The sequence below is a fragment of the Typha latifolia genome, chromosome 11, assembly GCF_019914945.1.
Source record: "Typha latifolia isolate L0001 chromosome 11, TyphaL0001v2, whole genome shotgun sequence".
NCBI classification, from domain to species: domain Eukaryota; kingdom Viridiplantae; phylum Streptophyta; class Magnoliopsida; order Poales; family Typhaceae; genus Typha; species Typha latifolia.
In genome coordinates, this window is record NC_133096.1 from 4,140,430 (window position 1) to 4,212,518 (window position 72,089).

The window sequence follows — 72,089 nt, forward strand, 5'->3', positions numbered from 1 at the left end:
CATCCTGAATTTTGGATATGTTGACACTCTTAGAAAGAACTTTCCAACTAATCCAAGATCATAGGATTTGAACGGTTAAATCTTGAGATATCGACCGAAGAGTGGTCAAATTAAACTCTAGCTTGATAGTCTTTCAATGGTTAGATAGATGCTAGGTTAAATCCCTAGTGTGAAGGGGAAAAAGTTATTGTAGAAGAGGGGATTAGGAGTTAGAGAAGGCCGACCAAAGATTTGGGCGGTGGAAGAAATGAGATAGGAGAGGGTCCCAATGGCTAGAAATAGTTGAGAAATAGATAAAGGCCAAAGCCAATTTCAATTATCCAAGATAAACTTCAATTAGGATTTCTCCTACATATTTATAGAGGCTTACCCTAGGGACCCATCAACTAACTTAAAAAACTCTGATAAACCAACAACTTTCGCTGTGGTGCGTTCGAACGCGCCCGATCGCGCCTGATTGCATTCGAATGCTGAATTTTCATTCTTTATCGATGCGAGCGTATGCATCCGTTTGAATGACCTGATTCCATTTGAATGCACAATTTGCGTTCTCTATTTTTGCGCGTGTGCAGGCATTCGCATACCCGTTCGAACGCGGTCCCTATGTTTGAACGCGCTCCGGCCAAAAATCTTTGTATTGCTTCTAACAAAACTCAAATAGATAAATAGGCTCATCCCAATAAACCCAATGTCGCGAGTGGAGCCAATGTGGATTGAGTCGTATTAGAAAATAGCTCGACGAACCCCTGATCTTACTCGTCTCTTATTTGCAGACCACTCATTTTTGACAGAGCTTCTAATAAAAATGTCTCCAACCTAGCATCGTTACTTCATTGTTATTGCTCTATCTCTAGTCAAGAGATTAATGCCGACAAATCTTCCGTTCTCTTAAGCAAAATAATATAAATAGAGTTAAGAGAGTCAAAGTGCAACAAAAAAGTAAATAAGAGGATGCATATAAGAACATCAATACTTTAGAGGATCTAGGTGTAATTAAAGCTTAATTTAAAATTATAAATGTAAAAAATATTTAAATAGTTCGATGGAATAGAGAATTTGAAATGGATTTCATAAATAATACTCAATTTTTCTTTCCACCTTCCAATCCTGTCCAGGCCCATTTCAAATTGTAAGCCCAACCGTCACATCCATAGCCACAGAAGTAAAGACCAAATCACTACTAGCCCTCAATGATTGCAAAATCAAACCACTCTGTGGCACAGACAAGGGGCCCATCAGACCTGAAGCCGCATGTCCCTCCCTCAGCCCAAGCCAAGTGCACAGCACTGATTCGCAATCGGACGGCTGTCGGCAGGGGATCCGTTCGTTCCCTGTAAAGAAATCCGTATAGTCCCATTTTCCCATATGGTACTTACTCTTTCAGCTAAATCGGAGAGAGCCCAACACGAGATCTTTTAGCGAAATCTTTGAAAGAAGGAATTAAGAAACATTACATTGCCAATGACCCCCCCTCTTTCCTCTCACCTTCTCATTTCCAACTCATCATCTCTCTCCATCAAACACACGCTTGCTTGTCATTAAATTATTCTGGGAGTGGGTTGTGTCCCCTGCGTTAAGGGTCAGAGAACCCATGTGCCTCCTTTAATTAACTTTTCTTTGCCAAGGTAATACACAAATTGTCTTCCACTGGACACTACCTGTTCATACTATTTTATTCTTCTTAAACAAATCATAAGATACTTAAATATACTTACTATATCTACAGATCCCATTCTTCTCCCCACCGTAGGGCCCATCCCTAAAACATCGGCCCAAAACCCAAGTAAATACACTAAAATCCCTTTAGTTATTTTGCCCGAAAAGAGAGAGAGAGAGAGAGAGAGAGAGAGAGAGAGAGAGAGAGGCTTTGAGAATTTTTCCTTTTTCTATTGGATATTCCTACTAAAGTTCATTTCTGAATGGAAAAAGTTTGCTTTGACAAAATTTCCTAATTACTGAAAGTAGTGAAGCAACAAGATTGAAATCTACCATGATAAGATCGAAGATATGATCCTGCGTGCTGAATTAGGTTTTCTTTCTCGGAAAACTGAACTTTGAATTTAAATCTTTGATTGGTGTGACGCAAGCGAATAATTATACGCTGGTGGAAGACTGGGGATATAAAACGAAATAAAAGGAGACCACAAAGTAATAAAAAGGAAAAAAAGATTATTAAAATAGTAAGACAATCAGATCAGTGATATTAATAATGATGGGATGATAGAGGTTGAGGTGGGTTTTCATCTCAGCTGCTGCAAACAGGCTAACCAGCAGAGCTCCTCCCATTGCCAAAAGGAAGTCAAATCTTCTAGTTCCCTTTTGGGCCTTTTGCCCCTCTTCCCAAAGCCTAATCACTACTCTCTCTCTCTCTCTCTCTCTCTCTCTCTCTCTCTCTCTCTCTCTCTCTCTCTCTCCTAGTACAGGTAGGGAGGGAAGAGAGGATTGCTGGCTGTTGGAAGTGGCACTTGGTTTTGTCACAGCTTATGGGGACATGATGGTAGGGGGAGTTCCACTGTTCCTGTGTGAGAAATTAGTGGTGGAGTTCATCTGATCTGTTGGTGGGTCTCTTGGGGAAGTAGAGCAGGCTATGTCCTTCGCTTCAGCATTGTCATTCCCAAAAGGCCAGAATTAGAAGCAAGAATAAGTAGGAAACTTCCCCTTTTCTACTACTTCTCTTCCAATCCATGCTCTCTTCCGTTGGTCCTTGTGGTGGGGGGGAGGGGGGCGGGGGGGGGCGGGTGGCTTTCCTTCCTGTAGAGATAGATAGATAGGTACATAGATGTTAGATCATCCCCAGTGCTCTAGAGATGGAATCTGGAGATGGGTTCGTCGCCGGCGAAGTTCCCCGCATAGATCCCAAGTGGCTCATCGATCCGAAGCAGCTCTTTGTTGGTCCGAGGATTGGAGAAGGTGCCCATGCGAAGGTCTATGAGGGCAAGTAAGTTTTCTTTTTTTTTTTCCTTGCACTGGTCTCCACTCTTTGGCCGAATTCGTTGTGTTTATCTAGTTTATTTTCTTCTCTTTTGGTTTCCTGTGCATTATTTGTTCGTTGGCATGCTGAATAGGTATAAGAATCAGAATGTTGCTATCAAGATTGTGCACAGGGGAGACACCCCTGAAGAAGTGGCAAAGAGAGAATCCAGATTTGTGAGAGAGGTGGCCATGCTCTCTAGGGTCCAGCACAAGAACCTTGTCAAGGTCAGTTTGCCACAATTTTTTTTTCTATTTGTTTCTGAATTATGGATCTTTGTCCTCCTAGTTTAATTTGGTATTCTATTCTTGTGCAGTTTATTGGAGCATGTAAGGAGCCTGTAATGGTTGTTGTCACTGAGCTTCTGTTGGGGGGATCGCTGCGCAAGTACATGGTGAACATGAGGCCACGCAGTTTAGAACCTCGTGCAGCGGTTGTTTTTGCTCTGGACATAGCTCGGGCCATGGAATGCTTACACTCTCATGGCATCATTCATCGTGACTTGAAGCCAGGTAATTCTCTCCGATGCTGGCACTTTGCTGATTGAGACTTAAGTTAGGAATCATACGCTGCTTCTTTTTCACTTGTGATTTCAGTAGATGTTAAGTGTTTATAATTATTATGTATTTCATTTCTTTTGAACATTTTCGCCTACAGTTTGTAAGAGTACATATCCTACAAAGTACTGTGTTCCTATAAGAAATTAAATGAATAGAAATGAAACTTCTTTAAATGGCTATGCAATATCAATTGATTTCCCAGCTATACTAATAAAATGATTAGATGAACAGATGGCTTGGATGGTGATTAGTGCTTTATAATCAAATATATGTAGTAAATTTTTCAGGGTAACGACAAACAAATTTACCAAGAGAAAGATATATTTACCAAACTTCTTGGTTGTGTGTGGACTATGAAGATAGTCGAATAACTTTTCAGACAGTCAGAAGCTCTAGTGATTGTAAGACTCAGAATTTGAAATTTTATACCTGTTATATACTTTCTTTGAAATAAAGAGTTAGCTTGAGTAGTTTTAGAGTTTTCTCTATTTCATGAAGACTTTATACAACTTTTTTATAGACCGTTCTCGAAAACCGGCTAGCGAACGGGTGCGGTGCGGTTCGGGTTGGTAGACCGATTGGAGGATTAAGTTGGGCCCAAGAGCTTGGATGTGGTTAATGGAGTTATGGCAGATATGGGGCATGGGAAGGAGGACTAGGAAGGTGGACATGGCAGGGTTTGGGGGATGTAAGGTCACGGATAGGGTTAGACTCCGATGATACCATTAATAATGGTAGCTAGGCAGATTTCTGGATCAGTGGTTGTTGCAAGTCTTTGATAGAATTCAGGATGTGGTGGAGGTGTGGTTACTCCAGCATGCTCAATCTAGGTTGCATTCCACAATTTATGTTGGAGGCTAACCGGTTAATCCAAACCACAATAATTAATCAAAATTGTATCAAGTCCATTAATAAACCAATCAACTAAACCAAGCTGAAATTAACTTAAACCAAGTGCTGAAATAAACATCTAACTAGATAAGTGATTAAAGCCATGAGCCTAAAGTCCACGAGATAGTCCATTCTGATTTGAATCATGACTTTGTCGTGCTTCCGCTCACTTTGTCCTCAAAGTGAAAAGTTAGGGAAACAGTCAATCATCGTCGTCTCGAGCTCCCATGTCGCTTGATCCGAACTCTAACCCAACCAGCTCACTAGCACCTCTATGACTAATTTTCCATCCCGTTTGACCCTTCTTCGTGCTAAGACATGCTCTAGTATGGGATCGATCTCCTCGGACTCTGGCTCAGGCAAATCCACCGCTACTGGCTCCACTGGTCCAACTTGGGCTCTCAAGCTAGACACATCGAAGATTGGGTTGACTCGTGAGGTCTTGGCCAAGTCCAGCCTATAAGCTATTGGTCCCACATTCTCTTGGACCTGAAATGGACCAAACAATCGATGGCCTAACTATTGGTTTGGAATAGGCTGCATTGAAACTTGCCAATACAATTGAAGCTAGACGTAGACCTAATCTCCCACTTTAAAACTTCGATCTTGATGCTTGCTTCATCTGGTTCTAAGCCGCTGCTAGGTGAAGCTTGAGCTTCTTGATAATCTTATCACATTCCGAAAGCACCAAGTTGATATTGGTGCGATCTGGCTGGCTTGGTTGGTCATAGGACGGCATTGGTGCGATCTTGGATGGTGTCATCCCAATAGCTGTAATGATAAGCTATGTTATAAGACCACTCAGCACATAGAAGATAAGCTAGCCACCTCTTGGGTTGTTCTCGGACACCTCAAGTATTGCTCAAGACAGTGATTCAATACTTCAGATTGTCTGTCAGTTTGAGGATGATACGTCAAGCTCATCTTAGATTTAGTTCCTTGCTGCTTGAAGAATTGTTGCCAAAAGTGACTCATAAAGACTGAGTCATGATCTAAAACAGTAGATCTAGGCATTCCATACAATTGAGGCACATCCTCTGTAAAAATTTCAGCAACTTTTTTGCGATATACAGTTGTGATAGAGCTGAAAAGTGTGTCAACTTCATCAATTGGTCGACCACAACTATGATAATGAAGTGTTCTTTGACCTGAGGTAGCCCTTCAATGAAATTTATTGCCATATCCTCCCAAATATGATCTAGAAAGGGTAGTGGTTGCAACAACCTCGCCAGTTTAGTTGAATCCACTTTGGCGCGTTGTCACACTTCACAAAGCTGGACGTATGCTTGCACCTCCTTTTTCACCCCAACCCAAATGCAATTTTGGGTTAGCTTCTTGTGGGTCCTGTATGTCCCTTCATGGCCCACCATAGGTGTGTCGTGGAAGTGGTGGATTATGGCGATTCGCAATTCGGATTTGGTCCGTAACCCAGATTTAGGACTAGCCCGTTCTTCACCTCTAGTCCAGGGAAGCTTGCTGGTTCTTTCTGTATCTTGCTTATGAGTTGCACCATCTCTGGGTCCTTCAAAGAAGCTACTCTCACGTCTGAAAGAAAGAAAAGATCGAGACCAAAATCGAAGATAATTTAGCCAAATTAAGTCGCCGCGATAAGACATCAGCAAGTTGATTTTTGGTTCCCTTCTTATATATCAACTCATAGTCATATTCTAACAACTTTGTCACTCATCTTTGTTGTGATGGCGTGTGTATCCGCTGACTAAAGAAGGAAGGCTCCTTTGGTTTGTACGCACAACAACTCGCTGCCAGATCAAATATGACATTCATTTTGTGACAGCATGGATGATAGCGAGCATCCCTTGCTCATAGGTCGACATTAGCTGGTTCTTCTCCGATAGCGAGCATCCCCTAATGCATCGCACTCCACCATGAAAAGTTTGGTGAAGTCAGATAGTGCTAAAACTAGCATCGTCGTCATTGCTGCTTTGAGTACTTCAAAATGCTCTTAGTGCTAGTTCAGATTATTTAAATTCTCCCTTCTTCGATAGTGAGGTTAGAGGTGTTGCAATCTTACCATAATTTGCCACAAGGCAATGGTGGTAGCCCGTCAAACTAAGAAATCCTCGCAACTCCCTCGGTGTCTTCAGTGCCCGCCATTACACCATACTTCTTATCTTTGATGGGTCAACCTCCATTCTAGCAGCTGAAATTATATGGCCAAGGTATTGTACTCTTGGCTAACCCTATAAGCATTTAGATTTCTTGACTTTCAGTTTGTTCTCTTTCAAAATTTGCAGCCTTTCACGAAGGTGTACGAGATGCTCTGATCATGACCTACTGTACACAAGAATATTGTCAATGAAAACCAGCATGTACCACCTCAATGACATCCTAAAGACGTCATTCATCAAGCTTTGGAAGGTGGTTGAGGCATTAGTGAGTCCAAATAGTATTAGTTTGAACTCATAATGCTCGTCATTTATGCGAAAAACGGTCTTGTGTATATTTTCGGATCTAATTTACCGGCTCGCAAGTCTAATTTGCTAATGTATGAGGCCCCCGTAAGTTCATCCAAAAGCTCCTCAATGATTGGAATATAGTACCTATCCTTCATGGTTATGACATTGACAACATGATAGTTCACGCAAAACCATCACATTCCATTCTTTTTCCTTACAAGCAATACTGATGACGAGTAAGAACTCTGGTTTGGTTGGATTATCCTGCCATCCAATATCACTTTCATCAATCCCATAATTTTTGTTTTTATATGTAGGGTATCTATAAGGTTGTACATTTGCCGGTTCAGCCCCTGGGGTGATTACAATTCGGTGGTCTTGTGGCCAAGCTAGCAGCATGTCGCTTGGCTCTGTAAAAGCCTCGCTGAACTCCTTCAATAGATGGGCTAGGCCTGCGGGCATTTCCTCTTCCTTTTTGTGGTCCTCTAGGCTCTAAACCATCCGCATAAAGAACTCATGGCACCTAGCTTTTGGCACCCCTATCATAGGTTGCAATTGTGCCCTAATCTGCGGTTGGATCCCGTCAAGCCACACTCGTTTGCCATTTCGTTTGAAGTCCATCCACATCTTTAAAAAATCAAAAGTAATTGGACTCAAGCTCTTTGCAACCATTGTGTTTCCAACACAATATGTGCTCCTCTAAGGGCCAAGGAATGAAGATATAAAGTGAAAGAATTGCCTTGAATCTTCATGATGACCCCTCGGCATACATCGTTGGCCTGGAACGTCATACCATCTCCAAGTGCCACATAAAAGCTCGAAGTAGGCTTTGATGCAATCCTTATTCTTTTGACCACCCTCTAATTCGTGAAGTTGTTGGTACTTTTAGTATTAATAAGCATTTGCGCCTGTGTAGGCATGCTAATACACCTTGTTAGAGTCTTTTCTTATTGTATTAGTTGTTTATTTTTATTAAAATAAAATTTCTGTCGGTCGTATTCGAACGCGGAAGGGGTCGCGTTCGAACACCCTTGCGAACGCCTGCATCAGGTTCGCAAAAACAGAGAACGCGAAATGTGCGTTCGAACGCCTACATCGCGTTCGCATCGACAGAGAACGCTTTTTGTGCGTTCGAACGTGATCGGGCACGTTCGAACGCGATCAGTAGGATTCCACTAGGATTATGGTTAATTATTGTTATTAGGGCTTGTTGGCTAGCCTCTATAAAGGTGTGGATGGCAGCCAAAATTATTATGCTATTGGATTATTGGTTTCTTGCTTCCTATCTTCTCTCTATTTTCTCTACCCTAATCTCCCTCCCTCTTCACCAACCTACCACCTCTACCGTTGGCAAGGTCTCTCCTAACTTCTAATCTCCCTCGTCTATCGAGTCCTCCCTCTTCTTTGGGATCTCGACCACTTCTTCCCTTTCGTCTTTATCCCTTAAACAACATCACCCATCCACCCTCATCTCCATCCATAACCCTAACTTCCACTCCATGCGTCACCACCACCTTCATCCGCAATATATCGTATTTTCGTCCCAGTTGCAGTTCGAATATGTGAAGGGCATAAATACGAAAAACGTAGATCATGGAGTTACGGATCGATTCCACTTGGTTTCGTAATTTTTTGACTGTAGGAGAATATTTGGCGAATATTTTCCTTCGGTTGCGCGAACTACTTCCTGCAATAAATTCAGATCTTGAAGGAATTGTTCCGTGACCTATCACATGCATGGAGATTTCAACATGGATCTCTTCATTAATTTCCAAAAGTTCTTAATCCTCATGAAGGTCCTTTTGGCTTGCCCCTCTATTGGTTCATCTTCTACAACTCCATCAGCGTCATCTAGCACCATCATTGTTGCCATCGGTTGAGCACAAATGTGCTCGGTGTGTACCTATTGTCACAATAGAAACAAAGCCCCTTTGCTCTTCTATCTTTCACCTAGGCTTATGTGAGTCATTGAATAGGGGCTCTAGGAAGTCCTCTTACCTCTGGAATCAATTGTGGAAGGGGGTGAACTCCTGCTGCCCTCGGCAGACTAGTCAGCACCATTTGTGCGGTTGCGGTTTGCTGAGTGGTAGCTCTGGCCTCCAACGTGTTCCAGCTTCTCCTCACTGTATTCCGAAGCTTTCTTACCTTCTCGTCCATGACCTCGGCAGTAGAGAAAGCTTCTAGGAGGGTAGCTGGTTTGGCCGCCTTCACCTCGGCTTGGATGTCCCGCCGAAGGACGCTTATAGTAGTGCTATTCAATCACAAGTCTGTCCAGCCCCAGACTCAGTTACTTATGCGCTTGAACTCCTCTTGATACGCCTCACTGTGGTGTTTTGAGTGAGTTTGGTGCGGGCGGCTTAGAAGTTTTTGTAATTGGAGGGTCTAAACCAAATGCATATTGCCTCTAAGAACTCGTTCTAAGACTAAAACGGTTGACCTTGATTGGAGGCTTGGTACCATCTAATGGTCGTCTCCTCAAGATAAAATTACGCCAATAAGACCTTCTGGGCCTTTGGTGTTTACTGGTACTTGAATAATTATTCCGCTCGATAGATCCAATTGAGCAGATTGCGCTAGTTAAATTGAGAAGTTGAGATGAATGGTTCTACCTAAATGGCCACTTATTCTTCGTCCTTTGGTTGGAACGTCTTTTGTCCTCTATGGTTCACACTAGTAGCTCTTGGATGAAGTCTTTGAGGCACTGGTTCATCGAGTTCAGCCCACATATCATCCTCTTCAAAGTGAGGAATCATCACGCTCAGTTGCGGTGGAACGCCAGTGTCGATTCAGCCCTTGTAGGCATGGGCAACAATAGACTTCTAGGTTGAGCACCCACATAGCCACCATATTATCTTTATGCTCAATATGGTGGTGGTAAATAACTCGCTGAATGGATAGCAGCTCCTTAACAGTAGACCCAATTGGGCCCGTTATGGGCCCTCAGTTCGAATCCCCGATTTGACGACGATTTCCCCTTGTATTTTCTAATTGCCTTTTGATGCAGGACAAACTCTTTGATTGCAAATTTGAGAAGAACAAACAGTAAAAGTAATCAAACTCGGGGAATCCACTAACTGGGGTGTAGGAATCTACCGACGTTAGAATCCACCAACAAACACTCAATATATGAAAACGCTCAAAATATTCATTAACCTAAAAAGAGAGGACTACAAGCTTTTATATAAGCAAAGCAAAACAAAGCAAAATACAAAAATAGCATAATAAATAAAATGACAAAAATAGCCCTACAAGGCTAGTCAAAACTCTCGTTAAGCAAAAGAGCCACGGGTGCAGCTCTCTTGTGCCTACGAGAGTAAACGTGATAAATAATGGTGTTTATACCAACTCTCCCGAGGTGGAAGAAACTCTAGTCGAGTGAGGGTGTGGATGGTTTTGGTAGTACGCCAAGATGTTAGGATCAGGCTATAATTCCTCGCGAGTGATCCATGTACAATTGGACTTTGTCACCCTTGCCAGTAAACTAGAAAACGGTGAGTTCCTCCTTCTACATTAGATATTATTTGATCTAAAATAGCTTATATATTTTCTTGTAGTGTGGATGAAAAATGAGAAGTGGTGAGTGGCATATCAAGTATGTCTAGAAGTAGAATAGTAGTAGGTGTAGCATATGGTTTAGTGAGGATATTTATACGTGGTTTGTAAGCCTCTAAATCTTTAATATTAAAAGAAAAAGAAAAATTAATGTTGTAATTAGAGAAAATGTCAACGACATAAGCATTAGTCTCTATACGTTTTAGAATTTGGAAAGGTCTTACACTACAAGCATGCAACTTCTAAACAACCCTTGAAAGGAACCGTTCGGGTCTAATACGAATTATGACATGATCTCCGACATCAAACTCCTTGACACGCTTGTGCAAGTCGGCATGTATTTTATACTAAAGATTACTTACTTCAATTCGCTTAGTGATCTCCTGATGTAATAAATGAACATGATGTGCAAAAGCTTCGACAAACATAGAAACTCTAGCATGAGATGACATAAGTAAAAGATCTAAAGGTTTGCATGCTTTAAAACTATGAACAACTTCAAAAGGACTCATGCCTATAGACCTATTGATGAAGTTATTATATGCAAATTGAGCTATAAAAAAAATGACATCCTAGTTTTCGTTATAATCACTCACGCAACATTGTAGAAGATTTTTAAAACTACTATTGACGATCTTAGTTTGACCATCGGTTTGGGGATGATAGGCTGTGGAGAACTTTAATTTTGTGCTAATCTTGTGCTATAATGTTTTTCAAAAATAGCTCATAAAGTGAACAATGTGGTCAAATACAATAGTTTTTGGAAGACCATGTAACTTATCCATATTCAAAAAGTATAACACATGAGAAGTATCAGAGGCCTTAGCACAAGGAATGAAATGAGCTATCTTAGAGAAGCGATCCATGACCATAAATATCGAATCATGTTTTCTGAAGATATGTGGTAAACCAAGGGCAAAATCCATACTCACGTCCTACCACAGGTGATCAGGTACAGATAACGGGGTATAAAGTCCAGTGTTTTGCTTTTAGTGTTTTGCCAGTTGACATATCCTACATTGGCCAACTAATTTTGCTACGTCACGCTTGAGACTTGGCAAGTAAAATTGACGCTCAACTTCTTCAATGATCTTATCACGTCCAAAATGAGCCAATAGGCTACTGACGTGGATCTCGCAAACTAAAAAGTCGCTTACAGATGTACGCGGAACACATAACTTATTAGCCTTAAACAAGTAACCGTTTTGGAGGGAGTAACTATCTGAAGCCATGTTCGGGTCACTCTGCAAAGTGAGAACAATCTCCCCAGAGTCAGGACAAAATGTCTAGTCTTCCTTCATTTTGTCAAATCTAGTGCCTTTGATACTAATGGCAGATAAAAAGGCTAACCCGTCGGCTAAGCACATCAGTTGCCTTATTTTCAACCCTAGCTCTATTTTGGAGTACAAAAGTGTACTCCTGTAAGAATTTGATCAACGAGCATGTCTTGTATTGAGTTTCTTTTGAGAATTCAACAATCAAAGAGCTTCGTGGTCTGAATAAAGGACAAATACATGCTAGAGTAAGTAATAGCGCCAACGCAAAGCTTGAATAACCGTATATAATTATTTATCGTATGTGGAGTATTTTTGTTTGGCCTCATTTACTTTCTTGCTGAAATAATCAATAGGATGACATTCCTAGCTAAGAACCGCTAATCCTAATTCTTGAGGCATTACATTCCATCTCAAAGACTTCGAAAAAATCAAGAAGACTCATTACAGGTGTTGCAATCATCATTCTCTTAATTTCTTCAAAAGCCTTACTTGCGGACTTAGTTCAATCAAATCCCCTTTATTCAGGCAAGTAGTGATGGGGGATATGATAGTGCTAAACCCTCAAATAAAGCGTCGATAAAAAGTAGCAAGGCCATGAAAAGTGCGCACATCATGGATGTTTCATGGATCCGGCCAATCAATGATTGCTTTAATCTTTTCAGGGTTGGCAAAAGGTCTCTTAGGCGCAGTGGCAACCAAGGTGCTCTATCCTATTTTTGGCTGGTTCCAAAGGTAGTTTGCCCCTAGGTGATCAATTGGGTGCCTAGATAGTCAATTGAGTACTAGGTACAACTTAATTGGTCAGTAACATTAATCCTTTTCCTCAATTTTCTAAAAAGTGTCTGGAGTATATGAGCAGTCAACTCACCCCAGGTCCCCATAGCACATATATGGTATGTGGGCGCATTGGTGGGCATCTATACGGTCTTCATGTCATGAGCAAGGATCCTGTGTAAAATCCTTATTTCTTCATTTGTTTTATTCCCTTCTCTTATCCTTTGATTTCTTTATCTCTCTTTTATTTCCTTTCTTGTTTTCTTCTGTTTACTGCAGAAAATTAAAGAAGAAACCTGCTTGAACCAAAGTCAGATTTACTCATCCTTTTATAATGATTTGAGCATATTATCATATTCTAGTAGTGGATATCTGTTCTACTGCAGGTCATCATATGCAGTAAATCAATCCATAGTTTACCCTGTATCGGTGATTTCTTGTTTTCAGAAATCGAGCTTTAAGTTCTTAAGATCAAAACAATCACCTGTATTCTCTTCATGTAAATCAGTGTTTGTCTGAACCTAAAATCTTATTTGACTGATATTATTGGCCTCTATTTGTGGTCCTACATATGTCTTTCCAGCTCCAGTACTTTTCCTAAACCTGTCCTACCAGGGTAGAGCATCAAATTGATATGAGAACAATATTGTTATACATGACATGATTCGCCACATTGTGTACATCTCTTTCTGGTACCAGGCTACTCTAGCTTTTTCATGGAACATTTGCATCAAAGTGAATACTTCGCTTAATTAGCAAGCACTTCTGTATAACTGGCTAGTGAAAGAAAACATCTGAACAACAAGAAGTCTCTTATTGTTGAGATAAATTTCAGCAAGAATGAAGTTATTCTTATACCCAATATGATTGGAGTATCTTTACATTATTGCCCTTTCTCCTTGTTCTTCCTCCTGCCCACAGAGATGTTTGTCTAGCTGTATAATTAAATAAGTTGGTACAGGATATATTTCATTAGTTCTGGAGTCTTCTCTTACTCCATTTCACATTCTGTGACTAGTTGGTAGGAAATCTCCTTTCTGGAAGTTCTAGAAGTTGCTACGGACTTTGGGCTGCTATACAGTTATGGCTAGTAAATTATAAAATGAACATTTGATAAAGGAATAACAATACTTTGAAATTAATCTTCTTTTGGCTCTTCCACTTTATTTTTCCTTGGAGATGAAGACAAGTTCCTAAATCAAAGTAGTCAACTTTCTTCCTCGTCTAAGCAATTGTCTAGAAAACTTTTAAGTGGTATCATACCTTGATCTAGTGAGCCTCAATTGCAAGAGAAGAAGTAAATCACTTTTCCACCAACTAGATCTATTTGTTTTTATGTCAAAATTTGTATGAGTTTGCTTCATTGGAATCTAACACCGACTTTCAGATAGTTGGTTTCAGGTTTATAGCTTATCATAGAAACTACCAATTCTTTTGAGTATCTTATCTTTGAGTTGTTCTCCAGTTGACAGTGTGTTGGGAAATGGGGCTTGGGTTAGGTGTTGGTTGTTTTTAATGAGGGGTGGATTCATACTTGACCAATGCAGACACGTACATGACAAAATAATAGATTAGATATGTGATCTAAGTGTCAAGCCAACTTCTAGTTGTTGATATTTATTTAAGTTATAGATACATCTTTCAATGATATATGAATGCTTAAACTATTGGTTGAAGTCTAAATCAAATAAAATGGATCCTCTCTATTGCATTAGAAATTCTTTGGGCATCTTAGAATTGGTAGTTTTGTTTGTCATTTGAGCCCTATGTGAAATACATAGGATTCTTAGATAGTCGTGTCCTAGAGGTATTGGACTCATACATTTGAGAGTGTGGTGATATTAATGTTGGAGATCACGGATCTAGTAGGACTCCTAGGTATTTCCATTGTCATGTTCTTAAGGAGTTTGAACTAGTTTAATCACAAATTGGAGTTTTGGTTGAACATCTTATAGATGAGTTTGATGCATCCAAATAATGAATGTCACGACTCGAAATAGGAATCATAATTGGCCATGTATCTCAATAGGTTTGAAAAACACTATAACTAATTATCTATAATATAACGAAATTCAAAATTTATTTAATAACTCTAATTCAAAAATCATCTAAGACATAAAATACCTAAATTATACAATCAATGTCTTCTAAATATCACCAATGCAGCATTTAGCTTTTCAATTTGAAACTAAAAATCAGTATTATATTTGAAAGTGTGAAGTCCAAAATTCTAAGTAGAGGTAGAGTTCAGGTGCCCTTGTTCATTTGCCACGCTCACCAGCATCTTAAATAGAAAAAATAGTTTAATGGGCTAACAACTTAGCTCAGTGAGCGAATCGACCCAAAAGCTAAAAATCATTCTTTATCTAATATGAGATATTAACCAAAGCTCAATATTTAATAACAATAGCTAGCAAGCTTATAAGATGAATAGAAGGTATAAACCACGAAGATGCAATTTATAAGCTAATATCATGCTCTGCTTTATTATGTAAACATTCTCAATCTCAATAGTGTCAATTGTCTCAGCTTGGAATTGTGTCCGTGGATTCACATCAACTAGAAGTCACTTCGAGATACACTCGAGTCTTTTCTTTATAGTTGATCTGCCTTAGGTGAACAAGAGGTGTCACTATGTGATAAACTCAACTTGCTTTTTTCACTAATAATAGAGAGGGATTAAAGTCACCTTAGGGAGATTTCTGGTTTAGCTTAGAACTGTTTTCTAACCGTGCTAGAGTTACCTAAATGGATCATGTGGTGATTAGGCATAATCTATTCCCTGGACTTCAAAGTAGACTTGAGTCACCATAGAGAAATGGACGAAGAATATCTAGCCTGAGCTTGTTCTCAATGTCCTATCTTTATATAATTTATGTCATTCTAGCTGGTTATGGTCAACAATTTTGCTACTTTGCACAAAGCTAATATGATAATATCATGTTATTGGAATACGAGAAGATAAATATGAGAGTATATTCAGTCACCAAAGGTCTACTTGGTATGGCTTGAATCAAGAATATAAGTGAAATTCTTGACCTTTACTCTAATAAATACATACTTAAACTCATCAATAAACTAAAGTTCTAGATTTAAATAAAAAAGTTTGGGCCAAAAACTAAAGCCCAAGGACTTAGTTGTGAGCTATAGGCCTATAGCCCACCTAAATCTAAAATCAAGTTAGGCCAAGGCCCAAACCTAACAATAATAACACTTCGACAAAGGAAGAGGTTGTCGGCGTGCTCCGTCGCTGACGGTCCACTAAGTTCACACTAGAGGAACTCGTAGCCTCCACGCGTCCCACACAAAGTGAAGGTTGGTCATTGGGATGATCGACAATAAGAGCCCCTCCTCGACAAGTCATTGGCCGTAGTGGAGCTTACTCCACCCAGCAAGGCTACTAAAGTAGCAATCATAGGCAACTACACGAAGAGGGTAACCTGATTAGAAGGTGGTAGACGATCGACATTGACGACGACGATGGCCGAAATGACGGCGAAGCTAGGTACACCACTAATTACTCATTAAATTGAAATTAATCATACGGAGTGGAAAAAGACTCACTTGCAATTCTTTTGGTATTACTCGCTCACTCCAGGTATGCATCAATGATCGACTCTGTCGATGGTAACACTCGGCAAGGAAGAAAAAAAAAAGAAAGGGGAAGGATCCTCCTCGAAGAGAAAATTTGCAAGGTTTAAATAGGGGAAGCACCCGAATTTTACAATGAATTCTCCCAACGAAATTGTTAGGGGAAATCACTCCCTTTGCATTTTCGAAAGAGAGAAGAAAGTGAACAGTGCCATATAGGGGCACATCCAAATTATACCCAACGATGGTCGTGCCATTGGCATGTGCCGGTCGGCACAAGGTGTGCCACTGGCATATATGGGTGTACCAGTGGCACACCTTTATATGCCATTAACACGTATTTATAATATTTTTAATAAACCTTTTAAGATAATTAGAGATGTTTTTCAATCTTCAGTATGTCAATCTTTGATTTTTGGTTTAAATATATATATTAAAACCTAAAACCTACATTAGTGCTTTATCTTTAGATTATTTTTGTAATAACCTATTTTATTAAAGATAAAGCAATAGTAAAGTATAAATATTATTCAACACATAATATTATTGAATACATCCATTAAAACTAATATTAATGATTGAACACTCCATAATATAATTGAATACCCCATGATAAAATTGGATACATAATATTAAATGATAATAGTTTAATAATTAAAACTAATATCTAGTTAAATGTAGAATAACGAAGAGGATCAAACACTTTATTTGCCGACACAAAAATAATGCGAGAATATTACATTAAATATTGTTGCTATTTTTCAAAACTCATCCACTGATAATATTGCTCGTAACGTCTCACATAGTCTTCATACAAATATGAATTTTATTATTCTCTTATGATATGATATAAATATTGAACATGCACGGAAACGACCAGTATTGGTATAGGTATAGGCACACCATAAGCATATGCAGATTGTGAATATAGAGTATAATAAGGGTGTTGTAGCTCTGGTGGGTGTGATTGATATGCTGCTAATGATGATAAACTCATCATCTTGTGGGTGCCCCTCTCCTAATATTCTGCCGCCTAAAAATTCAAGCCCTTTATAAAAACAATCTCTTTGAGAAAGTGTAATAAAGATATATGTCTTATCTCCATCATCACCACTACCAGACTGAATCTCGTCATTATCACCATCACCATCACCATCATCTTTAGTCTCATCATCATTAATTTTATCTAAGCTTTCTAAATAATCAATTAATCAATTGATTTGATAATGATTGATGAAAATATTAAAAAAATAATAAAAAGTTCCATGTGGCACAATGACCGGCATGCGGTCGTATCGAACTGACATGGCTCAGCACGGAGGTGTGCCACTAGCACACCCCGTGCCAATTGCCGTGCCATTACTAGCACGGAGTGTGCCGACCGGCACGGCCATTCATGATTATCCCTAGGTTATTTTTAGTAGATGATATGGTTATATGGTTCTATGGAGTGGGTTTTCTGCATTTATGCTTATATCTTTGCAAATACACGAGAATAAACGTTTGGTTAGTGTTTAAATTTGCACAAGAAAATTTTATTCCTTAGAATTTTGCTATTCTTATTTTGTAACATTCTTACTCTTAGCACTTAAGGAATGGGCATGTCAGCCATCACATAGATCCATGATTGATACAAGAGCATCAAAGTTAAGGAAGATCTTAGATTAGACTAATTATATCTAATGATTAATAAAATAATTACCTATTTTCTTAAAATATTATTAAAAGTTATAGTTTTTTAACATAAGACATGCTAATCCTTGGTCCATAATCATAAATTAAGTTTTAATATCACCAATTTATATGCGCACCATTCAATAATTAAAACAAGAACTTTGACAATAATGAAAAAGAGATCAAAACTAATTTTTATATATCTATCTCTAACTCAAGTATATGAACACACATAGATTATGAAATAGCACTGCCCCCTTAGGTTATCTAAAGTACATAATGTCTTCCATGTATCTATGTTGAGGAAGTATGTGCCTAGTGCAGATCATGTGATCGACTTCGAGCCTTTGGAGATCTAAGAAAATCTATCTTATGAGGAGCAACCTGTAGAAATTCTAGAGACTCAGCAAAAAACTCTTCGTAATAGGGTAATCTCCTTCGTGAAGGTTTTATGGCAAAACCACAAGCCGGAAGAAGCAACTTGGGAGCGTGAAGATAAAATGAGGGAAAAGCATCCAGAGCTATTTCCTCAATCTTCATAGCGTCTATTGCAGTATTATTTTTTTTATCCTTTCCTTACGCTAATTTTAATTTCGAGGACGAAATTTCTTTTTGTTGGGAATAGTTGTCGAATAAAAATAAAAAAAAAAATTTGGGGTTGAGAGAGGAGGGTGCAAGTGTAGCCCCTCCCCTCTCCCTCTCCGACACGCGACGAAGCGCAGATAAGGGTAGATTTCATCTAATCCGAATCAGATTAGATTTGATCCTCTTCTAATCTATAAATTAAAACCCTAATCTCTTCTCTCTCTCTGCTTAACCATCTCAGTCCTCTTCTCTCTCTTCTTCTTGGGCCAAGGCCCGATTAACCTCATTTTGGAATGGGCCGGGCCAGCAGTAGCCCAGCCCAATCCAATGGGTAAATTTAAACTCATTTTTTAGTTCTTTTGGTTTTTAAATTTTATAAATACTATTATTATTCAAATTACAATTTTGATTATTATTTATTATTTAAGATGGTGATTTTTAGTACATGAGCTAGAGATTTGAGATTTCGGTTGTCTTGCCTAGACTCAGGTGACTGAATTCACTCACATATTTATTTATTATATTTCGTATCTTTGTCAGACCATGTAAATTCTCTGTGTGCAAATTATTTATTTCACCCTTCCGTGTAAAAATTTAATTGTTGAAATTTTTGTGTGCAAATTATTTATTTCACCCTTCCATGTAAAAATTTAATTGTTGAAATTTCTGTGTGTAAATTTATTTATTTTATCCGTACTTGCAAAATTTTTAATTGTTATATTTTCTGTATGCATTTAATTATTATATTCAGTGCATCACCATACTTCGTGCAAATATTGAAATTTGTGAAAATAAAAATGAGACTAGTATTGATACGACTTAGAGAACAGTCTCGGTATAAATCGTTTGTGATTTTCCGTGGTAACTCAAGTCTATCTGGAAGTCAAGGAGAAAATCCTAAATTAGATCACTGCGGTGACTTTCTTAGGTAACTCTGGCGGGATTAGGGAACAGTCCTAGGATGAATAATAAAATTTCCTAGGTGACTCTAACTTTTCTCAACGGTTAGAGGAAAAGACAGAGTGTGTTAATCACAGGGTGATACCTTCTAATGACCCGAACCGGATCAGCTATGAAGAAAAGTTCCAAACGTCATCTCGAGGTGACTTCTAATTGATGTGGATCCATAGAGTTTAGATCTTGAGACACATGGCAGTATAAATATCAAAAGATGTTAATATGTTGAAAACGTGCAAGGTTACAAGTTGTGACATCTCTCTATTGTTATCATTGTTATTATTTAGAAAGCATGCCTATTGCATATTGTTATGGATATTGTTGCTTTTAGTTTAATTTATTCAGCATTAATATGAATTAAAATTTATTTGGTTTTCGAGTGGATTCGACTCACTGAGCTATAGTTGTTGGCTCATGGGTTTTATTATTTTTATATTTGTTTATTTATTTCAGGTAATAGTCAGCGGGGCGACTAAGCGAGATGTACCCGGACTCCACCTCCACTTAGGATTCACTATTTACCTTTCCACTCTTTTTGATTTTATGCTTTAGATTAGAAGTTTTCTTCATTTAGTTTAGAGACTCAAAAATATTAACATTGTTTTATCTTTATTGCAATTATTTATAAAATTTAATAAAGCACATTCTCATTTTATTTATTTATTTTGCCATCGTACACGTAGAGAGTATTAATAAGGCTTCGTGCATCTCAAGCATATTGAGATGCATGGCCGGTCATGATTCCTATTTTGAGTCGTGATAGATTAGTAATCAACTAATCACAAGATTCAAACAATAGGATAAAACATTTTAACTCACCATAATAATTAAATAATAACATTAAAGTAGATAGAGGGGCAGTTGCCCCCTTTGCCCCCTTGGCTCTGCCAGTGAAATCATCTATTTCATTTTTCCTTTCTTCATTATTTTGTTGCACTCTATTTTATGTAATTTTTCACATTTTTGGATTTGGGCCTTATTTAGGTTCTATTTAAGGTGTTTTGGATCATTAAGTTAATAATTAATTAAGTTTAATGGTATCTATAATGGCAAGATACTCTTCTAACGATGGTTATGTTCTTTGAGCAAGAATTTCTGTCAAGAAGGCTTCTTCCTCTTTTTACTTCATGTAAAGTATCACAGATTGTAAGGCCTTACTAAGGATTTTCCATGATATTTTGTCTCTTCTAATGTCTTTCCTATCTCCCTTCTTTCATGTTTCCTTTTTCACAATGCTACCCTCTTCTCTGGCTTCCAGACTCTAAGGATTCCTTCCATGGCTGACAATGAGAACAATAACCAATGCCATTACATTCCCTTCAGTGCTAGTTTTGTGCTAGAGCTTCTCGGTAGCCATCATGTTCCATAATACTAGTGTGGAACCCTATGTGAATCACTCCTCTTAAAATTCAACATTTTGATGTAGATTTTAGCAAGATCATTGTTATAATCTGATTACATGGGTTAAGTCAGTCGAGTCGGTTGAGTTAAGTCAAGTCAAATTGAGTTAGTTAGTTAGTTTTATTTTATTGTCTTTTAGACCTAAGCATAGTAATAGTCAAATAGAAAGATTCAATACATACTATCAAATAATTTTCCTTTCTCTTTGATTTCTATGTTTTGAAGAGTATTTCCCAAAGGTCTAGCACAAAATGCTAGATCTATATAGAATGATTCTGACAAATGATAGATCTAGACATCTAGCTTCAATTTACTATATCTAAGATGATTAATTTCGGATTTGGTTTCTGAACAATAGAAAATAGAAGAGAAAATAAGAAAATTATATCTTTTGATGAGATTTGAAGCTCTTCCCATCATTGGATTGACCTTCTTTCCTAGGTCTTTCTTTCTCCTCATTTTCTTCTTTTTGGTTTGGGAAATAAACCTACAGGAAAAGGGATCTCAAAAAGGGGATTCTTTGAGTAAGCAAAATAGGTAGAGATGGCACTCAGGACATGCCAGTCAATGTCCTGCATGTATTAGACGATACGAGCAATACAAGTAATGGCACACGCCAACACGCGACAGCACATATCGATATGGAGCGGGAGTACCATTGGCGTGCCTCGGCCACGTACCAGCATACTGACAGCCATGGCAATCCTTGAAAGATATCAGTGTCATCTTCAGCCTTTCAAAGAGTGGTTACATAACAAGTTGTTCCAGACAAGAAGAAAAAAAATTTATGACAACAGTTACGACCCGAAATATGAATCATGATCGGCCATGCATCTCAATATGCTTGAGATACACGAAGCCTTATTAATACTTTCTGTCACGACCCAAAATAGGAATCATGACCGGCCATGCATCTCAATATGCTTGAGATGCACGAAACCTTATTAATACTCTCTACGTGTACGATGGCAAAATAAATAAACAAAATGAGAATGTGCTTTATTAAATTGTATAACTAATTGCAATAAAGATAAAACAATGTTGAAGTTTTTGAGTCTCTAAACTAAATAAATAAAACTTCTAATCTAAAGCATAAAATCTAAAAGAGCGGAAAGGTAAATAGGTGAATCCTAAGTGGAGGTGGAGTCCTGGTACATCTCGCTCAGTCACCCCGCTGACTATTACCTGAAATAGATAAACAAATACAAAAACAATAGAACCCATGAGCCAACAACTATAGCTCAGTGAGTGGAATCCACTCACTAACCAAATAATTTTAAATCATATTAATGCTGAATAAATTAAATTAAAAGCAACAATATCCATGACGATATGCAATAGGCATACTCTCTAAATAATAACAATAAAGAGATGTCACAACTTGTAATCTTGCACGGTTTCAACATATTAATATCTTTTCAATATTTATGCTGTTATATGTCTCAATGGGTCTAAACCCTGTGGATCCACATCAATTAGAAGTCATCTCGAGATGACGCTCAGGACTTTTCTTCATAGCTGATCCGGTTAGGGTCATCAGAGGGTATCACCCTGTGATCAACACACTCTGTCTTTTCCTCTAACCGTTGAGAAAAGTTAAGAGTCACCTAGGAAATTTTCTCATTCGTCCTAGGACTGTTCCCTAACCCCGCCAGAGTCACCTAAAAAAGTCACCGCAGTGATCTAATTTAGAACTTTCTCCTGGACTTCCAGATAGACTTGAGTTACCACGGAAAATCGCAAGCGATTTATACCGGGACTGTTCTCTAAGTCGTACCAATACTAGTCTCATTTTTCTTTTCACAAATTTTAATATTTGCACGAAATATGATGATGCACTGAATATAATAATTAAATGCACACAGAAAATATAACAATTAAATTTTCGCATGTACGGATGAAATAAATAACTTTGCACACAGAAATTGCAACAATTTAATTTTTTTTACACGTAAGGATGAAATAAATAAATTGCACACAGAAAATTTACATGGTCTGACTAAGATACAAAATACAATAAAATAAATATGTGAGTGAACTCACTCACCTGAGTCTAGGTAAGACAACCGAAATCTCAAATCTCTAGCTCACGTACTAAAAATCACCACCTTAAATAATAAATAATAATCAAATTTTTAATTTGAATAATAACAATATTTCTAAGATTTAAAAAAAAACTAAAAGAAAAACTAAAATGGGTTTAACCCACCTATTGGATTGGGCTGGCCTGCTATTGGCCCGGCCCAATCCAAAAAGAAACCAATTAAATCGGGTTGGGTCGAGGCCCAGCCAAATTAATTGAATTGGGCTCGGGCTAACCCGCAGCCCACCAAATAAGTGGTTCGGTTCGGGTCGGGTTTGTGGATCCGAAATCCAAACCCGAACCGAACCCGACTTAAAAGGAAAAGGGGTTGGCTTGGGTTTAACCCGAGCCCAGCCAACCCTTTTCTTCCCTCTCACGACTGACGCGAGAAGAGGACTGAGGGAGAGGGTGACCGCCGGCGACCCATTCTCGACCACTTTCAATCTCTCCTCTCCCTCTCTCTCTCTCTCTCTCTCTTCATCGTCCTCACGAGGTGGAGGAAAACTCACCACCGACAGCCGACGCCGAGGTTGGCGTTGATTGGAGCCACGAGGGCTCCCTAGAAAACATCACCGACACTGGCTTGGAGCACAAAGCCTCCGGTGACGATGCGATTGCGACCCGAAGTCGCCGGCCGGCCTGATTTGTCGAAAAGGCCGAAATCCTCGAATTAGGTATTTCTAATATATCTCTTTAAATTTAAATTAAACTAGAGGGATGAGAGAGGGCTCACAGGGGAGGAGTGTGGTGGTCCTAATTTCCTCCGGCGATGCTTCGGCGATCCCATTCCACAGCAACAACTCCGACGGTGAGAGCAAATAAGAAAACGAAGGAGGGGAAGGAGGCTGAGGGGGTTGTAAGGAGAGAGAGAGAGGATTAGGGTTTAATTTATAGATTAGAAGGGAAATCCAGACCTAATCCAATCTGGATTAGGCGCGATTTCTCTCTGCGCCTAGTCGTGTGCCGGAGAGGGGAGGGACTGCACGTGCAGAGCACGTGCACCCTCCTCTCTCAACCCTAAATTTTTTTTTTTCTAGTTCTGACACTTTCTACGTGTACGATGCCAAAATAAATAAATCTTCTAATCTAAAGCATAAAATCCAAAAAAGCGGAAAAGTAAATAGGTGAATCCTAAGTAGAGGTGGAGTCCGGGTACATCTCGCTTAGTCACCTCGCTAACTATTACCTAAGATAGATTATAAATACAAAAAAAAAGAATCCATGAGCTAACAACTATAGCTCAGTGAGTAGAATCCACTTGAAAACCAAATAAATTCTAAATTATATTAATGTTGAATAAAATTAAATTAAAAACAACAATATCCATAACAATTTGTAATAAGCATGCTCTTTAAATAATGACAATGATAACAATAGAGTCACAACTTGTAATCTTGCACAGTTTCAACGTATTAACATCTTTTCAATATTTATACTGTCATATGTCTCAATAGGTCTAAACCCTGTGGATCCACATCAACTAGAAATCACCTCGAGATAATGCTCAGGATTTTTCTTCATAGCTGATCCGGTTAGGGTCATCAGATGGTATCATCATGTGATCAACACATTCTGTTCTTTTCACTAACCGCTGAGAGAAGTTAGAGTCACCTACGAATTTCTCATTCATCCTAGGACTGTTCCCTAACCCCGCCAGAGTCACTTAAGAAAGTCACCGCAATGATCTGATTTAGGACTTTCTCCTGAAATTCCAGATAGACTTGAGTCACGGAAAAATCGTAAACGATTTATACCGGACTGTTTCACTGAGTCGTACCAATACTAGTCTCGTTTTTCTTTTCACTAATTTCAATATTTGCATAAAGTATGGTAATGCACTGAGTATAATGATTAAATAAACACAGAAAATATAACAATTAAATTTTGCACGTACGGATGAAATAAATAAATTTACACACAGAAAATTTACATGGTCCGACAAAGGTACGAAATATAATAAAATAAATATGTGAGTGAACCCACTCACCTGAGTCTAAGCAAGACAACTGAATCTCAAATCTCTAGCTTACGTGCTAAAAATCACCACCTTTAATAATAAATAACAATAACATTTTTAATTAAAAAAATATTAAAAAAATTTCTACAATTTAACTCAAAAATTAATAATTTGGGCCAAAATAAGCCCAAATCAGTTGAGCTGGGCTGTAGTTGGCCCACAGCCCACCCAACCAACACTTAAATGGATTAGACCCAAGGCCTAATCCAATTAACTAATGGAACCGGGTCAGGTTCCTTGGATTCGGATCCAACCCGACCTGAATCCAACGACTTAATAGGAGAAAGCCAAACTCGGGTTGCCCGAGTCTGTCTTCTCCAAGCCGGAGAGAGAGAGAGAAGAGGAAAAGAGAGAAAGGAAGATGCCGGCGGTTCGCCGGCCGCGCCCTTAGCTCCCCAACACCCACACGGTGCCGCCGTCCTCGCGAGGTGGAGGAGAACCCGCGAACGGTGATTGATCCCATGGCTAACAGCGACCGGAGCCACGAGGGCTCCAACGGTGAATGCCCCGGCACGAGGCCAACGGCAAGATGCTTCTAGATGGAGCGGCAGCGACCCGAAGCCGCCGGCCGGCCTGATTTGCCGGTGAAGCCGAAGAACCCAAATTACGTATTTTCATTTTACCCTATTAATCTTTAATTAAATTTGAGGGGTGGGAGAAGGCTTACCAAGGAGTCACGTGGTGGTCTCCGATGGTTCCGGCGGCGCTCCGGCAGGCCGATTCCATGGCATGACTCCGACGGTGAGGAAGAAGAAAGCGAAAGAGGGGAGGAAGAAGAGAGAGAAGGGGGCTGAGGTGGTTAAGCAGAGAGATAGAAGGGATTAGGGTCTTAATTTATAGATTAAAAGAAAATCCATATCTAATTTGATCTGGATTAGGCGTGATTTCTCCCTGCGCCTCGTCGCATGCCGGAGAGGGAGAGGGGAGGGAGTTGCACGTGCAGAGCACATGCACCCTCCACTCTCAACCCCCTTTTATTTTTTTTTGGTTCTTACAACAACATTAATTCATCAATTATGAATTAAGAAAGTGCAAAAGAGCCTTAAGACAGAATCTTATTCGATGCTTGCTGATTAAGGATCTCACTTAGTTTAGTCTCTTATCAATCAGATGACTCAGATGATCAGAAAGATAAGTTCCTAAACCAGAGAAAATAATCAACTCCTGTTAACATTTCTAAACCTGAATTAACATGTTTGAGACAAGGATTAATTGAGATTAGAAAATTTGGTAGTTTGAAGGAAGGGTCATTTCAACCAAAATAAAGAGGAATTGGGGATATCAGTAGACTGGTTGTTGAATTGGGCAACTGAATAAAATCATGCACTTGTTCAATTTCAATTGAACCAGAGGTTGACAATGTGCCTGAGAGTCATATCCCCAACACTATTGTTACTGGGTTTTTGATGTAAATTGCTGGAGTTAAGGTTTTGATATTTAGAAACTGGAAATTCCAGAAGAAGAATCACATTTGTTAAAGTTCAAGTTCCATACCATGATATGATGTGATTTTGACATAGACTAGGTATTTAATGCAGAGCATATAGATCTATGCACAATTTAGATTATAGAGGAGCCATCAATTTGTCTATTATGACATATTTAAGTCAAGTACTCAATTTAGTTAATGTTGAGTGGTTCGAGTATCTTTTTGTTTTTATCATTTATTTGGACCATCTTTATCTATTTTCCCACGAAAGGATGTTCCCTCTTCCTTCATTCGAAGCATGGTGCATTCTGCAACCCTATCAGTGTGATTCCTAGATGTAGAGATTCCTCTGGCCAACCATTAAATATAGCTTCTTTACTATTTTTTGCTACACAGTTGATCAAGATGAGGATAAGGACCAAGGCTATGATTGCATTGACCTCAATGGAAACCCAAGTGCCAAGGTTGGCTAATTGTCACACCATTTGTACTAGAGCTATACTTTCTTAAATAAGTGATATTAAGTTATAAACTATGAAGGGACTAATTGAACTATGATCTCCCATTACTGGATAACTGAATAATTCAGTTACTTACTTGAGATTCATAACTTAACTTTTCTCCTTGAGAATACAAAGCTGCAGGTTTATCTACTATTGATGCATAGGAAAAAGAAATAAAATATTAGGAGCACATCTACAATTAAGCAAAATTATTGATACTGAGTGAGAGTTGGAACTTCACTTACATGGCTTCACACGATCTGAGATAGTATTGGACACAAGAAAGTACAGAATAATTGTTCTCATGAAGTGTAAAGTGTTTTATGAGGCTCAAAGTAGTCAAATTTTCTTTGTAAGCCAGTTGGCACAATATTCCGTAGCTTTCTTTTGGATCTTCCATTTTCTTGCTTATTACTTATCAATAGATAAATCTCAATCTCCGATTATATTTGTTTTGATTTCATTAATACGTATTTGTAAATAAATTAGCAAACAGATTTTCTGTCGAAAACAATATGATGGGTTTCTACTTTAGAAACAGTTTGTTCTATAACTTTATATAATTATATATATATACGTCAAATTTATAAATAGCTGCAGAACTCAAAAAGGTGCCAAGTCTTTCACTTGGGAAAACATATGATTATATTTATACAACAACATAAGCTTTGAGAAAAAACTTGCCATTATATGTCCTTTTCCATTGTGGTCTAGGTATCTGCTGTTGAATAAGTTCAGTACTTCCAATATGATGTTGTTAAGCATAAAGATTAGTCAAAATGGCTTAGTAATAGAAGAGATACAATTATACTACTTTTATAGATAATGTTTTTCATTTATAGAATTATTTAGATTTTAGAACTGTTTATATATTATTTAAATTTCTTAAAATATTTACTAAAATACCAGTGGCCCGATCGGGTGAAATACTGATTGAATCAATTACTCAGTAACCCAACCTCTAACTAGATCAATATCCGATCCTATTCTGATAACTATCTAGAAAAGAGTTGCACTTTGATTGACGACTTTCATCTAATGCATTTAGAATCAAATATTGTCCATTGTGGGCCAAGCATTATGGCTTGCAAACTTGCAAGGTGTAGGATGCATGAAACAACATGTGAGACTCTAGTTACTTCCACCTAATTTTTATCATGTCACATGCTCTTATGGAGCGTGGAACAACCCATTGCATGCTACGAATTCATACCACAGTATCAAAGATGCATTACTTTCTGAGGTAAATGTGATTATTTACCTCCAGAGTACAGATTCATTGGTAAATGAAAATTTCTGCAGTCCTTTCGTCATGATGACCTGTCAAATTTGTTTAAAGATGCTTGGAATCTGAATTCTATCATGGTTAATGTAATAATTTCTAGTAGGTCTGCTTCAATTTCCTTTATTCCTTGTACTCATCAAATTTGTTCGTCTTCATAATTAATTACAGGCATGCTTTTCACAGCATTAAGTAATTTGTGATTAAATTGTTTTATTGTTTCCCAGAGAACTTGCTATTGACTGCAGACCTCAGAACAGTCAAACTGGTAGACCTTGGTTTGGCAAGAGAGGAGACATTAACTGAAATGATGACCGCTGAAACAGGAACATATCGTTGGATGGCCCCAGAGGTCTCTCTTAGTGCATTTTGTAACTAGGATTATTTTCATAATTTCTTATTTGGTTGTTTAACGTAATCTTGAATATTTATAAAGTTATACAGCACTGTCACCCTAAGGCATGGAGAAAAGAAGCATTACAATCACAAAGTTGATGTATACAGCTTTGCAATAGTACTATGGGAGCTGCTGCACAATCGACTCCCATTCGAAGGCATGTCAAATCTGCAAGCCGCCTATGCTGCTGCTTTCAAAGTAAACTGTCGCTTACAACAGTGAAGTTCTGTAAAATTTAACCTTTTACTCTGTTATCTGACAAAAGCTCAACCCCTGTTTACTTCAGAACATTAGGCCAAGCGCAGATGACCTCCCCGAGGAATTGGCGATGATCTTAACATCTTGCTGGAAAGAGGACCCAAATGCCAGACCAAACTTTAGCCAAATAGTGCAGATGCTTCTGCATTACCTCTCCACTCTCCAGCCACCTGAACCCATGATCCCTCCTCGTGTATTTAGTTCAGAGAATGCAATCTTGCCACCTGAATCTCCTGGTACAAGTTCACTGATGGCTATTCGAGATGACATTGGTGACACTCCAAAGGCCAACTTGGAGGATAGGTCAAGGGGGATCTTTTTCTGCTTCAGCCAATGCTACTAGTGTTCTAAATTCTTGAAGGGAATGCCATCCAAATGGCATTGTACTCCTGCTGTTGGCAATTCCTTCTCTAGTCAGGGTTGTAATTCTGATAAGTGCTGATACCTTTGACCAGTGTTCGATAATACACTTGATATAGTTGCTTAAAGAATGTAAAATACTGGAAAACACTTGTTTCTGAGGGGTATGACCACTGAACTTATCTGGATGGCAGTGATCAAATTAGAACATTGATCTTATATTGTGTTCAAATCCTTGTTCCAGCTGCAATTAGCTGCTTGTTACAAGTCCTGGCTCATTTAATTTCAGTTAATCAATTTAGAAGGAGGATGTTGTTAATTTCAGCTGCAATCACATTGTAAAATAAGTTAAGGGGTTTTGCTGTTGCCATTTCTTGTCTCAAGCAGTTACACCTGAAAATCCACAGCACTCTTTATTAAGGTAACAGACAACAACTATACAAGAAAATTCTCTGCAATTGGCGTTGTTTTATTGAGAAGGTTTATTAGGATTATAGCTGTACGGTGTTCACATTTAAGCTCACTTAGTTAAATTGTGACTGCTACGGAGATGGATGTTCGATTTCTCAAGGAACAGAAAGGTTTGATGATTTCTCAACGTCCTGGTAGCCGTTGATGGTGAAGTCCACGCCAGAATGCCCAACACCACCCCGTGATGCTACTATCCCAAAACTTGTTCGTCTGTACAAGAAGACAAAGAAGGTTAGAAAATATAACTATAAATTTCATAAATTAATTGTGAAGTTCTTAAATTAACTATGTATCTAATATGAAATCACATTGTAAAATAAAATATTATCCCTTTTTTCTTTACCTACTCATAACACCAATGTTCTCACGTTTTTCAAAAAGTTGATTATAGCATTTGATCATTTTAACTCTTTCAATTGGAAAAAAACATCTCATGCATACTTAACAAATTTTGTTCAATAAATGAAAGTTCTCTATCTTATTAGAAAGGTATTAGTTATTAAGTAGTCTCAAAATATTTGAATAGGATGGTAGCTCTCTTACTTCTCCTCATCCCCTTTCTTTTAATGGTTGTAATTCATAGTTAATTTATAAAAGAATTTACTCTACTCTTATTTTACTCTTTTTTTTTTATATCTTAGTCATCCACCACCTTATTTTCTATTAAATTGTTTCCAATTGAAAAAGAAGAAAAGATAAAGAAGATTAGCAAATATAACTACGAAATTCATAAATTAACTACAAAATTCTAAAATTAACTACAAAATTCTAAAATTAACTATATACCTAGTATGGAACCACACAGTAAAATAAATGTTTGTCCCTTTTATTTAGATACTCATTGCCCCAATATTCTCTCGAAGGGTTGATTGTAGCTTTTGATTTATTTTCTTAAGCTCTCTCAATCTCATGTACACTTTAAAAATTATGTTTAATAAATAAAAATGCTCATATATATTCAAAAGATTAGTGATTATGAAATATCTCTAAAACTTTAAATATGGTAATATATCACTTATTTCTCTTCATTCTCTTTTTTATGACTATAATTCGTAGTTCATTTATAAAATTTACAGCTCATTCACAAAATTCGCAATTAGTATATAAATTTTTTACTGGCATTTATTATTCACAACTGATATAAGTAAATTTATAATTACTGACATTTAATAAATGTTGGAAAAGCACAAATAATTAGCTGCAGTTGTTAAATGCTAGTAAATACTTAAAATAATTCACCTATGCACTTCTTACAGTCTATTCCTCTAAAATCCCTGAACGTCTTCCTCTCTTCATTACTGCAACCGTCGTCCCCCTCATCATTCCTCTCCTCCTCCTCTCTATCAACACTAGTCAAGTGCCTCATTGTCTTCCTCCTCCTCTATGACTCGAGCCGCTGTCCCCCTTGTCAGTCAGCTCTCCATCCTTCCAATCCAATCCGGTTCTCCGAAGGTAAATTGTTACTATCTTTCTCATTTTTCAAGTTTCTTTGTATCCCCTTTTCCACTAACTTCCTTTGTTACTTTTTAGATTCCAATTCTAGATTTTGAGTGCTAGAACTCCGCTAATCTTTGGCCTATTTCTATCACTTGAGACGGGCTTGGGTGAGATCGAGATGGGCGTTCGCAATTAGGGTTGACTCTGGTAAGAATGTTAATGCCGAAGGTAGAATTCACGTGGAGGTGGAGAAAAATGGATCTGGATTTTTAGTAATTCCTCCTGCTGTTCTTGTGGTCAGCTCGATTTTCCTTTACTTACATATTTTTTACTTTTTTATCATGAAAAAAAATTGTGGTCAACTCGGTTATCAGGATTTCAATTGCTTGATTAATTTGTACAAGATTGCTAAATTCATGTGAACTAAACACATACTATCTATACTCACAAAGAAAATTGTGGTCAGCTTGGTTATCATATTTTTACTTCCATAATTTAGATTTACTTATTCAAACATTTTGTTGTGACCCTTCTATTCACTTTTTGCTGATAATTATACATCTAGATAGGTAAATGTTTCAGATCAAGATTTAGTGCAGCTTTTGGATGTTGTTAGAAACCTAGGATTGTGTACTGCATATTCTCCTAATCATAGGCAATTTCTCACAGCTATGCTTGGTACACTTTCTATGATCAAATTATTTACTCACAGATTTGGATGGACCATGGCCTGAGCTTATTCAAACTGAGCTTATCCTTGGTTAATTAATTGTGTCTCTTGGTTTTTTCCCCTTTTTGTATGTAATTAATCGTGGAACTTAAATCTAATTAAACTTATTAGATTTTGAAATGAAGTACACTACTTATTTGAATTATAGTTATAGCTTGGAGAATTTAAGATTTGATCTTATGGATAAGAGGTGGATAAATCAACCATGGTATTAAATCTAATAACTCATTTTTTAATTTTATATTTATTAATTTCTATATATAAAAACTTTTCTAATATTATTAATTATTTTCTTGAGAAATAGGAATAGTGATGAATATGAGAAAGGTGTACAACAGTTTTTGGAATTCGCATTTAGACATCTATCTCAAGGGGGAAAGATATTATGACCTTAAATTGTTGCAATAGTTTTTGAAAAGACTCAAATACTATTTATGATAATCTATTATGTGAAGAAAGTTTTAAACGCATATACCAACCGGTTGTTACATGGTGAGAATGAATTGTGTTTTGCCTCTGCTTCAACCTCTCATTTGAATGAAGAAGAAAATGAATATGATGAGATGCATATAATGTTGCAAGACAGGATTTAATTTTCCAAGCTTAGATGATGGAGGTGTAAACCATATAGATAAGCATATTAGCAAAGGGCCAACCCTTGAGGTTAAAAATTCTATCAATGGGTTAAAGATGCAGATCAAGAATTGTATTCAAGATGTGAGAAACTCTCTAAGCTTTCTTTTGTTGTTCAATTACACTATATTAAATATCTTTATGGATGGAGCAACAAATCATTTGATATGCTTTTAGAATTGCTTACAGAAGCTTTTCCCAATGGTGTTAGTTTGCCTAATTAGAATTTATATAAAGGGAAAAAATAAAAAAAATGTTAGTAAATATAACTGTAAAATTTGTAATAAAATTGCAAAATTTATAAAATAACTATTTACCTAATATGAAATCATACAGTAAAATAAATATTTGTCCATTTATTTTAGCTACTCATAGCACTAATGTTCTATCTTTTTGAAAGTTTGATTATTATAATATTGATTCGTTTAGTGACGCGATTCGGGTCTGATCGGATCAATTCACGGGGACATTGGGTTCGATTGATCGAATCTATTTATCTTTTAATTATTTCATGATGTAAGCCTTTTAGGCAAGCCTAGTTTAATCACGTGAGTCATTAAGGCAAGTCAAAATAAGTCATGACAGCCCTTAAGGTAAATCTAGTTAAGTCAAATAGGCCTTCAAAGCAAGCCCAATTAAGTTATGTAAGCTTTTAAGTCAAATCCTAATTCGAGTAGTGTCAGCCTTTAGGGCTAGTCCTAGTGGGACTCGTTGTAACCTATCTCTATATATAAAGGGGTTGGGCTCCTTGTTAAGCATCCAAGCATTGAGAATTAATTGAATTTAATTTTTTTTATTACCGTATTTATCGTTTTATCGTAGTCATTAGATCGTCTTTACCTTTCTAGGAGTAGATCATAGCCGTAGAACCTTCAAAGCTTCCAAACCCTAGCCACCACCTTCCTCCAGCAGCCACCCTACCTTACAGCCGTCCACCACCACCCTTGGCCGTCCGCCACCCTCTAACGACCGCTGCAACATCAGATATTTACCATTCTGCCCTATTCTGACCTATCTCCACTGTTTTATTTTTAACTTTTCATCTTGACTTTTGATTAAGGTGAAAATAGAGCTATTAGAACCCTAACTCACGAGGCTACCACTACCTAAATTTTTATAATTTTCTTACGTCTCGATCAGTCCAGATCTGGTTCATAATATTTAGCTCTTTCAATTAGGAAAAAAATCTAATTTACACTTAATAACAAATGTTAGATAAATTAAAGTGCTCATATATATTAGAAAGGTATTAATGATTATGAAATATCTCCAAAATTTTGAATTGGGTAGTATTTCTCACACTTCTCTTTCAGCCTCTTTATTTTTCTAACTATAATTCATAGTTTATTTACAAACTTTGTACTTAATTTACAAAAAAAATTACTCTACTATTCTTTTACTTATTCTTTTACATTGCACTCCTCTACTACCTTATTTTCCTTGCATGAGAGGCTTGTAGAAAATTATTTCCAGTGTAAAAGAAATAAGAAGACAAAAAAGTTAGTAAATATAACTACGAAATTCATAAATTAACTGTAAAATTCATAATTTAACTATGTGCCTAGTATTAAATCATACAGTAATATAAATATTTTTCTCTTTCTTTTAACCCTCGTTTATTTCAGGAATAATTTTTTTTTTATTCCAGAATATAACTCCTTATTCTAAAATAACAGCTAAACACCATAATCTCTTCCTTCTAAAATACAAATATTATTTATCAAAATTACATCTTATACTACAGACTAACTCAATTACTAATTTATCGTTGACATATATTCCATCAACCTACTTTACATTAAATCAAAGGGTATTTTTGGTAATTTTATAAATAACAAAACACTTTTTTCCATCTCTTCCTTTACTTTATATCATATCAAAGGTAATTATTACACCCTTATTCTAGAATATAAGTGAACACAAGAATAATTATTCCTAAAATGAAGACCTCATTTTGGTAATAACAAAGAGGAATACATATTTTAGAATTAATATTATTTCTAAAGTAAATGAGGCATTAGCTATTAATAGCACTAACGTTCTCACTGTTTGAATAGTTGATTATAATATTTGATTCTTTTAGCTCACTCATCCCACCTTTCTCCGACGGTGTGTCCCTCTCATCGCTACTCCGCCTTTCTTGTGCCACGACAGCACCGGCGACATTCTTGATGCTACAAAGCCAGCTCCCTCTCTTCTTTGACCTCATCCCATTGGTAGTCCCTGAACCGGTTCTCGGCCCACTACCGCCACCGGAGTTGTCGCCATTTCCGGAATCTTCTACATTCTGCCGCCCCATGAGCTCCTGGACGATTGGGGACCGGCTGATGCACATCTCAAACTCCTCCATCGTGAGTTGCCGCCCTATCCCAACCTCCCGCAGCTTCTTCCATATCCCGTCTTCCCTAAACTCCTTCACCATGAACTCACTAACGTTATCGAGGTTCTTGATCAAACACCTAGGGTCTTCGTCGCCGCCCTCTCCATCGGAGACCTTCTCGACCTCGAGATTGCCGGTTGAGAGCGGCCGTGACCCCCCGACGAGGGGGGGGGGCTTGGCGGAGATCAGAAAATACACTTAAGAAATTGTGTTAGATAAAGAAAAGTGCTCATGTACATTAGAAATGTATTAATGATTATAAAATATCTCTAAAAGTTTGAAAAAGATTAAATCTCTCTTACTTCTTTTTATCCTCTTTATTTGCATGACTATAATTTGTGGTCTATTTACAAAATTTGTTGTTAATTTACAAATATTTTATTCTACTCTTATTCTACTTATTTTTCTATATCTCACTCCTCCACTACCTTATTTCTCCATATAATAGGCTTGTATAGAATTAATTTCAGTGGAAAAAAAAGAAGACAAAGAAGGTTGGTACATATAACTGCATATTCGTAAACTAACTATGAAATTCATAAAGTTTAGAAATTAATTAAGTACCTAATAAGAAAATCATATAGTAAAATAAATATTTGTCCTTTTCTTTTAGGTACTTATAGCTCCAATGTTCTTTTTTGAAAGATTGATTATAACATTTGAAATTTTTATCTCTCAATCTCATGTACAATTAGAAAATTATGTTTAATAAATGAATATGCTCATATACATTAGAAAGATATTAGTGATTGTGAAATAGTTTGTTTACATTAGAAAGACATTAGAAAGTTTGAATAGGGTAGTAGATCACTTACTTCTCCTCATCCTCCTTTTTGCGACCGTAATTGATGTTTGTTTACAAAATTTGCAGTTAATTTATACAATTTGAACTCTACTCTTCTTTTACTTATTCTTTTATATCAATCCTCCCCTATCTTAATTTTCTTGTACGAGAGGATTGTATAGCACTATTTCTAGTGGATAAAGAAAAATAAGATAAAAAAGTTAGTAAATGTAATTGCGAAATTCATAAATTAACAATAAAATTTATAAAGTAACTATATACTTAATATGAAATCATATAGTAAAATAAATGTTTGTTCATTTTTTTAGATACTTATATCACTAAACGTTATCTCTTTTCAAAAGTTTGATTATAACATTTGATTCTTTTAGCTCTTTTAATTAGAAAAAAAATGTAATGTACACTTATAATATTGTGTTAGATAAATAAAAGTGCTCATTTACTAACCAACTCTAGTACAGTTGGTAGATACTCTTCCTATAACCAAGGAGGTCATGGGATCTACTTCAACCCCAAATAATTATTGTGAAGAAAATTATTTGGTGGCTTGTCTCAACTGCTCGACTCGCTTGGTAGCTCGGCGGTGAAATTGGTTGTTGCAGTCCTTAATTACGATACGAATTGGATATAACCAAGCTGCCTCAAACTAGATCAATTATTATTATTATTGTTTTGGATAAAAACAAGAAGACTTTTAGCTAATGTGTTCAAACGCGATCGAAGGGCTTTCAAACGCCTACACAGCGTTCGCACATATAGAGCAGTATTTTTGGGAACTCTACACCTCCACTCGCGTGCATGAATGTCTCCCCTTCTTCTTCACTCCTTCGTGCCGCCATGGGCAATATTTTTGGGAACTCTACACATATAGAGCAGTATTTTATTATATTAAACATTTTTAATATTTTTAATATTATGTTATAAACTAGATTTGGATCAATCCGGATTTAAGAAAGTTATAAAAAATTTCTTGAGTTAGGACTCTAATGGCTCTAGATTTACCTAAATCGAAGATTGGGATGAAAATATATAAGTAAAATAGTAGATCAAGGTTAGAACGGTAAATATCCGACGTCATAATAGTCGTCAGAGGGTGGCGGATGGCCAAGGGTGATGGTGGACGACCGTAAGATAGAGTGACTCATGGAGATGACGGTGGCTATGGGTTGGAGGTAGAATTAGGATTTTTAACTTAGATCTACTCTTATGAAAATAAATGATTATGATTAATTTACTTCTACTTCTAGATTATCTTACTATTACTCCTAAGATAATCTAAGCCTAAAATATAATTCTTAATTCTTCATTAGATGCATAAATGAATAAACAAAGAAGCATAGGCCATTTATATATAAAGGTCGGGTATAATGAGTCCTACTCGAACTTAGTCCTAAAAGCTTATACGATTCAGACTAGGACTTGCTTTAGTGGCTTATATGATTTAATTAGGCTTAGCATTAAGTGTTTACATAAGAGATAAATATGAATAAATTAAAAAATAAATAGACTCGATTCATCAAGCCCAATGTCCTCATGATGTGATCCGATCTAACTCGGTTCACATCATATTATTATATTTTATAGTAAATTTTTTTATTTTACATGGAACGTATAATTTTTAATATATCTTTACAAAATGATATTATTAATAATATTAAAATATTTACACTATCATATGTTTTATTTTAGCTTAAAACATGAGATTAATAATATTATATTGATTCCCCCCCCCCATTCTTATTTTATTATTTAAAGAAAGAAATATTTAATTAGGTTAATACATAGTTTAAATAGTAAACATATTATTTTTAATACATAATTATCTATTATGAAGAATTTATAATATTTATATTTATAAAAGTAACATTTAATAATAATAATAATACTTTTTAAATGTGTTTATTTTTATGAATTATTAAATTATTGATATTTATGTTGTTTAAATTGAATTTTATTTATTTAGTAAAAATAAAAAATATGAAAAGAGAGGAGAGAGAAGAGAGAGGAGTGATAAGTTACGATAAGATGTTTGAGAGAGTAGAGAGTTGAGTAATAAATTATAAGGAGAAGTTTGAAAGAGGTAAAAGATGAGTGATAAATTATAATAAGATATTTAAAAATAGTTGTAGTTAAATTAAGGGTAAATTAGTAATTAGGTTAGTGTGTAGTATAAGATGTATTTTTGATAAATTTATATTCTGGAATATGATTATTTTAATGTTTAGCTGTTATTCTAAAATTGTACTGCAATAAGGACTTTTATAATTCCTTAAATGAATAGGGGTTTAAGAAATTTTATTTATCTGCTCATGTACATCAGAAGTATTAATGATCATGAAATATTTTCAAAAGTTTGAATATGATAGTATTTCTCTTATTTCTCCTCATCCTCTTTTTATTAAACTGTAATTCGTAGTTAATTTATAAAAATATTTTACTCTATTTTTCTTCCATTTTTTCCTCTATTTCTCACTCATTCACTACCTTAATTTTGTTATATGAGAGGCCTGGATAAAATTGTTTCCATCGGAAAAAGAAGAAAATAAAAAAGGCTAGTAAATATAACTACGAAAGTTATAAATTAACTATAAAATTTATAAATTAATTATATACCTAATACGAAATCATATAGTAAAATAAATATTTTGTCTCTTTCTTTTAGCTACTAATAGCACCACCGTTCTCTTTTTTTAAAAGAGTAGGATTTGATCTTTTAGCCTTTCCAATTAGGTAAAAAAATGTTATGTACACTTACGAAATTGTGTTTAATAAATGAAAATGTTCATAGCTAGATACTGCAACATATTTGCAACACAGATTAAATTCTTTTATGGGGAAATCAACCAATTCGAATTAACTATACCAACTACAATATAGATGTGCGAATGTCTATAAATGAATGGAAGCTTCCCTAGCAATGCTTCAATTCCTATTTCATCCATTATTAGAATAACTAAGATAAAAGAAGAAGAAGAAGAAGAAGAACGAGAACAAGTATGAATTATTTTTCTCTTACAATGTCCCATCAGTATTTAATGAGACTAATAATAAAATGACAAATTTGAAAGGAAAAAAAAAGAGAGTCTGACTTGCAAAGAAAAATAAAAAAGGGTTTAATTGATAAAAAAGATAACTATGTTTTTTATGCAAATTTCTCTATCAAAAATGCATATATAAGTTTAATATTCTAAAGACTGCTTATTGGGAAGAAAAAGTTAGATAAGATTTCGATAGTAGTAAAATCATATCCCTTTTATTATGGAAAAAAATCATAGAAAATTTGAACCACTTTAGTTTTTTCGCATACTTATAGTAGTACTGATAGTACATAGATTGGAAACCTATTAATACATAATATTGGATATTGTTTTTTTCCTCTCTGTAAAGACATTGAATACGCTCAAATCTGTTGGATTTTTAAAACATATAAAAAAACTATAATAATGGCATACATATCATAGGTTCAGGCTCTATATTTAATTGGAGAACCAAGTCCCAAATCAACCATAAATCCTCTATTTGTATATTTTCAATATTGCCTCAACAATGTACACCCTCCCACCATTAGCAAACTATAGGATACATAGCACCGGTCCCAATAATCAAAAACCTCAATCGATATCTTACTCCGGAGACCTATCCAACAAATTGAAAAATACTTGGCCTCCAATTCTGTACAAACACAGATGGAGCAGCCTACAACACCATTTAAAGTAAATGAATTTAATGAAACCAAGCAGAGGTCATATATAAGAAAGAAGCTGAGGGAAGCACGCCGTAACAGCAAAGGTAAGGCTTCAAAAATCCACCCACAAACTGGGCCAAGTCTTTACAACTACTAAGCATACAACACACACAATTAAATGGGGGCAAACATATTTAATGGAGCTTGCAAGTAAATACTAAATATTTGAGTAGAAGAATTGGTAATCTATCTTGTACCAAGGAGTAAAACATCAATATTGGTAGACTAAACATTGGCTCCAAAGAGCAACGGAATGGTGCTCAAATAGTTAAATGACTCATGCTGTATTGTACGAGTACCCAGATTCAAACCCCAGCAACACTGGTATAATTGAACACTACAAAATTCCCACTTCTCTCCAAAAAGTAAGACACCATCACAAGAACATTTCAGAAATGCTGCCTAGCTTGTACATGTAAGAAATCCAGTTTACCTTGTAGCACTTGATGGAATAAACAAAATCGTTGCTTTAACATACAGGGATTACATATTGTGCCAACAAAGATCTTAAATTAGATAACTCTAAAATCTCATTATATTTCTATCTAAGACATCTCACGGAATCTTGCAATGGCCTTCTTCTGAATAATGGTTCGATAACTATCTCCAGCTTGTGCCTCCAACAAGGGATCTACTTTCCTCTGTTGACTCCCAAGTCCTGCCCTGTCATCCACAGCTTTTGCTTGCACAGGTTCCTTGATGCCACTACCATCCTTTCCAAGTCCCTGGATGTTCATAAGTAGAATAGGCACACAAAAAAAAGGTACAAAAAAAACAAACCAGTGTCAGCAAGAAGTATCTACAGCAGCTTAGAATGTCCACATTGCAGGAAAATCATCCAATAAATCTGCCTTCATCCTTCCAGCACATTCAATTTTGGGTTAATCAGAGTAGTTGAGTGTGTGTATTACCACTACTAAAAAATACTAAACTATTACACAGTGGGGGAAAAGGATTCCTGCATAGAGATAATCTAAATGACTGATTTTTCCTGTATAATGAAAATAATGTTTTCAAGATATTCTAAATACAATAATCATCAGACTCAAAGCAGGATTCATGCAAAAATTACCTGAAAAAGAATGTGTGAAAAGAACAAGTGCAAAATTTAAGAGCATTTACATAGGATTAGATGGCAAATCCACATACAATCAGCAGTACCCGCAAGAGAGGTACTTTAAATGACAAGACATACTATAGCAAGAAATAAGCAGGAAAGAGAGGTACCAGTCCTTCTTGCCAGCCCATATTGCGAAGAATCCGGTTGCCCACGTTGTTTTCATCAATGGCACGATCAGCAGTGATCACCTCATAACTTTCGGTGTTACTAATTGTTTCACCAGCACCCCGTGCACCAACTCCTGGGGGAAAGGGCATCGATCCTATCTCGGTTGATGAACCCTTGCGATATGGATAGTCACAAGCTTGACAAAAGGCATTTCCAGAAGATTAATATATGTCTTTAAAAGAATACAACGATGTATCAGTCGGAGAACTTCGTTGGGATAGTGAAGTATCTAATTACTATCAGTCAACGGAACCAAGTAAAACTCATCCACATTCTGCCGATATTTGATTTCCAGATTGATTACAGGTGAATTTACTGTTTAACATAATCCACAATTTAATACTCTGCAAGATACCTATATAGACAGAAACTAATACTGTCATTAAATAGAAAATGGCGAACCAGGTAACACAAAGTATATCCTAGTTCAGGCAAACAGGCTTGCACCAGCTGACCATGGTAGTGGCAAGATCTAACAGTGTGTCACACTACAGTACAAAAGTAACAAAAGCATCATTTACATGAATGCAGGGGAGATCATTGATGCTTACTTGAATCTCCAAGGTCTGACAGGTCATTCTTAGATGAAGATGATCCATATAAGTTTCGTCTCTCTGCTGCCCGGTCTCTGTAAGTTGTCTGAGATTGTTCCCTGTGGGTTGATTGGACTGGTGTCTCAGAAAACCTACGCTTGCCACTACCAGCAGACCCTGATGATGCATATGAACCAAGTGCTGATGCGTCTGTTTTATAAGGTGCATCTGAAGGAGACTCAGCATTTGCTACCAATGAACCACTGGTGCTTGTAGCAGAAGCAATGTTAACAGTGGTTCCCGTAACATTAGGGAATGTGGTATCGGACTTTATAACCCCTCTCCCAGAACCTCTGATAACACCCATAATGGTACGTCCTGAATTATTACTCATGGGGGGCCTGGGCTTTATTTGGGAATCCAAATCTACTGCTTGAGTGGAGACGGATGGTATAGCACCACGATTAACAACTGAGCTATAGCCCAAAACTGTGCTTGCTTGCTTTGTATTTCCAAAATCAGATAGTGACTTACTTTTAGAGGATAAACTTACAGAGGCATTGTACGAATTATCATGCTTATCATCTGTCAAACTGGATGGATCCCTGTCATCCAGGATAAATCGTGCAGCCTGCCCTTCATGATTTCTTTGCTTCCACATCGCCAAAACATTATTCATCTTCTTCTTATTAGCCAGGAGACTACTTTTTGATGCCAACTTAATCTCTTTTGACTTCTCCTTTTCTTTTTTCTCTGCAGCTAATGCTGCATTTGCGGCAGCTTGAACAGCATCAGGCAATGAAGCTTTCTCATTTGGTTTTACTGTAGCTGCAGGTGCAGATATTACTACTTTTCTGCTAGTATTACCATCTGATGTTTTTGATGATTCATTTTCCGCTGGCTCATTAGCTGCCTTATTGTTGCTCTGATCACCACAAGGAACATACTGTTGACTTTGTTGATCGTAGGAATACCACATTCCTGTATTGCCATCATAATAAAGCCCTGCATGAAATAAGAAACACAAAAAAGAAGCCAATTAAATGACTAGTTTTGTGGTTCACATAATGCCAAAGGTCAACTTCCTAGTCTAGGGAATCACAACAATGAGGTAATAAAGTTAGTAATGAAATGCTTTTCAACAGACAAATTAAATTGCTGGTAAAGAATAACTGACCTGTATTTCCATCATAGTAAAATCCAGAGGAAGCATCATAATAATAACCAGATTTTTCATCCCACACAAACCCAGACTGTGAAACAGAACCACCTTTGGGAGCTTCTAAATTGGCATTCTGCACATGGCCATTAGCTGATTGCTTGTCATCAGGATTGTATTCTTTTGGTGTCCAACCTACAGCATCATACTGAAACAAAAGGGCAACAATATAAGACGCTAGTGTTCTCCATATAATAAGTATGGACAATAATACTAGACTAGCATAATAAGAAAATTAAGAATCAAGCAACACGTAAGAATCTGCTGTGACACCTTACACTTCCACAATATACTACATATGGAACTCTCAATAAAGTACTACAACATAAATGCATGAAGTCCAAAAAAAATTGAAGACAAGATCTTGATGACAATTCATGCAATATCTACACTAAATACTTGCTCAAAGATGGCCGAATACAAAATTGAAGATTTGTAGTAATCTTTTTCTAAAGTTTGCTAACTCACTAATTACTCTAAAATCTTAAAAATTAATAGAGAAAAATGATTTTTATACAATAGCATTCCCTTCTTCACTTCTAAGATCATGACAATTTAATAGGCCAAGAAGTGGATTTCGAATTAATGGGTAGGCTTTTTATACTTTAAATGGCAAATAGACCTTACGCAATTAAAACCCAAAACCTCCTCCTCAAATACCATATTAACTCACCAATTATGCTAAAATCTGAAGCTGATAGAGAAAGATGATTTTAATTCTTTTATATTCCATCAGACATAAAAGAAGAGCAAACCAATGGGCAAAAAAATGGGTCAATACTGTTCCTATTTTACCAAGAAACTACTGGCACTAATCAAGTATAATCACTCCAAAGGTGTCAACTTTCACGAGGTAGCAATTTCACCTTTTGTACAGTAAAATTTTGAATAATGGAAGACTTAGAAAAATGTAAAAGTAAGCAAATACTATTAAGGCAAGCACCAAAGACCTGTTGGGCAAATGTTGCCGCCTCAATTGCAGCTGCTGCAAGACTGCTCGACTGCGGAGCCCCAGACCCAGGTCCATGTATGCTTTTTGCATATGCTACACGCAAAACTTGCCCATTTTTCTCAAGTGTTGTTCCATTTGTTGCTTCAAGAGCTCTCGTCGCATCCTCCACCTACAATAACCAAAACAGAAAAAATAAGAATCCAACAGAAGGAAAGAAACAAGGCAAGGAAGCAAGCAGTCATTACTGAATGGAAGTGGATGAAAGCAAAACCCCTCGATACGTGAGTAAACTTATCTCTGACAAGTCGAAGATCCTGCCAACAAAGAGAATGATTTTAGCAGTAACAAAGCAACAAAACTATAAGCATAAGGACCACACTTCCAACCTTTATAGCTGCATGCTTGGCGAACTCATAACGGAGCATTTCCTCATCAGCATTTTCATCCAGACCACGGACAACTAAAACATGCGTAGGACCTGAGCATTTATAGTCAGTTAACAGCACATTCAAAAAACTAAAAAAAAAAATCAAAATTTCGCATTCCAGAAAAGAATCTACCTGCTTCTGATCCCCTTTTCCCTAGTACTGCTGTAGTGGATGTTGATACATCAGCTGCTGGAGCATCATCAGTCCGCGGCTCATTGCACTGCATCAGTAAAATCAAACATAATAAACCCAAAAAAGCAATCACGAAAATCATAAATAGATTTTAGATATCTATACATAGTAACAATATAGGTTAATATTTGGCAAATAGCAGCAGCAATGAATATTGCATGTTAATAATATAGAAAGACGCACACTTCAGAAAGATTGACCAAGTCCTTCCACTTTGCTTAGCTTGTAAGGCATTTACAAGCTAATATGAAAATCTAAAAGATTCCAAGAAATTAGCAAGTCCCAAAATAAGCAAGATAACTCAAAGGCTTAATATATAAAGCAAATTGGCAGGGGATCAGAAGGAGGAAAAAAACGTACTTCAGACTGAAAAGATGTACAAACTCTACAAACTGCACACTAGTACTGCAAAAGGATGTAGAAAGAAGAACCATTGTATTGAAAGGCGGTTGCCCTGAAAACAAAGAATGCATCCCCGCCAAAAGAGGGCAGGCCACCTTGGCGGTTTTGGTGTTATTTTTAATATTTTTAATCAGCAGAATAGGTGTTTTTTTCTGCATTTATGTTTGCTAATTACTATTCTGCTGAGGGCCTAAGAGAGATTACTATTTTTTCTGCAAGTATGTGATTAGTATTTGTGGATTAACATTTGTGATTCTTGTTTGCTAGTATGTATATTTGCTATTATGTTGAATACTGTTTGTGAATTAATTGTTATTCTGCTAGAGGAATTATTGCCAATTATATATATAGTATTTATTATATATCATATATAATTATTTATAATTTATTATATATTAAAAATGCTAGATTGCTTTGGCCCACCTTGTTGCCCGCATTCAGCCTAGGTGCTATGCGATAAAGTGATCGCTAACCGCAATCGTCTTTCAAAATATTGGAAAGAACAATTAGCTAATGGGTCAATCTCCAAAGACTTCCGCTAAGGGCAAAATTCTGCACGGGACTAATGATGAAGTGATAGAAAACTCATCTGAGACAAAAGAGGATTCTACATGTTCAACAGAGTTCTATAAGAAAAAGGTACTTTAGCCCCTGATGAGTAAAATAATTTAGATCAAAGAACAAAAAGTAAAATTATGTTACTTTTCAACTGACTTACATAGATGTTAAAAAGGAATAAAATGTGAAAATACAAAACAATGTGAATGGATACCTGGAAACAGGATGTTCGACGCGCAAAATTTACACATCCACATATAGTACACATCCAGTCACATGGTGCAGTAGAAAACCTGTGCTGCCCATATGAAGACTTTGTCAAACTTTCTTGTCCTAGAGAAGGTGCACCTGCCCCACCAGTTGGCTTACTACTGCAGTACAAGTGGTTTTATCAGCAAAAAGTATACAAGTTACTTGTAGACATATGAGACCATTCGAAGCAGGCTAAGTAAAAAGATCTTTACATCAGCAATAGCTAGTCCAATGTGAGATGAGAACCATGTTCCCTCCAACTAGTCTGAAGCTTAAGCATATTATTGTATGTTTGGTAATTTGCTTCGATAATCAAAGTCTAAATTCAACTAAGTAGTACTATAAAGGAAAACTAAATATTTAAGACGACATGAATCACAGATCCTTCAATATGCTTCCATGAAAAATAAAACAATGATATAATGTCAAAAACCAAGCATCAGCAAGATCATCATAGGTCATAAAGGAGAATGCAAACTCCATATTTTCACTGCAAGATATCCATACCTAGATGAATAACCAATGAATAAACTCAAAAGCAAGGAATCAAGGCAGGTGTAGGGTTCTAACAACACTAAGGACCAAGCCAATAATTTAGATGTCTCACCTTTCAGTTTTATCCCTCCTAACACAACTTAAAGTAACAATTTTTCCCACCTAAGCAAAACTTAGATCCAATGAAGAAATTATATAGTGGACAGTTTCATAAATTCCGAACACTATCTAGTGGAGACCAGATTCTTGGAAAACTCTCCACCTGGAAGAGACACTGCATATTTAGCAAACTATATTATTATGCACAAAAGTGAGGCATGAAAGCTATATCTACAATTAAACAATAACTTGTGTATCAGCAATTCAAATTAAGACCGAGCTGCATCATGGTTAGGCTATCACCATTCAAGCTAGGAAATGCACTCGCATATTTAAGCTTTTTGTAGCATATTGTGGCCAAGCTTGGGTTAGGTTTTTCTCCCTATGTTCCATATCATCCATAAACTTTACAAACCAAATCATAAACCAAAACACAAACAGCACTGATAATAGCTATCAAATCAGATTGCTGGTCTCAATCATATCTACTTGTACTTGGTTCAATTTCTGGCGTTGAATACGCTACATTTAAATTCTCATCGGGCATGATAAGTTCATCTACATCATATTGCAACAAGATGGTCCGCATTTAGCTGTGCTTCCACCATTTATGCTATAAGACCATCCAACATCCTCGTCTTAACATAGTCTTTCGTGCTAAAATGCTAATAGGCCAATGACACAGCAGCATCACCGCAAAAGAGAACTTCGATGATTCATGTCACAAATTAATGTCCAAAAGAAGCTGTATTATCCCCATTTGTGTTGATATGACTAGGAAATTTATATAACAAGTTATAAAAAAAAAAGAATAGATAGAGAAGTGTGCTTCAGTCCTTTACAAACACAAAAGCATCGAGAACAGAATATTTGATATTTCAAAAAACTTGTACCTGTACTCAAAAAATAGCTTTCTTCCATCAATCACCAGACCGTTTTCTCCACTACCATTCATCATGTTACGAGCAGCTTCCTATATATCAGAGTTGAAGCTTGTAAGAATGGTATCAAGTGAGAGTGGAGCCACAGGGCCCAAGAGTGAAGATATGGCATGATAGGTACCACTGTAGGAAAATCAATAAACGCAAATCCACGAGAGATGCCAGAACTCCTCTCCTTTATCACACGCACATGCCTAAGAGGTCCCCACTCAGCCTACAACGCATTATACACTGATAAATAAACAAAAATAATATTACTTACAAAGACCATAAACAACAAGTTATAAGAAGAATTTGTACAAGAATTTGATATAGATCTTCTTCTGTCGTCTTCTGCGATAAACCCTTCACAACAACGGTGGCTGATGGGGCCTGCAACAGACAAAATGTTTTCATATGATATCTCCCAAGCTGTAAATAGTTGTGCCAATATTTAAAGTCAAAGTATGATCTTACAACTGAGTCTGTATGTCTTCTCTCATCACGATCGTGGTCTCTTCTTCGATCACTCCTCTCATATCTACTATCATCATAACTGTCCTCTCTGTGACTTCGCCCATAACTTCGACCTCTAGGAGATCTTGATCTTGATCGATCGTCACGCCCATGCGATCGAGAGCGGTCATGATGTCTATACGGACTTTGGTCTCTTTCACGACTCAGACCTCTTTTATCACGATCACGATCACGTGATTCACGTCTTCGCCAAGTACTGTCCCTCTTGCCTCTCTCATGGTCAGAATCATAATTGTACCGACCATAATCATAGTCTTTTTCTCTACTGTTTTCCCTGCTTTGGTGAGAAATGCGATGGCGAAGTTCATAGTCACTACCAACCTCATCACGATCTCTACCCCCCATCCTTGCATGCCTATCAAAACCATAATCACGGTGACTATCTGTTTCATAATAGCTGTCAACATTATGATAATTATCACGGAATTTATCAACTCCTCGAAAGGAATCAACATCATGATACTTCTCTGCATCACGATAGTCCATCTCATGAAATGAGTCATGTCTTCTGGATTCCCTAAGGAGTGGATATTCATCATCAAAATTTCTTTTAGGCTGAGGCCAAATGCCAGTCGCAGGCGGCGGTGGTGGATATACGTCTCTCTCATGTACATCGTGTTGGAATGTACTCCTGGCATAAACAGATTCTCTAGAAAAACCTTCATCCAAAAATCTCCTACCACTGTATGATCCACCAGCCCTGCCAAAATATGGTAAGTAGTAGGGGAAATGGGTATAATTGTACAGCATAAAATATCTGAAGTACAATCAGAAAGTAGTGAAACAATTATCACTACTATAGAACCTATAGCAATCCAAAACAACAAAATGATAAACATAAAAAAGTTTCATGTTTTCAACTCAAGATCAAAGAGGGGCACTTTACCATGCTCGAATGAGAATTTCTATGAAAATGAATAACAAGTCACTATAAGAAATATCAAAGCATTGACTAACCTGAAATCTGGCTCATTGACAGTATTGTACCCCTCAAGTGCCTGTAGATTCAACAGAATAAGTCAAGTCAGCAACAAATAATTATGGAAGGGGTAGGGAAATCCACTCCATATCAATAGTGGCCCACGGATTTCTGTGAAAGTTCTTTAGAATGAGAGGCCAATAAACATGGAGGCACATGAGCCATATATCTGCTATATCATCCCGGATAGGTAATAAAGGAGAAAACTGCAATTACGCTGTTATTATCCCATCCTTGTTGCAGGACATAACGCCCAGGATCCATTTCTTGAAGGCCGCACCAGTTTTATCCTATAAGTTCTTGATGATCTTTGCAGATGTGGAAGTGGTTGTTTGGAGAATCTATCCTGTAATGGATGCACAGAGTATAGACAGAGTTATGCCAGTGTCAATAAATAACTAACGTGCATGGCCAGCCTCATGGAACCTTCAAAACCAACCATCCAATAATCATATCATCTTCAGGCTCTTGCATCAATGATATAAGCCTTTGAAATTTGAAGTATATATTACAAACTAATATAATTGTGCAGCATTCTTAAGAATTAGAAAAGACAGAAGGCCTCTGGTAACCTACAAAAAAAGTCAAAACAGCTTGAACAACCAAAGTATTACATAGGAGACTTCCCCGAGGAATTAGAAATACTACTAACAACGAATCAAAATAAATGGCCACAAAGGATATGGCACCCAAATGGCATAATATAGAACAGGCGTGGCAAGAAACCTAATTTTATATCTAATTAGTAACAAAACATGACAACTAAAAAATGAAGAGAGAAAGAGAGAATTAGACATAGAGCAATTGAACAATAATGAGATAGAAATGATGATGTCCAATGAATTCATGATTGCCTCTAAAATTAACTATAACATGCATACCTCACACTTAAATGCAAGAACTCTAGCAATAATTCAATGAGAGAAAGAATCAAAGAACTACAGATGAAATGATGTTGCATCATTAGGTATTGCATCTTATGGTATTAAACAAGAATTTGCTGTCTTATGCACCTATTCAGATTACTGCCTAACCTAGTGAGAAAATGAAAAATGGAATATCTGCATCCAAGCAAATTAATGTACTACAAAGTGCTTTCAATATCAAATGCATTATTATATACTACTGCATCTGAATCGAATAGAATATGGAAGCATGATATTTGCAGCGAAGGATGTCCTGCAAATATGTTTAGAAGAACAAGTATTATAAAGTTTTGAAGGTCTCAAGAAAAAATTGAAAAAGATAAGAGCACATCACACCCTACAGTCTATACCAGCATAAACAATCAATCTGCTAAAGGAATTAAAATATTATAAAGTATAAACATGAGTTCTATGGGTAACTATTTTCATTTGTTTGTCAATGAATAGTTTTACACACATGATATTTGTTATATAGTCTTACAACTAATCAAGAGCAAAGAAAAGGTGATAATACAGTAGAAATCGGGTCACTAGACCCACGCAACAAAAACTTATTCTTCAACATCAAGATCTGATGGTCCACACTCAAATAGGTATTGACTCTAAAAAGAGAGAACCTAATGAACACAAGAACCAGAAGAGGATAAACACAATCACATGGAAATGATGTACCAAATACTATCTTGATTGCTATGTCGTTGTGGACTTTGTATGTAAGATGAGATAAACTTTTTATCAATCTTCTCTTTTTAATTATCACAAGTCATCAGAGCTTGATGTCTATCCCAAGGTTCCGAGTACTGAGATTAGGATCAGCCACTCAAGAAAACAATATGTCTCAGTCATATTGGTTGTATTGGATCAAATTATCTTTTAATTACATTAAATTCTAAATATTATCTAAAAATGCAGAATTTTTTTAAAAAATTTAGAAAAAATAACAGAAAATTAAGAGAGTAATAACTACTCAGATATGAAGCCTAGAAATCAAAAAAGTATTCATTATCTCCCTCTCTCTACTCTCTCTCTCTCTCTAACAACACCCCCCCCGCCTCTCTCTCTCTCTCTCTCTTCCTCTTTATCTCTCTAATACTGCGGCAAAAATTTGAGCCTTCCTTCCTATTTGATTCATTGGAAGCCTATAAGTTATCTAAATGTTTCCTAGGTGTGCTATAATGAACATAAATGATCAATAGAATTCTTCATAGTATAGAGTTGAGCACTACCCAATTATAAAGAACATCATGCTTCCTTCTATTCTCATGGTTACTCGGGATGGCAATGCAATGATTGATCATAGAAACTTTGGTGAACATACATCATGGACAAAAGATGAACTATGTACAAGGCTAATAATTTAGTGGGGTGACCTAGTTGATTATAACCATGGTTAGAAGGATTGGCTGATCTCAATCCGGCCCAATCCCAATCAATTGACTAGAATCGTGCAGGATCAGCTTGGATCGGCCAATCCAGATCGAGATTGGTGGGTTTGGGCAAAGTAGTGCATGCATGAGCTAGGTTAATACAGAGTACTAAAGGTACGAAAGATGGTGAGCATGAGTTGGTTAATTAGTTCAAGTGTAATAACTAACCTCTTGTGTTGACATAAGGAAAACGCAAGTTAATATTTATTCTTGGTATATGTAGTGAAGGTGGCAATAAATTAATTAAAGTAACGACACTACATTAAGTTTGCTAATTAATTAGATTATATATGATCTCTTAATTACATAACCGATTGGGTCTAAATTTCTCTCTTAATATATATAGAATGGTTGATTAAAAAATAAATTCCTAATATAGAATGCTCCTTATTTTTATTCTCTCTTCTTTATTATATATATATATATATATATATATATGCAAGACAATTAAGTTAGTAATTTTTTAATTTTTAGGGTTCACATGTGAATAATTATTATTTTCTTATTTTTTGTCATTTTTTCTAAATTTTAGAAATTTTCCTACAATTTTAAATAATATTTAGAATTTTGCGCAATTAAAAAAAGTCAAGTTCGATCCGAACGACCAATACGGCCGATACGTATCAACTTTTTGAAAGGCCGATCCCAAATCTGATCCCGATTTTTCAGACCTTAATTATAAGTTTATACATTCCAAGTGGAAGCACCACTCAATTGTGACATACAATGTGAGACACAACAATCAGTTTTGCTTGATGCGAAGGAGAATCTAGATGACTTTCTAATCACAACAAAGTATTACTCTTTAAACCCACTAAATCTTCACTTAGAAGATTAAACACCGCTCTCATTCACCAATATAAGAAATGATGCTTTAAAGATGGTAGAGAATTATCTTTAGCTAATTGATTTTGAAGATAATATAGCCTAAACAATCACATAAACCACCAAGACGTACATGCAATAGATGATGTAACTTTGCTATTAGATTATCTGATTAAATGTTTGATGTCTATTTATTTCAAGCTGACAATTCATCAAAGAAAATATTTTATTCCAAACAATCCGATATTCCGATGCTCATTTATCATTTCAATTATTACCAAAAGATTTATAATATTGTAGGTGCTTCATGTTAAGAAAAGTTATGCATATAGAATTGATCAAAATAGGTCATACCGAGAATTTAGTATGTTCAAAATTATCAAGCCAGTACTGACATATCATTTCAAAGATGAAAGTGGGTCTGATATTGACTATAGAAGCAAATCCATACCTCACCTAAACTCTACATTTGGCCTTAGTTAGGTTCACAGATCCACAACTAACGGACTGCTAATTCAAATAAACCAAATGAGCTTATCCATAACTTTCGATATAAACCCAATTATATGCCCCCAAAGTGCTGGATCAGGCAGCATATATGGAACTAAATATTATAACCATGAAAGAAAAAATCCTTTCAACTAGCATAAGAAAGCTAGATAATTAACAAGAAAATAATAAGAACAAGTAATAGTAACAAAAGAATCCATACCCAGGTCAGAAACGGCCGATCAGCTAATTGGACCGAACCATACAACACGGGTCGATGAGGAATCCAAGGAGTTCACACCAAGTGAGAGTCCGGCGGATCCCGTCGAGATCCCAAACCCTAAAAAAAGCGAGAGATAGGAGAAAGATAAGAACGAAAGGTGGAAGTCTGCGGCGATCACGGTGGCAGAGGACACAAGAGATTCGAAGTCGGTGATGGTTTCGAATGAGGAAACCTAGGGCTTCGATGCGTTGGGTCCAATGCTGAGGAGAAAGAAGGGGAAGAGGAGGGGAACGGAACGGAACGAGAGAAACGATTTTTGGTATAGCGGCGAGAGAAATAAATAAGCGAGGAGTAAGATGGATTGGATTAAATAATTGGATCCAACCCGCTAAGATGATTTTCTTTTTAAGACCGCTAATGTGAAATAAGAATAGCTGAATATGACGTGTGACGTGCTCAACTCGAAGCGAATAACTGTTGATCGGAATCAGATCCATTTCATGAGAGGAGATCCAATCAGATTCATTTGTGAGAGTAAAAGTATCCGTTATATTACTCAGATAATATTGTGAGGAAAATTAGGCCTTGTTCACTTTACAAACAGCGGCGGAATAAGAATAATAAATAGGAATTAATATTTTTATATTTACTAAAAATAATTATTTTTATATTTACTCGTGTTTTAGAATAAAAATATAATAATTATGTTTGATGTGATATAAAGAAAGATAAAAAAAAAGTAAAAGTTACTAAAATACCTTTCGAATAGATAGTAAATAAATTAATATATTGTATATATATAATGCTTGGAAATTGCATATGCAATGCAATACTAAGCAATGGCATTATATATACGATGCTGATATAATCCAAATTGAGCTAGGTCGACTAGAAGATGGGTCTTAGGCCAAGTCGATCCACTCAAAAGGGTATTAGGCGAGGCTCAAGACAATTATTCACTTTATTTGTTTATTTAACTTATTGCATTTGCTTTTTGTTGGTTTCACATTAGATAATGGACCAGGCCCTCGTATAAATAAGAAAGCTGATCTTCACTTGTAAGGATCATAGATGAATTATTTTGAAACTTTTGATTTCAGTCCACTTCTATTAGTCTAGGACTTCATCATGGTTAGGTCTCTCTCTCCCCTATTCGACTAATCATTCCCTCCGAATTTGATCTCAATCTTCGTCTAATTCAAATCTTTCTTATCTTCCATCTACCATCCATAGTCATTCTATCTTCACCATTAATCTCTAATCATTCATATTTACCCTCCATCTAGCCACTCACCCACCATAACTGAAGATCCAATGATTGTATTCAATACGTTTTACGAACCTCAATTCATGTTCGTATCAAATGCTAGGCTAAAGCATTACATATGCAATTTAGGGAGATAGAGATAAATATGGAATGTAATGTTTGAAAGATTAGTATACAATGCTTAAAAAAATTATTATTATAATTTAAACTCTATAAAAAAAGATTGGTTTATTAATTTTTGTCTTTTTTATATTTGATCCAACATATATTATATTAAAAATCATATTTTATTATTTTAAATATTTAAAAGTTTAAATATTTTAGATATTCTAAATATTATTATATTTTGTAGTAAATAATAATAATTTTTTATTTTACATGGAACATATATTTTTTAATATATCTTTGCAAAATTAGATTATTAATAATGTTAAAATATTTACACTTTCATATGTTTTATTCTATCTTAAAACATGAGATTATTAGTAATATTATATTAAATTTATCCCAAAATTCTTATTTTGTTATTTAAAGAAAGGAAGATTTAATTAGGTTAGTACATAGTTCAAATAGTAAATATATTATTTTATCTATGAGTATAATTTTAATTTTGATATTAGTTTATTAATATTATATTTTTGATGTGTTATTAGTACATATAAAAATTATTTATAATAAGATAATTTATAAAAAAAACACATCAAGTAAGTAATATATTATGAAAAATTATAATATTTATTTATATTTAGGTATATATAATATTTAATAATAATACTTTCTCAAATGTGGTTACTTTTATAGTATGTTAAATTATTGACATCTATGTTGTTTAAGTTAAATTTTATTTATTTAGTGTAAAATCAAAAATAAGATAAAGAGAAGAGAGAGAGAGACAGAGTAGAGAAGTGTGATAAATTATGATAAAATATTGATAAAATGTTGATAAAATTTTTGAAAGAGAAGAGAGAGGAGTAATGAATTATGATAAGATGTTTGAAAAAGATAAAAATGAGCGATAAATTATAATAAGATATTTAAGAAAAGTTATAGTCAAATCTTTGATATATTAGTAATTGGGTTAGTGTGTAGCATAAGATATAATTTTGATAAATAGTTGATACACTTAGTTAGGATATTTTCTTATTGCATTAGGTGTTTATTTTTGTTAAAATAAAATTCCTACAGGTCGCGCTCGAATGCCCTTGTGAATGCCTTGTGAATGCTTTGTGAACGTCTTGTGAACGCCTTATTATAACGCCCCCGCCCAGCACGGGCACGTGCACGCCCACTCGCCCACACGGCACGCGACAGGCGGGGCCCGTCACGCACAGATACTCCCCTGTGCACATATAATCATGACATCATCAAATAAAACCTACTAATCTATCCATGATCACATAATCCATCACTAGATAAATCATACTATTAACATATAAATATCCCAGTCCACAATAATATATATTAAACCACTACATAATTTGACAGGACCCACACAGGCCACAACAAACCATCAAGATACAACTAAAATAATTAATACAAGAGTGTGCCATAATTCGACCTGTATCATACAGATCATCGTTTGATACAAAAGAGTACAAATATCAAATACTAGTACAACTCAATTTCTATATAAACTATCATCTATACTGTCTCGCATCTATAGCTTACCTCATCTTTGCTCTAAAATTTCTCATCAGGGTATCTCAAGGCAGTATCACATACCATAATATCTATGGGGGTTAAAAAAGGAATAAGTAAAAAGAGTCATGAGCAAAAGGCTTAGTGAATAGACCTTACCCCGAATCAGTAATGCCAAACAGAGAGTAAATCATGTACTGGATAATATGAATCAGAAAAAGCATCATGTCATGAATGAGTATATAAATATTCCTCAATAATACATAAATAAAAATAAATAACATGTCATGTCATAACTGATAAAATATATAATCCTCGACAATGTATAAATAAATTTCCATGTCATACCATCATCATAACTCTCTCTCAAATGTAACACATATGATGTATGCGGATCATGATCATGCTATGATATCAAATGCAACCACCTATGATGCATATTGATCATTCGATAATTAGATATAATAGATGGTAATGAAATCATATGTATTTCTCAAAATCACGATCATCACTAACATCTCGGTATAGTATCATCATACTAGACCACTATGCATAGTCAACACCCGGTACCCGGTCTCAACATCATGTCCGAACACTCGGAGTATAGTCCGCGACCCTCTCAAATATAATCATACCCCGCCACCGCTAAGGTATCAACATCCATCCAGACTGGGCACCCACATAGTTGATAGAAACCTTGTGAGGATAACTCACCACATATGCCCTAGCGAACGGTATGTGTCCGATTGTCTGTGTGCACAGACTCAACTGACCTCGGACATGGGCCACAAGATATTGAATATCAGCGACCATAATCATCACTCTAAACACCCCTAACCTTGGCGCCTACTTGGGTATCCCCACATTTTTTATTAACTATCATATCAATCACATTTCATGCTTTCCTTCTAAATGTCAGATCACAGCATATATCTAGTACGATAACAAGTCAATGCATAACAAGAATTTAGGTGAAACAGGAATCAAGAGAAAAATGATGCAATGTAGACTCCAACCATGTATCTAACACATGCATACTCTTGGTAGTCTATCACATGCACACTCATACTAGAAATCACTCCGACACAAATTCATAACAGTATAATCATCTCAATTTATCATCATCATACTCATATCCAAGATCAGCCTAATTCTATGCATGATAAAAATATGCTCAACTGTAATCATCTCTAGATAAAGTCATATAATCATGCTGGAGGCAAAAACATGCATGTACATAATATATAATATAACATAATTTGAGAAAGGCGTCTCGGGGATAAGACTACTTACACTTGATCAAAAGACACAAACCACGTATCCCTCATATCCGCCAATCAATCGAGTGATACTCATCGCTAGCAAGATCCACGAGGTCTCAAATAAGGGGTTCGGGATTTGAAAATATTTAAGTAGTATGATGTTAGCCGTTTATCTAATTAGAATTAATTCAATTAAAATATAAATGTTTATTAGATTTAGAATCACTTCTCTTTATTTTTTACTACACAACTAGGTCTATATTATAGATACGATTCAAATACTATAATTATATTATTATCATAAAATGTTAGTTATAACGTAAGGAGAAGAGGTCTGTTTTCTTTTAAATGAGAGTATTTCTAAATATATAATTATAAAATAAAATAAAATGCTAAATAACTATAAGTATAGACAAGGTCTAATTATAATTAATTTTATAATTCATACACTATCTTGATTAATTAGGGACAATACAGTCTTTACTCGATAAAATAATAAATAAATAACTAAATAAGCTTAGTATTTTATTTGTTGCAGAATAATCATATATAAAAAAATTAATAGAAATACTTAAAATATATATAATGAGGGCATTAGAATATAAATCTAATAATTATAATTTACAAATCTATCTATTAATCTAATAGACATATAAATAAATAAATAAATAAATATAAGTATTACCTATATTTATACCTACTTAATCATTAATTATAAAAATTATCATTAATAAAATTATATTGAAGAATATATAATATTATTAAAATAGTTAATGTCTAAATAATCTATTTGCATTAATTAAGAAGAAAAATACCTAAATAAATAACATAAATAAATAAATAAATTAATTAATTATGCCATTAATGCTGGGCTCGACCCAGCACTGCCCCCGAGCTCGGGCGAGAGAGAGAGAGAGAGAGAGAGAGAGAGAGAGAGAGGAAGAAAATGAAAAAGAGGGGAAATGAGGGATCTCATCGGCGACGACAGCTTCGTGGAGGTGGCGACAGGCCGACGGCAACGAGGAGAGGAAAGAGTGCAAGAGAGAGTAGAGAGAGAGTAGAGTGAGAGAGTGATCGAGAGAGAGATGGAGATAGAGAAAGAGAGATTTAAAGAGAGAGAGGGAAGGCGGTGGAGGAGGGGTTGCAGCGACGCCGGGGCCCGCCGGGGCCAGCTGGCCGCAGCCGATTGGCTGCAGCAGAGGCAGTGGGCGCGTGGCGCCCCACCACGCAAGCTGCATGAGTAGCTTGCATGGGCACGAGGTCGGCCATAGTGTGGCCGGTCACATCGTGCCCAAAATTAATTAAATTTTTTTAAGGTTGGGTTGTTATACTTATGAGCGCCTGCGTTCGAATGCCTATGTCGTGTTCTCAAATCCAGAGAAGGGGCATTTTGAGTGCGTTCGAACATGATCGGGCGCGTTCGAACGCGATCGACAGAAATCCTCTAGAATTAGGGTTTCATATTATTTTAGGACTTATTGGCTAGCCTCTATAAATATGTGGATAGCAACCAAATTCATTATGCTATTGGATTATTGATTTCTTGCCTCCTATCTTCTCTCTAAACTTTTCTCTCTTCCCTCTTCACCATCCTTCCATATCTACCATTGGCCAGGTTTCTCCTCGCTTCTAATCTCCCTCGACTATCAAGCCACCTCTCTTCTTTGGGATCTCGACCACTTTTTCCCTTCGTCTACTTCTTTTAATCACTTCCACAATCCATCATCATCTCCATACCCATCCATAACCCTAACATCCACTCCACTTGTCACCACCACCATGACCATGTTATTTCGTATTTTCGTCGCTACTACAGTTTGAATCTATGAAGGGCTTAAATACGAAAGTTGTAGATCAGGAAGTTACGGATCAATCCAATTAGTTTTGTAATTTTTTGACTATTTGATAATATCTGATGAATATTTTCCCACGGTTGCACGAATTAAATCTTGTAATAAATTCATATCTTGAAGGAATTTTAGCATAGCCTATCTTTGGTTCTAGATCCTATCAATTTGGTATCAGAGCCTATCAATAGTGTTTATATTCTTGAATATGACTATTTTTATGTTTAGCTGTTATTCTAGAATAAAAGTTTGAATTCTGAAATAAAGAATTTTGTTATTTCTAAAGTGAACGTGAAGTTCATGACCAAATAGCTCTATTTTTAAATTTATTTACCAAAATAAAAACACCTAAACTTAAATACCAAAATGGGTTACTATAGTCCTAACTAAAACATTTGATTATTAATTGTTTTAATAAAACACTTCTTAAGTATTTTCCCAGACTTTGCTAAGCTAAGGGATACGAAGCATTATCTAAAGCGTTTCAATAAAAATGCTAATATTAGTGTTTTACTTAAAAATTGCTAATCTAATCAGCATTTTAAGTAAAATGCTTAAGAGTTTCTAGGGTTATTACTTGTTAGTTTGGCTTATTGGGTTAGCCTCTTAAGATGTGGATGGCAACCTAAAGGAGGATTATGAATGAATATTGAATTTTCTTCCCTTCCTTCTCTACCCTAACTCTTCTCCCTCCTCGTTCAAGCCCTAGTTATGTGTCATCTCGCGACCAGTTACCTCTAATCCCCCTCGACTGTTGAGTCCTCCCTCCTCATTGGGATCTCGACCAACTTCTCCCCCCCTCATCCTTATCCCTTCAACACCACGTGCCACCAAATTCATCACCATTATCACCACCTTAACCACCATCATCACCATCACCCATCATCTCCACTTTCACCACAACATTGCATATTTTTTCCCTAGGTATAGTTAGAATCTGTGAAGGGCATGAATATAAAAATTGTCGATTAGAAAGATACGGAACAATCACCACTAGTTTCATAATTTTTTGATAATGAGAGAATATTTTGAGATTATTCTCCTCCGACTGCGCAGACCGCTTCCCTACATCCGTGCTTGGTCGGGAACGGACGCACAATCCATATCAGCCACCGGCTATCCTCCCCCTTCCTCTGTCGGCTCTCCCTATCTTCTTGGAACTGACCACCTTTTGATACGATCCGACCACGTGAGTTAAGTCAAGTCGAGTCAAATTAAGTTATTAGTTAGATTTACTTATTATTTTAAATATCAACTAAGTGTGTTACGAACTAGTTCTAGTAAGATCTGGACGTACTAAAATTATGATATTTTATGGTTTGTAGCCTCTTGAGTTTGGATTCTAATGGATTTAGTTTCACATGAATCGAAGGTCTGAATAAGAAGTTAAAATTAAAAAAATAGAGGAATGTCAGGACTAGATAGATAGATAATTATCCGACGTTGCGGCGGTCGTTGGAGGGTGGTGGACGGCCAAGGGATGGTGGTAGATGGCTGTGAGGTAGGGTGGCTCGTGGAGGAAGATGATGGCTAGGGTTTGGAGGTAGAATTAGAGTTCTAAGTTAGATCTACTCCTAGGAAAATAAATGGCTGCAATTAATTTACTTCTACTCCTAAATTATCTTACTCTTACTCCTAATATAAATTTAAGGCTAAAATAATTTCTCAATGCTTGGGCGCTTGGATGGTTAAATAATTAAGCCCAACCTCTCTATATATATAGAGGTCAGATACAATGAGTCATACTCTGATTAGCCCTAAAGGCTTATACGACTCAAATTAAGGTTTGCTTTAGAGACTTACATGACTTAATTGAACTTGTCTTAGTTGCTTACATGACTTAATTGGACTTGCCTTAGTGACTTATATAACTTAATTGGACTTGCCTTAGTGGCTTACATGATGTAATTAGACTTGCCTTAAGCGTTTACATAACATAACTAGACTTGTATTAAGGGCTTACCTAAGAGATAAATATGAATTAATTAAAAGATAAATAGACCCGAGCCATTGAGCCCAATGTCCCCTGATTCGATTTTATCAGATCCGAACTATAACAAAGTGAATGTAAGCCCAATAGGGTGAATTGGACCTGATCCGCTATGACTACTCTTATAAATAGGAGTGATCATGGGATAATTATCATGAGTAGAATGATATTAAGTTTAGTTAATTTTATCATCTGTCTTTATCTTTTATCGTAATCATTAGGTTGTCTTTATCTTCATAGGCGTAGACTGTAATTGTATAACCCTTTCAATCTTCCAAACTCTAGCCACCATATTCCTCCATGAGCCACTGTACTTTATGGTCATCCACCACCACCCTTGGCTATTCGCTACCCTCTTACGACCACTGCAATATCGGATATTTTCACGTTTGTCCCGTTCGACATTTCCTTACTTGTTTTATTTTTAACATTTCACCCTAACTTCGAATTCACATAAAGTAAGCCATTAACTTGTGAGGCTATCACCCATAAAAATCTCATAATTTTCTTATGTCTGTATTGATCCAGATCTAGTTTGTAATAGTGGTATCAGAGCCACCATTCCTCGGCCGATGGTTTGCACGAGATGAAGAAGATGAACGAGAAAGAAACACTTATGGAGGATCAAGGACTTGTCTCCATCCTTATGGAGGTTTTCTCGGGACCACCACCAGCAACCTTCAATGACGAACCACTCGCGTGGGTGAGGATGTTGATCAAATTTATGGAATTATTGAAGATCTCTGAGAGGATCGAAAAGGTGATCCAAGCCTTGACGGTCATTATCCTGGCTAGACAGCACCCCTTTATGTCACTACTACCGCCAACCATCACTTTCAAGCGCCAACAATGGTGAAACCATGGAGACCATCCAAACCGTGGTAACCACCTCTCCTCCGATCATGGTGGAGCTAGTGTCACCTCTATAGACCGTCCCCACCATAGCAGCAACGCTGAAGCAACCCCCAATAACGGCTCGGACATCGTCTTCCCCAGCCGTAACAGTAAATGAGCAGTTGGAAAGCTTCCAACTCAAGCTACCATCGCGTGCATCTTCCTTGGACAACTCGCACTCAAACCATAATAGTTGTTCACATCGGAACCAGTTGGAAGACGTCGTCGATAGTCTTTCACATTGTAGTGAAACCGCGGCTCGTGGTCACGGGTCCATCCTTTTTGTAGCCACTAATGGCCACAGCTGGACTTACTAGTCCATAGGGGTGTAAACGAGCCGAGCTTGATCGAGCCTGGCTCTAATCAAGCTTGGATTGAAATTAATTTCGAGCCTATCTTTGTGATCAAGCTTGTGATACGATTTGGACTTCACCGATGTCATCTCAAGCATAAAGTCACTTTAGGAGTGTCTTTGTTTCATGTTTTAGTGTTTAATTTTCATGAAAATAAGTTTTTTGTAAGTCGCGTTTGAATGCGGGTGGAGTGAGTTCGAACGCGGTTGTGAATGGGGTTGTGAACGTGGGTGAAGAGTGTGCATTGTGCGTTCGAATGCCCCATTTGAACACATTGTGAATGCCTGCATCACGTTCGCAAATCCAGAGAAGTGGGAAATAGGCGCGTTCGAATGCCTGCATCGCGTTAGCAAATCTAGAGAGAAGCGAACTCTGTGCGTTCGAACGCGGTCGGGCGCGTTTGGTTAGCCTCTAAACGGATGTGGATGGCAACCAAAGTAATTATTGATTATTGAGAATTGAGTTTTGCCTTGCCTCCTTCGTCTTCTTCATTTTCGTTCTCTCAAGCTCGTGCCATGCAGTGGCAGCGGAGGTGGGCGCTACGCGCCCCAAGCGCTGGCCCGGCCAACCTGGCCGAGCCAGCTGACGCGGTGGGCCCCTGCCGCCGCCGCAGCCCCCCTCCCCACCGCTTCTCTCTCTCTCTCTCTCTTTCTCTCTCTCTCTCTCTCTTTCTCTCTCTCTCTCTGAGATTCATTCTCATCTTCCTCTCTTTCTCTCTCTCTTTCTCAAACACCCCTTCTCTCTTTCTACCCACTGTCGTCGCCACCTCCACTAGCGCCGGTGAGCTTCCCTCATTCTCTTTCTCTCTTTCTCTCTCTCTCTCTCTCCCTCTCTCTCTATCTCTCTCTCTCTCTCTATCTCTCTTTCTCTCTTTGTCGGCTTTCTGTTGGACCGCCGGAGGATTGAGCCGTCGGTGAGAGGCCTGCCGCTGAGTGGCCACCAACGGTCGCACCCCTCCCCCATGGCCCAACCTTCTTCTTCTTCTTCTTTCTTCTTCTTCTTCTTTCTTCTTCTTCTTCTTCTTCTTCTTCTTCTTCTTCTCTGTCTTCTTCCTCTCCTCCTCCTTCTTTCCTTCTCTCCCTGGCTGCACCCTACAAGGGGTGCTCGGCTCGTCCCAGCGCCCTTGCAGCGCCAGGCACTGGGCTCGGCCCAGCGCCTTGCTGTGCATGGCGCTGGGCTGAGCCTAGCACTGTATACAATTATATATAATTATATATATATATATGCACAATTAGTTTAACTTAGCTAATTTAATGTATTTAGGTTATACAAATTAAATATAATTACATCATAGTTAGTATATAGTTCTAATTATATCATGTTTAGCAAAATACCTATAATATAAATTACTATTTTAATCCTAAGTAGGTAATAGAAATTATTAGGGTTATGTACGTATATTCTTACGTAATTAATTGCTGTAACTTAATTATTATTTTCTTAATTATCAAAGAGAATAATAGATAGATAAAATATATTTTAAATACACTATTAAATAATATAATTATGATTAATAAATAACAAAAACAAATATAGAATTGAAGAGTACATAATTACAACTAGAAACTATCGTTTTGTCGGGTTAATTTTAATTAATAGAAAAAACTGACATATTTGTTATAAATAATTTCAGATCTAGACCCCCTTGTTCAAGACCCTGTGGACCTAGCTATCGAGGCTTGATCGTTATCGTAGCAGCGTGAACGAGTGGTAGTTTGGTATTTACAGTGGGGTGAGTAGTCTTATCTCCTAGACGTCTTTCTCAAATTAGGTTATATTATATATTATGTACATGCATGTTTTAGCCTCCAGCATGATTATATGACTTTACCTATTGATGATTACAGTCGAGCATATTTTATCATGCATTTGATTATGCTGATCTGGGATATGAGTACATTGGTGATATATATAGAGATGATTAGAGATAATTCTATTATTATGATTGTTTACCGAGTTGATCTGTATCATGAGTATGCATGTAATAGATTAGCATGAGTATGCATGTGTTGACGATACAGTTGGAGACTACATTGCATCATTTTCTCTTGATTCCTATTCCACCTAAATTTCTGTTATGCATTGACTTGCTATCGTACTGGATATATGCATTTGATCTGTCATTTAGAAGGAAAGCATGAAATGTGATTGATAGGATAGTTGATAGAAAGTATGAGGATACCCGAGTGGGCGCGAGGGTTAGGACGCGCTTGGTGGATGATTGATCGCTCGACATAGTCGCAATCCTATAGGCCTTACGTCCGAGGTCGTTAGTATGTGTGCGCAGCAGACATTCGGACACATGCCGTTCGCCAAGGCATATGTGGCGAGTTATCCTCACAAGATTTTGTATCAGCTAGAAGGGTGCCCGGTCTGGATGGATGTTGATACCCTTAGCGGATGGCAGGGTATGATTATATGTGAGATACTCCTTACGGATGGCAGAGTATTCTCTGAGCCTTCGGGCATGATGTTGAGACCGGGTACCGGGTGTTAACTATGCACAGTGGTCTAGTATGATGATATGATACCGAGATGTCGGTGATGATTGTGATGTTGAGAAATGCATATGATTTTATTATCATTTGGTTATCTGATTATCGGGTGATCAATATGCATCATATATAGTTGTATTTGATATCATAGTATAGTCATGGTCGACATGCATCATTTGTCATATTAGAGGGAGAGTTATGATGATGGTATGACTTAGAGATTTATTTATATATTGTCGAGGACTACGTATTTTATCAGTTATGACATGACATGTTATCTATTTTTCACTTATGTATTATTAATGGACATTCATATACTCATTCATAGCATGATGCTCTTCGTGATTCATATTATCCAGTACTTGATTTACTCTCTGTTTGGCATCACTGATTCGGGGTAAGGTCTATTCACTAAGCCTTTAGCTCATGACTCTTTTGTTTCCTTCTTTCTGAAAACCCAGGTGAACGAGAGGAGCAGGATACTCTCTTAGAGGTCTTGCCAGCCAGTGAGAAGTAGAGTGTGGTTAGTGTTATACGCCAGAAGAGTTATCTTATCTGATGTAATAGTTGACATCCTCCAAAGTGTATCTGTATTATTGTCTTATATTTTAGCAGGTGACATTGTACTTGTATAATTACGTATATATCACCGTTGTGTATATGTAGTTGTGAAAAGCTCTTGATGATGTGTTGTGGTCTGTGTGGGGCCCATGTAGAGTTATTTGTATGTTGATGATAATTAGACTTGTGTTATTCTTAGTTTAAATGTTGTGGATAAAATCATGATGTTACTATAGGTTAATTTGATTGTCAGTATCTAACCGAATAGATAGGTGCTATGCACGTGCCGTGTGGGCTCGTGCCATGCACGTGTTTAGAGTTTGGGTGTCACAGATGTCATCCACCATGGACGGATTAACAACTTCGCAGCACCTTCATCTCTGGGCTGCGGGGTGACATACAAGACGATGTGAGTGCTTTAAGGCCTAGAACCTTAAAGGAGGCTTTCGAAGATGCGGTGCTTATGGAAGACAAACATAGGGCCATGAAGATACACTTGAAACAGTTGGACGAGCCAAGGAAGCCATAATCAATCTCAACCAACCATAGCGGCAGGAAACATCACCGGAGTACCAAGAGTTGCTGCTACAGTGGTACCTCCTTGAGCACCCTTAAAGCTATCCCAAGATGTGAAGTACGCACCTAGAGGTCCAGGACGAGCACTCACACCTGCCTAAGTGGAGGAATGAAGGGCCAAGGGCCTATGCTTCCGTTGTGATGAGAAGTTTGTACCTGGGCATCGCTTGTGGGCTTTCCTTTCGCAGGGGACCGAGCTCTACTATTGCAAATGGCTGTCGCTGAACTAGAAAATCCACCACCAAGGAAAATAGCTGTTGACATGCAAGAACTATTGTAGGAGTTCCAAGATCTCTTCTAGGAACCCCGAGGACTGCCGCTAACCTGTCGGCACGACCATCGCATACAGATCATTCCACGGGCTGAACCAGCAAAATTCCGGCCCTATCGGTACCCACATGTCCAAAAGGAAGAGATCAGTAAATTGGTGGTGGAAATGCTCGATCAAAGGATTATTCAACCAAGTAGAAGTGCCTACTCGTCGCTGGTGCTGCTGGTTCAGAAGAAAGACGGGAGTTGGTGGTTTTGCGTCGACTACCAAGCTTTGAATACAATTACTGTCAAGGACCGGTATCCAATACCGGTGATCAAGGAGTTGCTAGATGAGCTCATAGGGTCAGCCTAATATAGCAAACTTGACTTAAGAGCGGGGTACCATCAAATCTGAGTCGACCTTGAAGATGTGCACAAAACGGCGTTCCGAACTCACGATGGCCACTATGAGTTCCGAGTTATGCCGTTTGGGCTCCCCAATGCACCGGCCACCTTCCAAGGGCTGATGAATGACCTCTTCCGCCCACTCTTGACGATATCCTAGTATATAGTAGGAATTGGAGTGAACACTTGTGGCACGTGCAGGAGGTATTAAATATCTTGCGACAAAACCAGTTAAAAGTCAAGATGAGCAAGTGTCTTTGGGGAGAACCACGAGTGGAGTACTTGGGGCATATAATCTCTACAAAAGGAGTGGAAGCCGATTCCTACTAATCAGAGGGAATTAAGGGGATTCCTTGGGTTGACGGGGTACTACCGGCAATTCGTTGCCAACTATGGCAAAATTGCTATCCCGTTGACCTCCTTACTCAGAAAAGGTGGGTTTCAATGGACGGGAAAAGCAACGGAGGCCTTCGAAGCCTTGAAGACAGCTATGTCTACAGCTTTGGTTCTAGCACTACCGAATTTGGGCAAGCCTTTTGTGGTGGAATGCGACGCTTCAGGTAAGGGCATTGAAGTAGTTTTGATGCAAGAGGGCAGGCCCATAGCATATATGAGCAAAGCATTACCAAATCAGTCGCGACAGCTATCCACCTACGAGCGTGAAATGCTAGCAATTCTACATGCCGTCACCAAATGGCGACCCTACTTGATTGGCCAACGATTTACTATCCGCACAGACCAACGTAGCTTACCCTACTTCGTGGAGCAATGTGTGCACACCCCAGCCCAACAACGATGGGTCACGAAACTCCTTGGGTATGACTACAAATTAGTCTACAAAAAGGGGATTGAGAATCGAGCAGCAGATGCTCTTTCGCACCAACTGGACACAAGTGAGCTTGCCTCTTTTTCAACACCAACATTTCCTATATCTTCAGATATATGGGAAACCAATGCAGAAGATCATACCATGGAGGAGCTTGAGTTAGAGTTCAAAGATTGCTTCCCCAATTACAAACCTTGAGGACAAGGTAGCGGAAGCGTGGTGGATTGATACGATTCGGACTTCACCGATGTCGTCTCAAGCATAGAGTCACTTTAGGAGTGTCTTTGTTTCATGTTTTAGTGTTTAATTTCCATGAAAATAAGTTTTCTGTAAGTCGCGTTCGAACGCGGGTGGAGTGAATTCGAACGTGGTTGTGAACGGGGTTGTGAACGTGGGTGAAGAGTGTGCATTGTGCGTTCGAATGCCCCATTCGAACGCACTGTGAACGCCTGCATCGCGTTCACAAATCCAGAGAAGTGGGAAACAGGCACGTTCGATCGTGCATTCAAACGCCTGCATCGCGTTCACAAATCCAGAGAGGAGCGAACTCGGTGCGTTCGAACATGGTCGGGCGCGTTCGAATGCGGTCGACAAAAATTGTCTCGTTAGGGTTAATTTTGAGTTGTTGGTTAGCCTCTAAAAGGATATGGATGGCAACCAAAGTCATTATTGATTATTGGGAATTGAGTTTTGCCTTGCCTCCTTTGTATTCTTTGTTCCCGTTCTCTCAATCCCCGACGACGCCGCTTCTAACCTCCCTCGACCGGCCAATCACTCTAGTCCCTTAGGGGTTATTCTTTGTTCCCGTTCTCTCAATCCCCGACGATGCCGCTTCTAACCTCCCTCGACCGGCCAATCACTCTAGTCCCTTAGCGGTGGCCCTCTCCTCCCCCTTCCTCCAATCTATCCAACACTTACCCTAACCCTTCCATCAACCATAACCCTTCCCCCATCACTTTTCATCGGTGGCACCCTATTAACGCCGGTCCACCTTCAACCACCATCACTTAAGATCACGTGCCTCCATCCATGGATCCAAAACAGACCACCCTAACCTTTGTCCATTAATCGGATGATATCTTGAGATCCCTATATCTGATTTGTCTGAAACTAGATTTGTTAGACTTTTCTAGGGCTACTACATATAAAAATTTCACGTCGATCCGATGGCAGCATATTTCGTGATCTTATTTCAAACTTCCGTGCCAGATCTAGTTCAGATCAGGAGGGAAGATCGTAACAGCTTGAATTGAAATAATTTCAATCCGAGCTAATTTCAAACTCGAGCCAATTTTGAGCTTGAACGAGCTTAAACAAGCTGCTTAATTAGCAATTTCAAGCCTTATCAATTTTAAACCATTTTTGAGCCTGAGCAAACTTGAATTAATTTAGGGTTGAATCAAGCTTGAAATAAAACCTAATTCAACTATAAAGATATAAATATTACCAAAATATAAATTACAAGCAATAAAGATAAATGAGTTAGAAAACTACAAGCAACCAAAATATAAATTACAAGTAACAAAGATAATTGTGTCAAAAAACTACAAGCAACCAAAGTATAAATTATAAACAATAAAGATAATTGTGTCAGAAAATAATGGTTGAAATTCTAAATGGGTGAAAGGGTTTTAATCTGATGGTTCATATTAGTTTGATATACTCATATTATATATATTGTAACGCCCTCGCCCGGCACGGGCACGTGCACGCCCACGCGCCCACACGGCACGCGCGGTGCACGCGACAGGTCGGGCGGGGCCCGTCACACCCACATACTCTCCTGTGCACATATAATCATGACATCATCAAATAAAATATGTTAACCTATCCATGATCACATAATCCATCACCAAATACATCATACTATCAACCTAATAAACTTGTTAACATACGAATATCCAAGTTCATAATAATATACACTAGACCACTACATAATCTGGCAGGGCCCACACAGCCACAACAAACCATCAAGATACAACTAAACAACTGATACACGAGTGCTATAAATTCTGATATATACTATACAAATTATTATTCGATACAATAAGGCACAAATATAACAAACAATGATATAACTCAATGTCTGGTTAAACTATCTTCTATATCGTCTCGCATCAATAGCTCACCTCATCATCACTCTAAAATATTTTCTCAAGATATCTTAGATCGCTATCACGTACCACAAATCTGAGGGGTTAGAAAAGAAATAAAGAGAGTCATGAGCAAAAGGCTCAGTGAATAGACCTTACCCCGAATCAGTGATGCCAAACAGAGAGTAAATCATATACTGAATAATATGAATCAGAAAGAGTATCATGCCATGAATGAGTATATGAATGTATCTTCAATAATATATAAATAAAAAGTAGATAACATGTCATAACTGATAAAAGTATATATAATCCTCGACCATGAGTAAACAAATCTCCGTATCATACTATCATCATAACTCTTTCTCAAATATGACACATAATGCATGCCGACCATGACCACGTTATGATATCAAATGCAATCATATATGATGAATATTGACCACTCGATAATCAGGTAATTAAATGATAATGAAATCATATGCATTTCTCAACATCATAATCATCACCGACATCTCAGTATAATATCGACATACTAGACCACTACCAGGATATCAACATTCTTCCAGACCGGACACCCACATAGTTGATAGAAACCTCGTGAGGATAACTCGCCACATATGCCCTGGCGAACGGCATGTGTTCGAATGTCTGCTGCGCACACAGACTAACGACCTCAGACATAAGACCAACAGGATCGCGACTATGTCGAGCGATCAATCATCTCCAGGCACGCCCTAACCCTCGCGCCCACTCGGGTATCCTCACACTTTCTATCAACTATTCTATTAATCACATTTCATGCTTTCCTTCTTAATGATAAATCATATGCATATATCCAGTACGATAACAAGTCAATGCATAACAGAAATTTAGGTGGAATAGGAATCAAGAGAAAATGATGCAATGTAGTCTCCAACTGTATCGTCAACACATGCATACTCATGCTAATCTATTACATGCATACTCGTGCTAATTTATTACATGCATACTCATGCTACAGATCAACTCGGTAAACAATCATAAGAGTAGAATCATCTCTGATCATCTCTATATATATCACCAATGTACTAATATTCCAAATTAGTATAATCGAATGCATGATAAAATATGCTCGACTATAATCATCTTTAGATAAAATCATATAATCATGCTGGAGGCCAAAACATGCATATAAACAAATATATAATATGACCTAATTTGAGAAAGGCGTCTAAGGGATAAGACTACTCACAATCTGATAAGAAGATACAAACCACGCATCTCTCACGTCCGTCAGGTAACCAAGTGACACTCATCGCTAGCAAGGTGTGGGGGTCTCAAATAAGGGGGTTCGGGATCTGAAATATTTAAGTAGTATGATGTTAGCCGTTTATCTAATTAGAATTAATTCAGTTAAAATATAAATGTTTATTAGATTTAGAATCACTTTTCTTTATTTTTGATTACATAACTAGGTCTATAATATAGATATGATTCAAATATTATAATTCTTTATTATTATAAAAAGTTAGTTATAATATAAGGAGAAGAGGCCAGTTTCCTTTTATATAAGAGTATTTCTAAATATATAATTATAAAATAAAATAAAAGGCTAAATAAGTATAGAGGTGGTCTAATTTTAATTAATTTTATAATTCATACACTATCTTGATTAATTAGGGACAACGCAGTCTTTACTCAATAAAATAATAAATAAATAACTAAATAAACTTAGTATTTTATTTGTTGCAGAATAATCATAAAATTAATAGAAATACTTAAAATATATATGATGAGGGTATTAGAATATAAATCTAATAATTATAATTTACAAATCTATCTATTAATCTAATAGATATGTAAATAAATAAATAAATATAAGTATTACCTATATTTATACCTAATTAATCATTAATTATAAAAATTATCATTAATAAAATTATATTGAAGGATATATAATAATATTAAAATAGTTAATGTCCAAATAATCTATTTGCATTAATTAAAAAGAAGAATACCTAAATAAATAACATAAAGAAACTAATTAATTAATAAATTAATTACATTCGCCATCGATCTTGGGCTCGGCCAAAGATCATCCATATAGTGTTGGGCCGAGCCCAACACTGTGCAGAAGGACAGAGAAGGAGTTGAGGAAGAAGGAGAAAAAGAAAGAAAGAAAGAAAGAAAGAAAGAAAGAAAGAAAGAAGAAGAAGAGAAGAGGAAGAGAAGAAAGAGAGGAGGTGAGGGAGGAGGTTGCGGACCCGGGCCGACGGGGAGGGCACGCCGCCGCCGGGCTAGCTAGCCGGCCGGCCGGCGCCGGCAGCTGCTGGCTAGCCAACGGTCGGCGCCGGCAGCTCGGCTCCGACGATCCCAACCTCGGGCAAGAGAGAGAGAGAGAGAGAGAGAGGGAGAGAGAGAAGGAAAGAGAGGGGGAGTGAGAGATCTCACCGGCGACTCCAGGGAAGGTGTCAGTATAGATAGAGAGAGTAGAGTGAGAGGGTGGCCGAGAGAGCGAGAGAGGGTGGCCGAGAGAGAGAGAGAGAGAGAGAGAAGGCGGTGGAGGAGGAGTAGTGGCGGCGCCGGGGCCCACTACGGCCAGCTGGCCGTAGCCGGTTGGCTGCGACAACGGCCGCAGGCGCGTGGCGCCCCACTAAGCTGCATGAGCAGCTGGCATGGGCACGAGGCCGGCCACAGTGTGGCTGGTCGCGTCGTGCCCATGAATTTTTTTTTTTTTTTGGGATTGGGTTGTTACATATATAAATATATTCGAGCCTTATCGAGCTAGCTCGATTGAGCCGGCTCGGAATCAAGCTTGCCTCGAATTTAATTTTGAGCCTAGCTTTAAGGACCAAGCTCGGCTTAGCCTATTTTCCAGCTGAGCTTGATCGAGCATTATCGAGCCGAGCTCGAGCCGGCTCGATTATTTTGACAGCCCTACGAGTCCGGATACCATCCAGTGGTGGCCACCACAGCCTTTGCAAACTGTTGTGTTGTCAAACCCGATGACCATGCTTGGGGTGGCTTTTGCCAACCTTGTCATCACCATAGCTCCACTATAGTGAGGCCCTAGCTACCAACCACGACCACCAAGGGTCAGCGAGACAGCTGACACTACAATAGAGAGAGCCTGAGCTCGATATTTGGCTTCCACCATTGCTCCATCGCTGCAAGGACTCGTTGGACACCAACTACCACCTACCAGCAACCCAACCCCATCGTCGTCGACACCCATGCAACCCATGGCGGCGCCCCTAGGCTAAAAAATATTTTCAATCCTAGGGTTAGAGTTTGGGCTATTAGATGGACGAGATGAAGTGCACATATCTCGAGGTGTGCTGAATTTTTGCGAATCAGCTAGAGCACCTTGCATGAATTGGTTGGGAACACGAGCATGACTTGGGGCCCGAATACGAGCATGAGGACAACTAAGGGAATAGCCTAGTGGGCTCGCGTCAGCTGATTGAGCTGAACCTGCATGTAGACCTGTGGGCTTATAAGCACAACATGAGCTAGAATATCTAGTCGCATACTAGTCACTTTGAGGACAAGGTGTCAGAATTGTGATGAATTGATACGATCCAACCATATGGGTGAAGTTAAGTCGAGTTGAATTGAGTTAGTTAGATTTACTTATTGCTTTAAATTTCAAATAAGTGAATGTAAGCCCAATAGAGTGAATTGAACCCAATCCGCTATTATTATGCTCCTATAAATAGGAGTG

The 72,089-nt window shown here is 37.2% G+C and overlaps 2 protein-coding genes and 1 long non-coding RNA gene across 5 annotated transcripts; 2 read left to right on the forward strand and 1 right to left on the reverse strand.

Moving 5' to 3' along the window:
* Nucleotides 1-2,182: 2,182 nt before the first annotated feature.
* LOC140797625 (serine/threonine-protein kinase STY13-like) lies at nucleotides 2,183-29,246 on the forward strand. Its single transcript, XM_073151224.1, has 6 exons — nucleotides 2,183-2,938; nucleotides 3,066-3,198; nucleotides 3,288-3,483; nucleotides 28,192-28,316; nucleotides 28,401-28,559; nucleotides 28,648-29,246. The coding sequence occupies exons 1-6, from the start codon at nucleotides 2,808-2,810 to the stop codon at nucleotides 28,960-28,962; spliced, it is 1,059 nt and encodes a 352-aa protein (XP_073007325.1). The 5' UTR covers nucleotides 2,183-2,807; the 3' UTR covers nucleotides 28,963-29,246.
* A 1,456-nt stretch (nucleotides 29,247-30,702) lies between these two features.
* On the forward strand, nucleotides 30,703-31,366 carry LOC140798033 (uncharacterized). Its single transcript, XR_012110767.1, has 2 exons — nucleotides 30,703-30,902; nucleotides 30,981-31,366. It is a non-coding gene; the product is annotated as an uncharacterized lncRNA (long non-coding RNA).
* Nucleotides 31,367-39,567: 8,201 nt separating this feature from the next.
* Nucleotides 39,568-52,235, reverse strand: LOC140797517 (SUPPRESSOR OF ABI3-5). 3 transcript variants are annotated; one of them, XM_073151001.1, is made up of 16 exons: nucleotides 51,925-52,235; nucleotides 48,251-48,380; nucleotides 48,013-48,053; nucleotides 46,996-47,737; nucleotides 46,840-46,911; nucleotides 46,661-46,753; nucleotides 46,492-46,571; nucleotides 44,967-45,123; nucleotides 43,733-43,820; nucleotides 43,559-43,650; nucleotides 43,418-43,486; nucleotides 43,171-43,341; nucleotides 42,179-42,368; nucleotides 41,020-42,006; nucleotides 40,408-40,604; nucleotides 39,568-39,905 (listed from the first exon to the last, which is right to left on the reverse strand). In XM_073151001.1, exons 2-16 carry the CDS (start codon nucleotides 48,296-48,298, stop codon nucleotides 39,726-39,728), a joined length of 3,207 nt encoding a protein of 1,068 aa, XP_073007102.1. In that variant the 5' UTR covers nucleotides 48,299-48,380; nucleotides 51,925-52,235; the 3' UTR covers nucleotides 39,568-39,725. The 3 variants fall into 3 exon arrangements, with proteins under 3 accessions (XP_073007102.1, XP_073007101.1, XP_073007100.1); XM_073151000.1 differs by having other exon boundaries at nucleotides 44,967-45,120; nucleotides 46,996-47,755; XM_073150999.1 differs by having other exon boundaries at nucleotides 46,996-47,755.
* Between the last annotated feature and the right edge of the window lie 19,854 nt (nucleotides 52,236-72,089).

Excerpts from the sequence above, each read along its gene's own strand:
- LOC140797625 (XM_073151224.1), top strand. The coding sequence starts at position 2,808 with ATGGAATCTGGAGATGGGTTCGTCGCCGGCGAAGTTCCCCGCATAGAT. Across the intron at positions 3,484-28,191 it reads TCATCGTGACTTGAAGCCAG|AGAACTTGCTATTGACTGCA; the intron begins GTAATTCTCTCC and ends ATTGTTTCCCAG. Across the intron at positions 28,317-28,400 it reads ATCGTTGGATGGCCCCAGAG|TTATACAGCACTGTCACCCT; the intron begins GTCTCTCTTAGT and ends ATATTTATAAAG.
- LOC140797517 (XM_073150999.1), bottom strand. The coding sequence starts at position 48,298 with ATGGATCCTGGGCGTTATGTCCTGCAACAAGGATGGGATAATAACAGC. Across the intron at positions 43,342-43,417 it reads CTTTCATCCACTTCCATTCA|GTGGAGGATGCGACGAGAGC; the intron begins GTAATGACTGCT and ends TGGTTATTGTAG. Across the intron at positions 40,605-41,019 it reads GTCAGACCTTGGAGATTCAA|CTTGTGACTATCCATATCGC; the intron begins GTAAGCATCAAT and ends CCTTTTGTCAAG.